This window comes from Muntiacus reevesi, chromosome 2 (assembly GCF_963930625.1).
Source record: "Muntiacus reevesi chromosome 2, mMunRee1.1, whole genome shotgun sequence".
NCBI classification, from domain to species: Eukaryota; Metazoa; Chordata; class Mammalia; order Artiodactyla; family Cervidae; genus Muntiacus; species Muntiacus reevesi.
The window spans coordinates 156,974,555-157,046,643 of record NC_089250.1 but is presented as its reverse complement, the minus strand read 5'-3'; the positions used below and the strand labels follow the sequence as shown (position 1 = coordinate 157,046,643).

The 72,089-nt window shown below is 40.4% G+C and overlaps 1 protein-coding gene and 1 pseudogene across 1 annotated transcript; both read right to left on the bottom strand.

The window, feature by feature from the left end:
• Positions 1 to 13,641: 13,641 nt before the first annotated feature.
• Positions 13,642 to 49,990, bottom strand: FHIP2A (FHF complex subunit HOOK interacting protein 2A). Its single transcript, XM_065923391.1, has 17 exons — positions 49,637 to 49,990; positions 43,483 to 43,561; positions 36,751 to 36,920; positions 34,982 to 35,086; positions 34,399 to 34,521; positions 30,046 to 30,339; positions 29,679 to 29,875; positions 28,376 to 28,490; positions 27,740 to 27,816; positions 27,242 to 27,434; positions 26,899 to 27,068; positions 26,362 to 26,505; positions 25,093 to 25,183; positions 22,753 to 22,896; positions 17,698 to 17,838; positions 17,012 to 17,115; positions 13,642 to 16,911 (listed from the first exon to the last, which is right to left on the bottom strand). The coding sequence occupies exons 1-17, from the start codon at positions 49,679 to 49,681 to the stop codon at positions 16,806 to 16,808; spliced, it is 2,298 nt and encodes a 765-aa protein (XP_065779463.1). The 5' UTR covers positions 49,682 to 49,990; the 3' UTR covers positions 13,642 to 16,805.
• A 13,464-nt stretch (positions 49,991 to 63,454) lies between these two features.
• LOC136157294 (craniofacial development protein 2-like) lies at positions 63,455 to 64,367 on the bottom strand (annotated as a pseudogene).
• Between the last annotated feature and the right edge of the window lie 7,722 nt (positions 64,368 to 72,089).

Below are 72,089 nucleotides of genomic sequence, written 5' to 3'. Positions count from 1 at the left end.
TATTCAGTTGCCCAGCTGGGCCTGGGAAAGTGGGCGGGAGCTTTCCCTCCACGTTTGGTGCATAGAGGGCCCTGGTGACTCCTTGTGATCCAGGGCTGCACCTGCAGGGGTCCTGGGAAGACTGACCGTTTGACCTTCTTCAAGCAAATGTTCTTTAAATACGTACTCACCACCTATCTGGGCTTCCCTGATGGCTCAGCAGTAAAGGATCCGCCTGCAATGCAGGAGACGCGTGTTCCATCACTGAGCCAGGAAGATCCCTTGGAGTAGGAAATGGCAGCCCACTCCAGTATTCTTGCTTGGATAACTCCATGGACAGAGGAGCCTAGCGGACTTCAGTCCAAATGGGTTGCAAAGAGTCAGACATAACTCAACGACTGAACAAAAACACACCACCTATTTAGAGGAGACACTCACGTATTAAGTGGGGAAGACTCCTCTGCTGCCTGCAGCAAACCTGCTCTGGCCCCAAACTTGCTAAGGTTCCTCGGTTACCATGTGCTGTCCGATTCCACTTACACAAAGCGTCCAGAGTAGACAAATCCATAGAGCCAGAAAGCAGATTTGTGGTTGTCTAAGGCTGGGAGCAGGGGTGGGGCAGTTGGGGTGATGGCTATGGGAAGGAGGGTCTCTTTAAGAGTTAACAAAAATGTTCTTACATTGATTAGGGAGATGAAAGCACAGCTCAGATGGAAATCACTGAACTGTACACTTTAAATGGGTAAATTGTATGGTATGTGAATTGCATCTTAAGAAAATTGTTTTCGGTAAACAGACAAAAGTTTACTAGGAAAAACCAAAATCTTGCAGTGAACCATGCCCACTTCTCCTTGTAAGGTAGCTGAGTAGCCATCTGTTGCTATTGGGGGGAGGGGAAAGATCCCTTTTCAGAGATTCAGTAAATCTTGTGCAGGGCCTAAATACTTGTATTTTAAACAAAGTACTTCTGGTGATTCTGATATACTGAGAATACACACAGGTCTTTGGGAACTGCTACAGAATGCTCTGTTACAGAGACCATTTCTCTTGTATCACTGCCTTTCTTGAAAAAAAAAAAAACCAAAAAAAAACTGCCCCTGTGTGTGTATGTATGTATGTCTGTTAGCATTCTGGATGGATTTATTCATATATGCTTTAGTCTGGCTCTGGTATAACTCTATATTTTATATATGAGATCAGTTCCTTTCTCTATTCCAATTTTGGGGCTTGCCTAAGCCAAGTCCCAAGGGAAGGAGGTAAAATGGGGACTAAGGGGTTTGCTGGAGAGCTTTTTGAGACTTCTTGAGACAATATCCAACTTTATAAGAGTCTTTCAGTAGTTTGATCCTACGTTAAGGTCAGGTCACTACATAATTATAGGCTGCCCAAGATTGCTTGGCATTGTGACAATAGTGAGGGCTTTCGCTGCCTGAGTTCAAATTCTAGTCTACCTTTAACAACCATTACCTTATCCCTTCCATCCTGGTTTTTTGTTTTTTTTTTGTCACTCAGTCTTGTGTTGACTCTTGCTATCCCATGGATTGTAGCCTGCCAGCCTCCTCTCTCCATGGATTGGGCAAGAATACTGGACTGGATCACCATTTCCTTCTCCAGGGGATCTTCCTGACCCAGGGATCAAGCCCTCATCTCTGCATCCCCTGTGTTGTGGGTTCTTTACCCCTGGGCCACCGGGGAAGCCTTAGCTCTTCTAGCCAATAGATTTGAATGATTCTGAAGCGTATATGATGTAATAATTGATGTATACAAGATGGCACAAAGTGTCTGCTCAGGAAAAAGAAGCAGGTATTACTGTTGCTTTACTTCTTGTTTCATGCATACCGTTTCCTCATTTGGATTCTAAGCTCCTTTGAGTACAGTCCTTGGACTCTCACACAGCTCCTCTCAGAGAGAAAGTTTAGGAAGGACAGATTTTGGAAAGCACCCATGGGCCACCAGCCCAGTCTCTGCTCTCCTAGGCTGATCCTGAGTCCACCACCTGCAGGGTTACAGCTGGGAACTCCCAATGTGAACTCTCTCTCACAGTGTGAACTCACCTCAATCATCCTTTGCCACAGTTGATTGAATTAGCTAAGGACTCCCAACCCAAACTTGGTTAACGAGTCCCTTTCCAGAGAATGTTATTGGGCCCGAGATTCCAGCTGGTGTCCCCACGCCTCTTAGAAAGCGACTATGTAAACCTCTAACAACATGCAGCTTTTTCTACTAGAAGCATAATACCAAGGCCTGCAGTGGGGGTAGAGCTTCCCAGGTGGCTCTCCAGTAAAGAAGCCGCCTGTCCAGCAGGAGACGGAGATTCAGTCCCTGGGTCAGGAAGATCCTCTGGAGAAGGAAATGATAACTTGCTCCACTATCCTTGCCTGGGAAATCCCCCGGACAGAGGAGTCTGGAGGGCTACTGCCCATAGGGTCACAAAGAGTCGGACCTGACTTAGCGACTAAACAACAACAACTTTGGGGTGTGGGCATAAAGCACATATCCTCATGTTTCTCTGTCACTTCGTAATTTGAAGGGTATTCATATGGTGTGATTTTAGCTATTCATAAGACTTCCAAAGAATTTTCTTAAAGCATGGAAAATGTACATACCATATAATATTAGGGTAAAAAGGATGAAACAAAATTATGTAGATCTCACAGATTATACATGGAATCATACAATACTGGAAATACATTAAATTGTCAATAGCAAAAGAGGGCTTGTAAATGATTTTTATAATTATCTGGCTTTTCAAGAAAAGTCTATATACAGGGGTAAGAAAAGTCAATGTAAGTTTTCTTTTCCCTTTACTTTAAAAAATTAAAGCTCCTTTGACCTCAGTTTTGTCAGAATCCTAGATATTTTGATCTTGGAGAAAATAATTTGCACTCTGGAAGGGCGTTATTGAAGATGGGCTTCTATAGGCAAGGTGATTTTATGCAGAAGTTCTCAACCGTTGATCCCTTCCAGAGGAGCCCTTCTGCGAGAGGTAAGGAGTTCCATCTCTAAAATAAAATATCAATTTTGATATCAAGATTTTCCAGTTTGTTGGAGAAAACATGATAGAATTTTCCAAAATTAAAATTTTCTCTCTAAAATATTCCCTTGATGCCTGCCACCAATGTCCCAATTAGAATCTCTCAGAATGAACATTAGACTCACTGGGGAGTTTTAAATATATGCAAATACCATGGCTCCATTTTTCAGAAACTCTGACTTAATCAGTTTCTTCTGGAGTCCAGTTTTTAAATCTGTAACCAGTTTTTAAATCTCTTTAAGTGATTCTGATCTTCAAGCAGGATTGAGGACCACTGGCCTAGTATATCTGGTTGAATGCAAAATTCTACTTTCATTTATTTTGTTGTCTGAGTTTAATATATACATATTTATTAGGATTCCAGGAGGAGCATCACAATTTTCAAATGCCCTACTGACTGAAGGAATTGGAAACTCCAGCCAGCTTCCATCCCCTGGGCCCTGCCATTGCTGGTGGCCAGAGGGACTGTTTGGCGACATCGCCCTCCTGTGGCAACACGTGGTAACTGTTTAGCCGGGCCTGGGTTCACGCTTCCTTCCCATTATTTGTCTCTTTCTCTCTTCATTCTCATTGTTTCTTTAATAACAGTTCCAAAGTCAGCTCTGAACCTTGCCTGGCAGAGCCTCCCATGGAGTTGGCCTCCCTTTCAGCCACTGACGGGCTGGGCTGGGGCTGCCCTCTGAAAGCTCCCTTGAATTAGTAACAGTGTGTGCCCCTTCCCGACGTGTCAGCAGCTGGACTTGGAACAGTAAACCTGGGACAAGGTTTCCAATCTGATTCTTTGCTATCAGGAGTGACAACAGCTGCCGACAAAAGCTACAGAGTTGCTTTATTGACCCTGGGAATGCTGAACCGACTCAGAACGTTGGAGTAAATTTACAGGGGTGGAAAATGCCATCAACATAGTCAGGGAAAGAGGGAAAGTGTAAATATTGAGCAAAACAAGCTCTTCAGAATATTCGGTTTAACGCTTCCCCTTGTGTAGGGGCAGAAGTCTGATGGGGGGCGGGGAGAGGACGGCTGGAGAGGAAGTGTCACGAGGGTGGTGAGGGACACAGTGGCGGCTCCTCAGACCCGGGTCCTGGAGCTGGCAGCTGGGGAAAGACTGACCCCGGTGCAGAAGGCTTCATTGCACATCAAAGCCACCTGGGACACTTGTCCAGAAAGTTCCTGTGAAAGCTTCCACCAGTCTGATTCGATCAGTCCAGGAATCTGAGCGGTCTGAGAAGCGGAGAAGGACCTACTGTTTGCCTGGTGCCCATCTGGCCCAGTGCTATGACGTCATTCCCTCCTTCGGTCCTAATGGTGCTGTTCCCATTTTACAGATGAGGAAACCGAGGCTCAGGGAGGTAGTGTTGGGTGCTTGAAGCCTCGTAGCCAGGCAATGATGGAGCATGGATGGCGATGCCAGGTAGGAGGGAGTTGGCAGGGAGCTGCTCACAGGAACAAGTTGTGAGAATATGTCAAATTCTGCATTCCTAGGTGCAACGCCAAATGTCAGAGCCGGACCCGAGATATGCTAGGGCTTCCGAGGGGGGAGGCACTAGCGGTACAGAAGCCACCTGCCAATGCCGGTTACATAAGACACATGGGTTCGACCCCTGGGTTGGGAAGATTCTCTGGAGGAGGGCCTGGCAATGCCCTCCAGTATCCTTGCCTGGAGAATGCCAAGGACCGAGAGAGGGGCCTGGCAGGTTACAGTCCATGCGGCCTCACAGAGTCGACACGGCAGAGCACAGAGAACTATGCCAGGCCTGCAAGTTCCATGGGGACCTTCTGGTCTCCTTGAGGACAGCTGTGGTCCCAGAGCTTGCATGGTGCCACATCTATGCCAGGTGGTGAAGGGAAGCTTGGGGGTGAGGTAGGGATGCAGGGAGGGAGGAAGAAAAGGTAGAAGGAGGAAGAGGAGGCAGGACCCAGAGACCAGGCAGACCGGAGGACTGCAGAAGTCACGGGGGCGGTGGACGTGAAGAGCCAAGCACTGATGAGCTGTAAGATGGGGCTGGGGTCTCCCCTCGCCCTCCTGGAGTCCTTTCTCCTTGAGCTTCTTCCTTCCTTCTGGATCTTCTCATGTTCCGCTCTTCTCCTGTCTTCCTGTTTCTTTTCCACATTAAAGGAAGGTTTTTATCTTCCCTCAGAAATCCCCGGTGTGTCCTCCCAGCATGTCACACACTCCCCACAGGATATCAAGGGGAACAATCAATCGCTTGAGTAAAGAAAAACATCAAAATCCAATCCCTCTGTAATCAAAACCCACACCAGCCTTCTTCCGACAGCGTGCACATCCTCGCTAGCCCTGAGCCCTCCTCCCCAGCGTCTTCCCACTGAGGTAAGATCACCCCGGGCTGGGGAGAGCTGCCTACAATTCCTTGTGGCAACAGCACTTAGCAGTGTCTCATGTTTAATGCAAGAAAGCTTCGGAGACAGGAAAGCTTTCAAGATACAGGTTAAGATACACAAATGCTGCCCTTTCCAGAGCGCTTAGAAGTATACGCAACCCATGTGGGTTGGTTAGAATGATTGCGTTCTCATCTGTACAGATTTAAGCAAACCAGTTCTGTCAGAGGAAAATGTATCTACCCAAGAGCCTCTGTGGCCCAGAGAGGTCTAGGTCCCCTCTACTCTTTGAGTCTTCCAAGTATTTCTAGAATGTGTTGTTGTTCAGTCTAAGTTGTGTCTGACTCTGTGACTGCAGCGCGCCAGGCTTCCCTGGTCCTTCACCATCTCCTGGAGCTCGCTCAAAATCAAGCCCATCGACTCGGTGATGCCATCCAACCATCTCATCCTCTGTCGTCCCCTTCTCCTCCTGCCCTCAGTCTTCCCCAGCATCAGTGTCTACCGAGTCGGCTCTTCACATCAGGTGACCAAAGTATTGGAGCTTCAGCTTCAGCATCAGTCCTTCCAATGAATATTTAGGACTGATCTCCCTCAGGATGGACTGGTTGGATCTCCTTGCAGTCCAAAGGACTCTCAAGAGTCTTCTCCAGCACCACAGTTCAAAAGCATCAATTCTTCAGTGCTCAGCCTTCTTTAGAATGAAGAAATGCCAAAATTGGGCTTTAAAAATTCTCGTGGATTGTTAATGCTTGTCATTAGCAAGTTAATATTTCTAACAGAAAATATCTACTGAGTTACCAGCTAATTATCAGATCTGTATAAAGTAATAATTCATGGACACAGTGTAAATCTGTGTTTTGAAAAACTTCTTTCAATCCTGTCAGTATATGATTCCTTTGGAAATAACATGAAAGTCTAAAATTGAAAACTTTTGTGGGGCCATGTTCAAGCTAACAATATTGGTGACTGTGGAGGTTTCCCTTCTGTTAACACGGACCCTCTTGTCTGTAAGTCCTACTGTTCTCCTCACTCTGTCATCCATTCTGAATCAGATAGTATATCAGTGTCCTCTGGTCTGTTTCAAGAATGCTCAGGTCGGAAGGGCTTTATGAATAACACGCGTTTAGTCCAATAGCCCTTCTTAGGCTATTTGGACCCAAAGTTGCATGTCAAGTCAATGCACTGTTGCAGAATTCGCTCTTTTTTTAAATGTCCCTCGTGCTGCTTGAAGAAACTGCTGATTCTAGGATTAGGTCAGAAAACACAGGAGATGAGCCTGGAGCACCCTGCAATGCTAAATAGTAAGGAATGTTATGCCCGATGTCTGAATCCCCGAGCGGGAAGAGAGAAGGCTTCCAAGACAATGCAACTCGCAGGAAGGGAAGTTTATTACTGATTCGAGCCAGGACTCTGCCGCAACCAACGCAGTGGTGCAAGTCGAGCCCAAGCTGTTACACAAATTTAGAGGGTGAGAAGCGGATTGGTTACACGTTTGCAAAGCAATTTCATTGGTCAATACTTTCGCACGGGACTTTCCTGGGGGTTTCCGCCCTGTTCCTAATTTCCTAATTGGCAAACATCGGTCAGTGTTAAGTGAAAGCTAATTGGTCCTAATTGGCAAACAGTGGCCATTGTTAAGCGAAAGCTACCTGAGAGTAGGAAGGCCTACTCCTAATCTAAGTTGCGTTACTTCTGCTCGCCTCACAGGAAATGTTCAAAAACCAACCAAAAGAAGCCCCTACATTGATGGCGGTGTCATTGGGGCAACTGGGGCAATTTGAGCAGACAAGTCAAGGAAGCAGTATCGGCTTATAACCTGAAGTAGAAAATAAATATTCATGAGTAGAAATCAATACACAGGATTGAATAAATAAATCAATGGGGGAGGGGACATAGATTCTCTTTAGAGAACTGCAAATAATTTATATAGACACTCGACAAGATAGCATGTAACTCCCCAGTTCTTAAGTGTAGACTCTACATTGCAACTCACCTCCAAAGACAGCAGTGTGGAAAGAGGTCGGGAGTACTTTATCGTGAGAACAGAGTCAAGGGAAGATAAAAATATATCATTAAATCAGGCCAAATGTATGGGTGTATTTATTGGAGTCTAGATTTAATGTCAGCTCACCCAGCTGGACATGGCTGTAGCCATGTTCTTGGTTGATTTAATGATGTGTGTACTCATAGGTGGGGCTTCTCTGGTAGCTCAGATGGTATAGAATCTGCCTTCAATGCAGAAGACCCTGATTCATTCCCTGGGTTAAGAAGATCCCCTGGAGAAGGGAATGGCAACCCACCTCAGTATCCTTGGACTTACTTGGTGGCTCAATGGTGGCCCATATCCAATGAGTTGAGATGCCAGAATTTCCTAGTGTAATGTACAAAAGGCATGCAAAAGCTTAGGGAGATAGGAATGTAGATTTACATGGGCCATGAGTACCCAATCACATCTCCAGATGGGGTCTAGATGACCATCTTCTCACTAAGGTATGGAGAAATATGAGCAGAGCATCCGCGTCATCGGAAACGTCTATGGGGCTGTCCTCTTGAGGCTGAGGCTCAGACAGGAAGATATTGCCATTGAGATGGGTCCTGTCAGGACAACAGAAACCATGGAATTCTCCAGGCAATAATACTGGAATAGATAGCCATTCCCTTCTCCAAGGGATCTTCCCTCTTTCCGACTCAGAGATTGAACTGGGGTCTCCTGCATTGCAGGTGGATTCTTTACCATCTGAACCACCAGGGAAGTCCTAATAGAAACCATACCATAGAGATGTCAGCAGAAGGAATTTAATATGGGAATTCATTACACTAATGGTGGAGGGCTGGGTGAGGAAGAAGGGTGATTCTCTGTGGTCCTCCGGAAGTAATAACCCAGGGTAGGCCCTGTGAAGTCAGGGTTCAGCCCTCTGAGAGAGGGCATTGCTACGCTGCTCTTGCTGCCTCCGGAAAGCCTGAAGAATCTGCTTCTGGGAGAGCTTAAGTAATGCATGCATACTAAGTCGCTTCAGTCTGTCCAACTTCACAACCCCATGGACTGTAGCCCCCCGGGCTCCTATGTCCATGGGACTCTCCAGGCAACAATACCGGGGTAGGTTGCCATGCCCTCCTCCAGGGCTGACATAATACAGAGGCCAAAACCAGCTGCTGAGAACCCAATTCTGAACAAGTATGTCTGGAACAGCAAATAAACTCAAAGAAGTTCCTTCTCTCCTCTGGTTTCCCTGTCTCCGTCTTGAACCCTTGATTAACAAAATCTAGTAGAAAGCCAGCAAGTAAAGGTAAAATATAATTTGTGGAATCCCAGTTTAGGATCCTTAAGAATAGAGAAGAGTGGATTTGAAAATGAAGGAACAAGTCTTCATCATCTGCACAGAGCTCGCCTCATCCCCTCTACTTTAAAAAGCAAATCTCTCAAAGACACACACTTTCCTGGACTCCCCTCCCTTTGCCAAAGCCAGATATAAGTGAAAGCAAAAGTGAAGTCGCTCAGTCATGTCTGACTCAGGCTACCGTGGACTGTAGCCTTCCAGGCTCCTCCGTCCATGGGATTTTCCAGGTAAGAACCCACTAGAGTGGGCTGCCATTTCCTTCTCCAGGGAAAGCTAGATAGGGTATCAGTAACTACTGGCTGAGCATCACCACTGATGTTACTATAATCCTGCGACACAGCACAATCCATTTTAGACCTCAGCTCCTCATATTTACAAAGACAGAGCTCAGTTATAGTGTTTTATGTATTTAGCTAGGTGGAAAGTCACATCAGGAGAGCAGAGCCCTGCCTTTGATATAAGGGGTATAGACTCTTGATGTCAGTGGTCTTGATGAATAGAAATGCTGAAGGCATCTTAACTACTTCTGTAAAATACCTTTTTCTTTAAAAAAAAAATCATTTTAGGAGACAGGGATCAGCTCAGCTCCCATGGTGATGTGGGGATTTCTGAAGAGTTTGCAGATTTTTTTTTAAAAATGTAATGCAGGGTATGAGAAATTTGCAAGATCTTTCTAAAAATAACCTCAGAAACAGCAGAAAACTTAGCAGTTATATCTACCCAATGCCTGGTGTGATGCAGTCCATGGGGTCGCTGAGAGTCGGACATGACTGACTGAACTGAACTGAATGTCTTTCTTATCCAAAAAAAGGCTGATAGTGAGGATTTCAGTTTTAAGGCCTCATGGCATCAGTTGAGTGACTGGTCACACAGCTCCCTGGAGGAAGGGCCAGAATACAATAGTCTTGTATCAGAAAGTATGAAAATGGCATGCTGTATCATAAGGACGAAGAACTTTTCATAACGGCCTTAAAACAGGGTTGATATTAAAATGCTCAGCCCAGAATTATCTGTGTCAAAGTAATTACACTTCCCTGGTCTTTTTCTTCCTACTGAAATAAAAATGATAATAAATGAGCAAAACACTACTTGGCAAGATATATATCAGCCTTTTCTTTGAAATACTCAGAACTTAATGAATATCAATTAGAAGCTGTGCATGAAAAGACTCCAACCACTAAGAATGGTGTGAATTTTATTTCAATGTCAAATTCCAAAGAAAAACACCCAGAAATTGCTATGCACATTCACATTTACAGCTTTTATTCTTTTGGGGATGTGGTTTGGAACCCAAATTCCAATGAGTCGTGTGCTCTTGCCGACAGTATTTTCAGGGAAAGGCTTCCTTGAAACTGCATCATGTTGGATCTTTTTAAGGAAAATGCAGGTCTTTATAAAACAGAACCTGTTTACTGTCAAAGAGTCCAAGGTACATGGACTGTTGGAGGTAATGTTTATATCCTAAAAGGAGACGCTTTCTTCTCAACTTCCGTTTCTGTTGGAACCCAACACCAATTCGACTCAAAAAGAAGATGTTCTATTTGCTAATCATCTCTAAAGTGGAATTGATATGATGATTGCAGGACACTGTAATAATTGAAGTAGCCAACAAAGATCACAAAATAATGAAATGCTCTGCAACTTGCTACTCTGTTGATAAGAGCAACAGGATAAAGAGATTTAAGAAGGAAAGTGTGTTTTAAACACAGAAGAATAATATTTGAAGAATGACTAGTTTGTTTCCCTCTAGGAATCACCTGTACATGGGTCTCTTGGGAAGTCTAATCAATTAAAACCCTACATGCTATTCTATTTGTGAGTGGAATGAAGCATACATTGCTCATGTTATTACATAAATGAATCTCATCTTCAGGGCTTTGAAATATAACATTATCCAGACTATAGCGAATGTGCATGCCACCTCATCTTTCTGCATTATGATGAAGTTGATTTTATGATTCTCATAAATGACAGGCCTGAGGCAGTCACAGACTTGAAAATGGTTTTTCTTTGTCTCCTCTAATCTCACAGGTTGCGTATGTCACTTGCTCTTTTTCCTTTTTCTTTTTTCCTGAGCTGCAGATAGCTCTTCAAGTTAGAAATTCTTATTATAGTTGTCAACTGAAAACTGTGCTTTGAAAAAAATCCTGTTAGACCCAGGATGTATCCTTGGCTTATTTAGATCCTCTAACCTGAATATTGGGTTTCCCTGGTGGCTCAATGGTTAACAATCCACCTGCCAGTGCAGGAGATGCAAGAGACACGAGTTTGATCCCTGGTTCGGGAAGATCCCCTGGAGAAGGAAATGGCAACCCACTCCAGTATCCTTGCCTGGAAAATCCCTCGGATAGAGGAGGCTAGCGGGCCACAGTCCATGGGGTCACAATGAGTCGGACACGACTGAGTATACACACGCACCTTAAGACTGAGACCGGGAAGGGAAGTACAAGCCAGTCTCCTCATCGTGTCCTGGCAGCTGTGACCCCTTGCCTGCCCACCTGCCTGCCAGGCTGACCTGGCCTTCAATTTCAGGAACAGATGGTGTTATGAGAACCTAGTGAAGGGTTACAGAGTCTATCTCCACACACATCCAGCGTGTGGTTTCTGAATTCACCTGTTCTGTTTACATCAGCCCATTTGGTTCTCTCTCAATTGGATATGCTTCGACCTGTGTCCCAGCCCAGCGGAGAATAAAGATAGGTGGCCAAGGGAGTTCTGAATTCAAGCCGGGAGAAAGGTTTTGTACTACAAATTTATTCAACCAAATCTCACCCCGAATGTTCAGATTATCTTTTAGCCTTAAATCTTTTGGTTTTAGTATTTCAGTTGACTTTTTGCCTCCTCTCTATATAAATAATAGTTCTACAAAGAGAGAAGTCAAATCAGAACTGCTAATTACTATTCAACAATTGAGAAAATATGGGCCCCCTGGTACAATGGGGGCTTTCCTCATAACTCAGTTGGTTAAAAAATCCACCTGCAATGCAGGAGATCCCGGTTCAATTCCTGGGTCCAGAGGATACCCCGGAGAAGAAAATGGCAACCCATTCCAGTATTCTTGCCTGGAAAATCCCATGGACAGAGGAGCTGGGCGAGCTACAGTCCATGGGGTCGAAAGAGTTGGACACGGCTTAGTGACTAAAGCACAAGGAACAATTACTTGGGCTGGTGCCTTATACCAATCTCAGAATGAAGACGGTGAAACGAAAGTCATGGTAAATATGACAGGATACACAAGACCTGTCTGTTAATTGCTGAGTTGACTTTATCATTATAACTTCTCAGCATATCTGGCCTATCTGTACCTACAGGTATGAATATAACTCAGTCAAGACTTGAGGTTGAGGTTTTTCGCTTTTGATGATCTGCAGCACCACTTCCTTCTCCCCCGCTCTCACAATGCTTGGGTGCCGTTTCTCTATCCGTGTCTATCCATGTGTGTACTTTATTTTTATAAAAACACTGAACCAGGACTGTGAGTTTTTCAGGGCAGAAAAGCTTCTTTGTATTTGTTTTCCTACCATCTTAAAACTTGGTTCATAGGAAGCTGCCAGTATTTGTTGAATAAACCAAATTATTGTTTTGATTTGGTTTTAAATTACATGTAGGTATCCTATAAGGTAATGGCACTCCACTTCAGTACTCTTGCCTGGAAAATCCCATGGACGGAGGAGCCTGGTAGGCTGCAGTCCATGGGGTCGCTGAGAGTTGGACATGACTGAGAGACTTCATTTTCACTTTTCACTTTCTTGCACTGGAGGAGGAAATGACAACCCACTCTAGTGTTCTTGCCTGGAGAATCCCAGGGATGGGGGAGCCTGGTGGGTTGCCATCTATGGGGGTCGCACAGAGTTGGACAGGACTGAAGCAACTTAGCAGCAGCAGCAGCATCCTATTTCTGATACATTTTTAGAAATGCTACTAAATAAAAACAACTAATGCACACAACAGTCAAACTGGAAGAGTGTATGAAACAGGCTTAACCTCTCTAATGTGGGTAGTGGGGTCTAGTTTCAGTGAATTACAAAAGCAGTCTCCTATGAGGCGAGGTTTACAGGCAACAACTTTCCCAATTGGCTTTAGACCAAGCAAAATCTGTTCTATTTCTTCCATGGAAACTTCAGCATCAAACTGTCATGCAGTGTTTTTTGCAATTTTTTTTTTTTTTTTTGAGATGAACAGATAACAGCTTTTACTTGAAAGGTTTTACTCTAACAAAAATTCACCCTAACAAGTTTATGTTTATTTCTTTAAATTCCCTTGAGATAATTAGTATTTTAGATGGAACACTGCAAAATTCAGAACCAGGATTTTGGACTGGGAATCTGCTGATGCATTCCTAAAATGCAGGTGTCTTTTGAAGAAGCTCATAATCAGGAGGTAACTCCGATTCTTCAATGCCTAAACCTTAACCTTATTTCCTTTTAAAACTATTTTGAGAAACACTGGCTGAAAAGAACCATGGGTAGGTGGGATTAATAACTAGATTTTTCTCTTTTTTCCCATTGGGCTATGTATTACATGTTTCTTTCAGTTTCCAATTAAGGGTCTTGGAAAATACTTAAGTGAATGGAATAAGCTTAGAGTCAAATTGTTTTAAATGTCAGTTAAAGAGAAGAATATTTATATGTTATAAATCTACTAAGAAATAATGCTTACAATGGATTACATTTCTTAGATTGCATAAATAATCCTTTCTTTAGGGAAGTGATTCTGAAGGATGGGGGTGGAAAATATAAATCTCACCCAGGGGGATTTTTTTTTTAAGCTATACATTCTCCCTCCACAAATATTCTGATATATTCCTTTTTGTTCTCTCTGTGGAATCAATGCTATAGTGAACCATTGACTGTTACATGTCATACCCTTTTGTATATTATGAATTATTGTTTTATATTTATCAGTGAATGAAATGTTTCCAATTAGAATTCTACAAAAATATAAGACAATATTTTGTTTAAATTACATTATTTATTTTTAATTATCCCTCTTAGTCCTGCATGCATTGTTAGCACAAAAATTTGATTACAACCTCCACTGAAGAGATAGTAGGTACACAATCACCATCTGAAGAGTTTCTTCAGAGATGACTGACCTAGAATTCCAGGCCATCATAACACTGTCAGTAACCTATACAATGTTCAATAGAAAAATTTACCAAATATCCTTTGTTTAATGTAAACAAGGCAGGAGGCAAAACAGATATTATAGTAACACTATTTTACAGGGCCCAGAAATATGATTACCTACCATGTTTTAACACATCAAGTGTCACAATGACATGCATATTTTGATTAATTGTACAATCCAAAATATAATTACCATATAAACTGTGGTTTTAGCAATTCACTGTAACTTCTGTCAATACTTATAAACTTCATAATTAAATGGTAATTGTATATTAATGCAATAATTTATGGAAATATGTTACCAAGAATTATGAAGTAATTCCATAATTTGTGCCCCGTAAAATTAAGTGTAATAATCTTTACACTAGCAACAGTGTAAGCAAGCTAAGGATTTTGGTCCTCATAGATATATACACAGATATATATACAGATATACACATACAATAATGTACAATGAAACCAAAAAGCTATGAATTCACTCACAGCTTATATATTGCACAGACAGATATATTATGAGAACATTACAGAGTTAGAATGTGAGTACTACAATGATAATTGGCTGGCTAAGGACAAATCTTGAGTTCTATCAAGAATGTGGCTCATTACTAAAGGAAAAAAAAAAAAGGCAAAGACTATACTGTTAAGAGATCAAGTTTAAAAAAGAATGTTATACCCATACACCAATGTGAAGCAAGACTAAAATTCAGTTTGGAACTTGTTATGGCAAGCGATCCCTAGGGTGGTTCTGCCCACCCAGCAGTGTGCAACAGTCACTGTTTTGCACATGCTAAGGAAGAGAAAAGTCAGCTTCTGAATATGGCTAGTCACGTAGGACAATGTTCCACTAAGAAATCAAACTCACTGTGAGAGCTTCTGCTGGCTTTAGGTCTGAACTAAATAAGAAAAAGAAAGACAGAAACCAACTTAAAAGATAAACAAACTATACCTTAAGTTTTAGCTGATTACAAATCAAAGTCATTATAATAATTTAGGAAAATAATTATCTTTTAAGCAGCAGCATACAGACACACACACACACAAATAGGAGTTAAAGCTTTTCTGAGCTTGGTTTCATGGATTAGCCGAAAGGTCCCATTGTGAAATCAAGGATAAAATAGTATTTGGCTTTCGAGGTAACATTGCTATTACACTTATTGAACTCTATGAAAACATTAAGAAATATCTAATACCTCTTAATGTTCTATTTTAAATACACCTACATCAAAGTAGACTACAACTACATCTAAAAATAAAGATGTTGCAGTGTTCCTTGCATCAATAAATACAGCAAAAAGAATAATATGCCTTCCCATGGTTAAAAATCATTTAAAGAAAAACATGCACAAAGTAACTATCTCCCACTTATTTCTTCATTGTTTCACTTAACAAATCTCCTAGAGTGAGCTAACAAAGATTTGCATTGAATTTAGAAATTTAGCTTTTTTGTCGTTTTAACAGTGTAAGCATTCTAGAGCCAAGAATAGTCATATTTTTTTGGACATTCTGTTCTTAATAAATAGCAAAAAAAACTACAAAATAAATCAGAAAAACAAATACAACAAAATTAGCAGTAGGTGTAAAATATGCCTCTACACACATGCTGTAGGATGTAGAGATGCAAATATGCCAAACAAAACAAGTTCTCTCAAGGGGCAGCTCGGTTCCTTTCCGGCTGGAAGGCTCGCTAGACTGCTGCTCCCACAAACGTCAGTAAATGGGAAGGAAAGGAGCAAAGTGCTGCTGCTCAACACATCAACCGAAAAAACAAAACAAAAACCCAAGAAAGCTCAAAAGTATATCTGAGTGATAAGCATCACTTAAAGGAAGCACAGAAAGTGGATCAGCAAACACCCCTGTGTAAACCAAGGACAAGCGGGCCCTGCACAGCGCGGCCAAATACCCACACCAGTCCTTCCTGCACACGTGCCCACACAGATATCACCTTACCCAATTCTTTCATATGTAAACAGGACAGATAGGCTGGTTTGCTTTTAAATCTCTTTAGAATGATTTAAAACAAAAGACTGAGAAAAAAAAACTGTAAACATTCAGGAGGCCATTGGCATTTTGATTGCTGCCACCTATACTACAACGCGTTTCAATACGAAAATCAAATTATAAAGCAAGTTTCAGAGAGGGACGGAGAGATAGAAAAAAAGAAAAGGGTCTCAACCCAATACATGTTAATCAGCTTAGAAAATACTATTTTAGTAAACAATACCAATGGTGAGCACAAATTCAATGTTGTTGCAAAAATGACAAAGTTTAAATTAACTGGGACCCCTACATGAAAATCAATCACTAACCTGGCTATGTGCACAAAAGAGTAAAAGAACGTTTCTTTAAAAAATATATATATATTAATCAAGAATTTATCATATTAAACTGTTATTCTTAGAAAAGCTGAAGAAAGTTAATGGTGCTCTACATATTTTTATCTTCTATTATTAATTCATTTGATAGTTCCTAAATTGTATTTTTTTCTCATTTACAGTTTTTTTTAAATATTTTGTGTGATAAGAATTCTGACCTTAAAAAGTTATAAAATTAGGGTTTGGGTTTTTTTTTTTTTTTGCTACTTATTAATTCAAAAGAATGTAAGCACTTGAGTCCCAAAGAATGTCAAAAGGCCTTGCTACCTAAAAGGATATTAGATTAATAGAAATACATCAAAGTCATGACATCAGAAATTTTGCAGCTTTTCACACAGGCATTAGAAATGCTTATTTCCTGAAGTTCCTTTGATTGTATCCTGGATTCAAGGACGTGCAACTTTATATACAGAACCATTATGATAGAGCCAGTGAAAACAACATCACACAACACTGTACTGAGTGTCCACTCAGTGGGTTCTGAATGTTTCTGTCCAGTTTAGAGCAATGCTTCATTTAAAAGGCTTTTTATTGTCACGTGGCTGGGTGGAACGGAGGCTTTTTTGATGAAATGTACATGATCGTTCTGTTCCCTTGGTTACTTGAAAGATGCCGTTCAGGGCGTGGAGGCTGCGTGGTATTTCACAAAGGCAATGGCCGCCAGCTCCTTACAGAACTCTTCTAACACAATCACACCCTCCAGCAAGGTGATGTGGTCAATCCTGGGAAGGGAAAGCAGGCAATCAACCAATTCAGGATATCGGCAGATCATCAAACAACGGCAAAAGCTTTAGACAAACAATGTGAGAAACACTGACTTACACAGGGCCTTCAGGTTCCAGACCAAGTAATCGCTTTCTGACTAATAGAAGCTTGGGAGTAAAGTCTTGAATACGCTGGATTCGAACCATGAGGTCTCCAACAACCTGCATCACAGGAACAAAAGGGGCTCAGTTCCTGAACAACTCCATGGGGGATTTTCAGGATAAAAAAAAAAAATTCCATTTCCTATTACTAAATGAAGACTGCTACTTTTCACTATTCATGTAACAATCTTTGACAAAAGGACCCACAGCTATCCCTTAAAATACAAAAATTACATGTATCATTTAAGAGAATGAATCTTCCTTTTTTCTTCACATTCTGCAGTAAAATAATTCTAAACAGAAAATACATGATAGTTTTCATTGTTGTTGTTTAGTGGTTCAGTCATGTCTAACTCTTTGCGACCCCATGGACTGCAGCACACCAGGCTTCCCTGTCCTTCACCATCTTCCGGAACTTGCTCAAACTCATGTCCATTGAGTTGGTGATGCCATCCAACCATCTCATCCTCTGTTGTCCCCTTCTCCTCCTGCCTTCAATCTTTCCCAGCTTCAGAGTCTTTTCTAATGAGTCGGCTCTTTAGATATTTTTCATTACATGACACCAATTACACACAATGCTATTAAGATGTTAATTGGTCAGGTTGATCAATCCTGGAGAATAGAACAAAACTGACAACTCACCCTGACGATCACAGAGAACAGAGATCTACAGCCAGAAGCAAGGTTCACATAAGGGTCCAAGAGGTACTCATGTATGTGCGGATGAGGGAAGAGAGAAAGTCTAGATAGCACCGACGTCACTTGTAAGTTGACATCATACGGCTACAGAGAGGGAGAAAGCAGAAAGATATTTGACATTATCTTTATGTATATACCTGAGCACTGAATTTATCATTTCAATTTGTCTTTTCAAGAAAGGACAATCTACCATCTTAATCCTTCTCGATATGCTCTTCTACCATGACAGTGTCTGTAACTAAATTAACTCTAGCTCTTACTGTCTCAAAGTGCATACATCACAGTCCTAAAACTAAAACCAGAAAAGCGGGCACATAAACATATAGGAAAAATAAACATATAACACTGTCAGAATGTCTCTGCTTTTTGCAGGTTTTTTAAGTTAGTAAGATAGTTCAAGAGGTCATCAAACCCCAAAAAGACTTATACACTACAAACAATAGAAGACACGTTAAATATTAGACAAAAGATAAAAGGGAAGGTATTAAAATCTTTTTAAGTAATCTGATTTTAGAAATGATAATCCTTGTTTTAAATTATTCAACTGCTGCCAATTATCAAAAGCATATATACAGTAAAGTCATATATGTCACAGAACATTGTCAACAGAGTAAAAGCACTTGAGGGGTAGAGATAACTACCCACAAGCCTTAACAGTGAACTAGAAGATAAAAAAATCACGATTGCAGAAAGGATCACTGCCTTTACTGGGCAAGAGCATTAACTCTTCCAAAACAATGACTATATACCTGTATAAGGTTCCTCAGACACGTTTTGTATTACAGTGTTACAATTTTACTAGTTTTTTATACTTAATCTGTTTATTCCCCATAGAAAGCAGCTTGGAGGTGCTTTACATTGTATGTGTCAAAATCAAAACAAGATGCATGATATGCAAAAAGAGTTGCTATTATTGTGCCTAGAACTTTCAACAGAAATCTCTCATCCCTTCCAGTGTTGTTCTTCTAAGCAGTCAGAGGCAAGTGAGTGGCTGAAACAAAACTGACTTCAGTGAGAAGGTTGGAAAGAACCTCAGTGACTGGACGAATGAGAAGGAGATGATGCAGCAGGAGGAAGGGAGAAGTGATTCAGGACCAAGGTAATATTCACCAGAAATGGTTAATCAGAATGGTTTACCCTCATTCACTGAGTAGCTCTTAAGCACTTGATCATAATGAATACCAACTAAGAAGCAAATATTTAGCATTCAAAGGATGACCAACGCTTGAGCATGTGCCAGAAGATATCAAAGATACTGTTATATGAATAAAAATTCAAGTCCTATGCTAAAGTCCAATTTCAGTCTTTTTTGCTTACTACTAGATTCATGAACACAGATTTTCTGAAAGAAGTAAAACTTCCCCTAAGTCACTCTTATTTAAAATATAGCCTTACACAAGATAAATGAAAGGAGATACAACTCCCATTAAAGGATAGATCGAAGGGCATCTTTTCCTACTTGATAATATTGTCGACAGAATAGCCTTCTCCAAGATTCAATTCAAAACAATGAATTCACATTAAACTGCATTTTGGGCACAAAGGAAACACTTTAAAAAATCTTTAAGAAGAATACATTTGGGTAAAAAATGTGGACAAAATCATTTAAAATACAACTTAAGTACAGTATTGTATGTGATAGTTTCAGGTAGTTCAGGTAGTTCAGATTTTCAGGTCACTAAATTCCACCATTTATAGGTGCTTTACATAAATAAACTGACAAAATTTGGCTTTTAACAATGATATATTACTACTTAATTTTCTCTATACGGTGTTACTTTGGTTTTAAGCATTTTGAAACAAGAAGCTAGATCTTTGGTTGTTTAAGAAACTTAAGGCTGACTCAGATTATATTTTAATGTTGTGAAAATGAAAATGAAATTCAGCTAGATAGTAACTGCTCCATCATACTCTGAAATGGTCTCTACTTCATATTGGTAATAACTTTAAAACAAGCTGGTTTTTTTGGGGATTCTTAATAGTAGCTGTTTGCATCTATTATTATGATTATTACTCTATTACTTTATATATAGAGTGTTCTTAACCAGATTTTTCTGACATGTTAAATGGACTTGACCCATTTTTTAATGAGCTCACCCTAAATACAAGGTCTGAATTTTAGGACAATGAACTTTGACTTAGATGTCACCTGCTAACTCAATCTCAACTATTTTACTAAAGGCCAAATATGTAGATGGCCAAAATTATAAGAATTTATAAATATCAACGACTTGGTAGTCTCTGAAATTTCTTATAACACTTGCATTTAACAAGATTTTATACTTTTAAAAGCAATTTAAATTACTTCTCCCCCCCGCCATTGTCCTTTTAAGCAAATCAAGTAATCTCAACTTCACTTAAACAATAAGAAAATGTGAGAAACAGCTACTTGAGTTGCCCAAATTCAAATTTTTCCCTTTGAACTTAGGTTTTCCCACATTTTTCCTGGTATTCTTTACATTCTGCTGTGAACCTTAGCATTTTACTATCTTTTAAAAATCACTACAGTTAAAAACAATACTAAACACACTATATTTTTCAAAAATTAAGGCTGTGACAACACACCAGTGTCATGAATACCTGATGTCATAACTTCTCAATTATATGTGCAGAAATTAGCTACTTTATTATTAATTATCCATAATAATGTTTAATCCCAGCCTGGTTAGCCTGATACTATTAGGGGTTTCTATGTACCATGAACATACAAGCAAACATCATCTTTAGCAAAAGCAGTTAGAAAAGAGAAAATGAAATTAAACCAAGCACGTAGACCCACCAGCACTTATGATTATCTCTGCGATCTGATTATAATGTTCTTATCTGAAAAGGCTTGGGAAGTCTAGGGTTTTAAAGATGGAAGGCTTGAGGCTAGGCTCCAGAGTTCACTCACTAAGTCACATTAAAGAAAACTAAGGATTCGTCATTTATACAATAGTACAGGGAGCTGTCCCGCCTATCTCAGGGTTCCAGGAAGAATGAGTGGGACACTGTGTCGGAACTGTTGTTGCACTGTGAAGAGCTATCTGGTGAAAGAAAAAGAACTGCAAACATTTCAGGATACTGTCTCCAGTGTATCCTTTGTTCCAGTGCTCTAGAGACGGAAGGGAAAAATGCTCAAGTGTGATGGAGATTCCAAGGGGATCTTTCCACTCAATTCAGAAACTACTTTTTAACATTTAGATTCCTTTTGAGTGCTTTTGGTCAAAATTTCTAAAGATTACTGACTTGATACTGACTGTTGATGTCTCCTGGGTGTTCTGTTTAATCAGATTCAAACTAAGCCTATAGAACCAGCACAAAGACACAGCACACTGGGAGATTTATTGCAAACCTCCCCACTAGCTGGGGGTGGGGGTGGGGGTTACATAGCCATGATGTATACGGCATAACACCTACAGTGACACTGAAGTCCCTTCAGTCCTGTCTGACTCTGTGACCCCATGGGCCCACCAGGCTCCTCTGTCCGTGGGATTTTCCAGGCAAGAACACTGGAGTGGGTTGTCATTCCCTTCTCTAGGGGATCTTCCCAAATCAGGGACTGAACCCGAATACTTTGGTTGTTAAGTATTAAATACCAATCAACAAAAAATGAAACAGCAGAAATTCAGTACATGTTGTTAGCACATTAAAAAAAATCCTTAGTTTCAGTTGATGTGACTTAAGTGAGTGAACTCTGGAGCCTAGCCTCAAGCCTTCTTTAAAAGTCTTTAAAACCCTTGACTTCCCAAGCCTTTTCAGATAAGAACATTATAATCAGATCGCAGAGATAATCATAAGTGCTGGTGGGTCTAACGTGCTTGGTTTAATTTCATTTTCTCTCTTTCCTGACTGTTATTGCTAAAGATGATGTTTGTGTGTATGTTCATAGTACATAGATACCCCTAATAGTATCAGGCTAACCAGGCTGGGATTAAACATTATTATGGATAATTAATAATAAAGTAGCTAATTTCTGCACGTATAATTGAGAAGTTATGACATCAGATATTCATGACACTGGTGTGTTGTCACAGCCTTAATTTTTGAAAAATATAGTATGTTTAGTATTGTTTTTAAAAGAAAAAAAGGACTTGACACTCTGTCTTTATTGATTATTATCAGAAACAGTGCTGGCTGAAGTCAACCCAGTGAAATACTTCTTAATTATCATTTCTTTATTTGGCTTTCTGGTTATTGAATACAGCCTGATTGTACATTTCTTTTGTAACTCCCTATGCTCGTATAAATATTTAACTAAAATGCTAAAAAAAACCCCAAGTTCTTTAATATAGGATTTCAAATTAATTCTAAATTGGTTAACTCAGTTTTCATGCTGAGGCACGTTTAATGTCACATAGTTTCATTTCAGGTGTCCATATTAACATATAAAACATTTCAAAGCTCTATCATCACTCTATATGTCAGGGAGAGAGGGAGGGATTCTCTAACCTCAAGTTCAGTTCTGACAGTCAGTGAGAAAGACACAGCAACATACCAGTTGCATTTTTACTTCCCTCGAAATAAGTAAGTTAACTTTTTATATTCATTTCCCCTTATGAAAATGAGTATCAATCACAAGTTCTTTCTCTGAAGAAGCAGGTTCATCTAATACTGTTCTGTAATTTTAGTGAGACCAGAGCACTCAAGATTTGGTTTGAAATGATATTTAAGGTCTTCTGTATTAAAGCTAACAAGTTTCACTCTATCTGTACCTGTACTAACCAAAAGGCTTTCTAGGAAAGCACTCTAGGCACTGCCAAAAGATGTTAAAATTACTGTTAATAAGACAATGGCCCACAATGAGGAGTAAACACACAAATCTGTAACACTTGTCAGGCCAGATAAAAGTTTTAACATAATGAATGCATCAGAAACCCACCAATTGTTGGCAATCAAGCTTTATGAAAAAGTCATCTGGTGGAAAAAAAGAAAACAATAAAACTACTGAAGATGTAAACAGAACCCACAGTGAATGGTAACAAAATAATACGAAATTAACACTTTAAAACTTATTACCTGATCAAGAATTCTTCCCATCCTGTCAAATAAGACTTTCAAAAAATGACCTTCAAAGAAAGCTGCTTCTAAATTGCACCTTTCCAGTGCTTTTGGAGAGCCAGGCCACTCCCATCTTAAGCAGATAGCACAGTAGTCCCGGAACTGCAGAGATAGCATTTGGATCATTAAAGGAGAACTGAGCAAAAACAGATTGAGATTAAATAGAAACAATTTCCCTGAATAGGCCTAACAATCCGCTCGAATGCTGAGTGTCTGCTAAGTGTCAGGTACCACGGAGACGGGAGAAGGTGGCATAGATGACACCCTGGTGAGAAAGCAGGCAGATTCTCACTTAACCAAAGTGCCCCTCGCACCGCTGGGGCAAGCATAAGCATATGCTCTTCCCTTTGGAGGACTTCAACCCTTTCCTTGTTCTCATCACAGATTCAGAGTATCTAGAAAGCAAAGGAAGTCTTAGCCACATTTCCCAATCTATTCTCAAATGTCACATGTAATGTACAAAACAGATGAAATATAATAGGTGGACAGACGCATGTCATCTGAGAAGGCAGACTTGACTTTGCTACCACGTGTTTACCCAGGCACACTGCTGGGACCGTTAAGAAGAAACAGGCTGCTGCAAGTGCGGCCTGAAAACTGCTCACCTCCATCGCAATGAGATGAGTGCAAAAACGGAGAGCCAGTTTAGAAACTTATCAATTTCACTGAGTAAATTTTATGTCTGTTCAATCTAATAAAATAACTGGGGCTTGTATTTAGTGTTTTTTCCATTTTTCTGGCATTTCGTTTTTACATTTTACAAAAGCATTGGTCCATGACAGGTTAAAAGTAAGTGGAAACTGGCCCTTACTATGCATTTTATCAGTAAGGATTACCACAATATGGATTTTTGTAAGCACAAGAATATCTCTTATAATAAAAAGAAAATTTAAAAGTCTTCCCTGGCAGGTAATTTACTTGAATTTAAAAAAAGAAATTTGGAGCATAGTTTTCTTCCATATTCTTTCCCTTTTCACATCCTCCTTATTAAATAAAGCAAAATTACTTTGATATCTGTAGTTTACAAATTAGCTGAGATTAAAATATATTCTTACTACAAAGCACTAGCTTCAACTTTTAAAAGAAAAACATATTTAAAATGATTAAAAACCCAACTTCTTCAATATCTTGTGAGTTCTAAACTATTTCTTTCAATAGACAATTTTCTTTATAAAATCACATCCCAATATTTAATAAAGCATTTTTAATATTAAAATTTTTGAATTTCTGAGCTAGAAAATAAATCTAAATTTTTTCTATTCTTTTTGTCTCATTTCAAATAGTCCTAAAACAATTCTGTTGTCAGAATATGGAAATACAACTTTTCAGAGAGAAGCACAGTAGTTTAAAAATCCAATCAGTACTACTGAGGTTGGGGTTGCTTTCATTGTCTCTATTTTATTGGTACCCTGGTACTCTATTTATTCACATAGTAGTGGGGACTTGAATTTAGGCTTAAAGTATCATGAATTAACTGTAAGGGCATGAAAGTTAATTATCAATAAAAACACACTTCCACCCAAAAGATTTAAATGAAAATTAAACGCATATTTTTCTCATGTGAGGCATTTCAAAACTTTGGAATTTGGTAAAATGTAAAATGCTACAGGGGGCTTCCCTGGTGACTCAGCAGTAAAGAATCTGCCCGCAGTGCAGGAGATATGGGTTCAAATCCCTGGGTCAGGGAGATCCTTGGCATAAGGAACTGGCTACCCACTGCAGTATTCTTGCCTGGGAAACCCCATGGACAGAGGAGCCTGGTGGACTCCAGTCCATGGGCTAGAGAGACCGAGCACACACACACACAATGCTGCAGAGGGAGAAGATGATTGGGAAAAGCCCATTTAGTAACTAAGAGGAGACGTTTGAGAAAGTGGTTTCAGGGAGTGGGAAAGCTGGGATGCAGGGGATGAAGAGGCAGGCCTTGGGAATTACAGAGGCGTGAGAACAGTGGGGAAGAGGGAAGGAAACAGCTGTGGGTTGGGAGTAATGCTAGAATCATTTAAAAGTCACGGTTTAGACCAGCAAGGAGAAGGATCTAGGGGAGAAATAACTTCAAGGACAGAAAGAAAAGAAAGAAAAGGGGTGGGGGGTGGGGAGGAAGCACAGAGAAATTTTGGGACAGAGACACATACTCAGGGAAAGGCAGTCAGGTCATTGACAGAAAGCTCAAGCGGTGAAGAGTGGAATTCAGGTCTTGCAGATAAAGGGGAACCTCTGGAGAAATAACTGTGGCCCATGTGACGAGGGCTGTGTCTGTGCATCTTATTAGATCTCACGTCAAACCACCTCACCTACCTGCCTGTGAGCGTCTCGGAGGTAGGTGTCGTATCCAGTGCCCTCCACATGGTAGGACGATTTTGCTTCATCTGGGACCAGACAGAGAAAACTTAAAGGAAAAACAGCCATAATCAGTAACACAAATACTCTCACAATTCAATATCTCTATGTGTATTAAAATACCTAGCAGTATCTTCAGTTTAGCCAAGTATTAATGCAGATGGAAACTTGAAAAGTATTTATCTTGAATCAGTCCTACAATTTACTGATTAAATACTGTCATTATTTTAAAGGTTTTCTTTAAAAATTACTCATTCCACTTAAAGTAGAAATCAAGCAGACGATGACTTGACTCTCGACATTACAGGGCAATGACAGAGAGCCCTGATGTTTTTTAAAGTCTTGGGAAACTGGCTTTTAAGTAACAGAACCTTAGATTCTCAGGCACCCTAACTATGCATCTTGCACTATGTGCGGTTTTCTCTAAAGCCACCTCGCAGCACCTGGCATGTAGGACTGCAAAGGAAGAAAAAGAAGAAAATTACTGGGGAAAAGCACTTAAAAAAAAAACCCTTTATGGAGGACTTCTCTGGAGGAGCAATGGATAAGAATCCACCTGCCAGCACAGGGGACAGGGGTTTGATCCCTGGTCCTGAAGAGCCCACATGCCACGGAGTCAGTCCTTGCGCTACAACTAGTGAGCCCATGTGCTGCAACTACTGAAGTTCGCACACCTAGAGCCCGTGCTCCGCAACACGGGAAGCCCACACACCGCAAAGAACAGACCCTGCTCTCCGCAACTAGGGAAAGCCTGAGCCTGAGCAAGGCAACAGTGACCCGGCACAGCCAAAAATAAATAAATACAAATGAATTAATTTAGTTTAAAGATATATATAAAAGCACAAACTAATGAAAAGAAACAGCCCTCCGCTTAGCACATGTGAGTACATGGCTAGTGAGTTCAATCCATCAAACTGGAAATTCTCAATGTTGTTCCAACTGGGAATTACTTAAAATTGTTCTCATTAAAAAAAAAAAAAAAAGGAGAGTACCCTGAAGATTAGTTTAGTCACTACTACTCTAGAGTTTTTTTCCTTTCCTCTTTTGTATCGATTGTTGCCTCTAGGCTGTTCACTAGCTACATAAGCATTTCAAAAAGTTGACATAATCTTTAAAAAAGGGAAGACTGAGTTCATGACATATCTCTACAATGATCAAAGACCAGAGCTGTTATACGTTGTAAAAAGAAGTCAAAGAGATGTAAGTCAAATACATACAGCAACTCACCTATTTACAATTTTGTGGACTTCAGTTTTCCCATCGTTTTTGGGGTGGTCTGGAGTAGCGGGAGGTGAGGAGCTAAGCCACTCTTGATTTGACAAAGTGTTATCTGGTGAAATGTCAGTAAATAAGGGATCTTCTTCCAGATCTCTAAGTTTAATTTAATGATGCATAAAAAAATTTTATTATATTTTCTAAACCAAAAGATTCTATGCTATGTTCTCAGAAATCTCTACATAATTTTGCTCATAAAAGAATTAAGGAATAATGAATGTATGTCTATTGTACAGAGAAATTAATATTTTTTACTAACATCAAACTCAAGGTTATATTGACTTTGTTAGGTTTAGTGAATAGATACTGCTGCTTGTGATTTGGAGGAACAATATCAGGACATCTAAATTTTATTTTTAAAAAAACTTTTAAACTGTTAAAGTATTTTTAAAAATACTTTAAGAGAAGAAGGAAGAGAAGAGAAATTAAGAGGGTACAAAATTATGACTTAATATGAAACACTAAATTCAGAGCTGGACAGAAACTTACACTGCTCCTGCTATTAATCCATTCTCCACTACATCTTTATCTTCTGGGCACACAGGTTTATATTCTGTATAGTTTCTTTCTTCAAGATTTCTTAGGACCAAATTGTAAAGAATGTGCTCATTGGGTTTTTGTAAAAGATGTTCAAACATTCTTAATGTCATTATGCTGATCTGAAACCCAAAATGATAAAAGGTAATTGAAAAATACTTAAATTGTTTTTCATGATTTCAACTTTCAAAATAAAAAGCCACATAAAATAAGGCTGTATTCAAAACATGACAAGTACATCAAAGCCAGTACAGCAAAGAACCTAAGTCCAATTCTAAATCCTTGTATAGCTCACCTCATCAGATATGTGATCACAGTGTTCAATTAACCTATGTCTTAAAGGATGTCTGCTAATTTCTGCCAGAGTTTCTGGTTCCCTCTGTTCTCCAAGGATGAAAAACACCATTTCTTGAAGCAAAATGTCGGAGGTTACTTGCCGAACAATGCGATGGAGCAGAGCAGTTGATGTCAGAATACCCATCTCAGAACTGCATAACAAACAGGTAATTAGGGGGTAAGAATAACAAGAACACAGTGATTTTTTTAAAAAAAGTAAACAGGCCGATCATGGGCGTCCCTAGTAGCTCAGAGGTAAAGGATCTGCCTGAAATGCAGGAGACATGGGTTTGATCCCTGGGTTCGGAAGATCCCCTGGAGAAGGAAATAGCAACCCACTGTAGTATTCTTGCCTGGGCAATCCCATGGACAGAGGAGCCTGGCGGGTTACTGCCCATGGGGTCACAAAGAGTAGGACATGACTTAGCAACTAAACAGCAGCAAAGAGGCCACTCACGTTTGCATTAGCTGAGGTTCCATAACACCAATAAAAAATCTTTCATGAACAGCTTTGGCAAGAGCAACAGCAGCAGTCTAGAACATAGTATTAAGTATCATATTTTTTTTTTAATGAGAGAGATTAACTTATAACACCACTAAATCAATTTGCACTCTCCATCTAATTTAATGTAGAAAAACAAACTTGCCTATTGCCTACCTCGTTGATGGCATATAAACCTAGATAAGATGCTAGCTACTGGTTCCTTTACATGTTATCTAAATTTCCAAGAACAAAGACAAACATAAATAAAATATTATCCCAACCACTTATTGTATTAACATCTCCCGTAAGAGGAGAAATGCAGGGAAGCCAATGTTACCTTGTAAAGGGTTGTGCTATAATACTTAAAGAAACATAAGGACAGAATTTTAACTGTGATTTATTCCAGAGCTGTAATACACATACACACATACACAAACACATATATTTAGTTTTGGAGAGTTTGCTATTTCATTTTATTTATTTTACTAACTATGCTATCTATCCTAAGATAATTAAGACATATTTAGGAATATAGACTGAGTATTCAAATTTCACTCAGTAGTTATCTACATTTTTAAGTTATCAATTAAACAACAAAAATATTCAAACCTTTTGTGCTTCCTTTATAAGTTGATCACAATAATCAAACCAGGAGAGAAATGAAATTAAGGCTCTTTTTCCAGGAAATGCTGAAGCATCTTCTTTATGACTGTATGAGTCCAAGCTATAGGACACAGAAGAACACAGAGTTATTCAAAAGCATTAATCCAATTCAGTGCATATGGGGAGATGAAGGCCCGTGAATGAACACATGGGATGACACATTTAGGCAGGTGAGACTGGATGGCAATCAGAAGAGGGTTTTATACATGAAAGCCAAAGATAAGAGAAAACCTTCTAAATAAAACTTGTGAATAATTTTCACTCATTAAGTGGAGAATGGAGCTACAGCAGAAAAAGCACTGAGACACCTCCTCATGTTTCCACCTTAAATGTGACTGAGTAACAGGAATGGAAAGTTGGAAGTTCTCAGCCTCTAGGATGAAAGGAAAGGAACATAAAGGAGGGACAGCAAAAGGAAACGACTGATCTGCTTCTCTTTCTTCCTTAAAACACTACCCAGTAGTGAAGTTAAGAAGTGGGTCTGGCCTACAGATGTTGACAGAATACAGAGTGGGAAAAAACAAGTAAAAACCAAAGAAGGGTTAAAAATGCACAAAGAGTAACAGGTTCTGATATCAAAAGTGTTAGGCTGCTTAGAGGTGGTGGGGTTACAAGTAATTTTATTTATGCTGCTTTACACTTTTAATGGGCTTCCCTTGTGGCTCAGCGGGTGAAGAATCACCTGCAATCAAGGAGACCCTGGTTCGATTCCTGGGTTGGGAAGATCCACTGGGGAAGCGATAGGCTACCCACTCCAGTATTCTGGCCTGGAGAATTCCATGGACTGTATAGTCCATGGGGTCACAAAGAGTCGGGACAAGACTGAGCTACTTTCACACTTTTAATAACTTATAAATGCTCTGCAGTAATCCTATTTTCATATGAGAATCAAGAGGGTAGCCCTAACACCAGGGGAAACAAGTGAGAGAGGTGGGAGGTGAGGTTCCACACAAGTTTTTTGTTTTTTAAATACAGTCAGATAAAGTTATCAATCTTAAGGTATTAACTGATCACCACAAGAGACAAAGGGAAAGAATAGCTTAACTATGTGACACCTAGACTGTTACCACGCCAATTCGTTCCTGATAACATAAAGCAAGCCTCAAAACAACAATCTGGTTTAATGATGGCTAGCAATGTTGTATTTTTCAAACCTGAAAAGGTCTAATTTGCAAAATGCAAATGGATTTGAAAGTGTATGTTTAAGAGGTCACGTTCATAGGAAAGCACAAACAGCGGCGGCTCTTACCCCCAGTTAATCGCTTCCACTGTCTCGATATCCAAGGGGTCCACTGACGGAGGCAGGGCCCTGTACAGCGCGGCGAGCCTGTCGGTGAGCAGTTCGCACAGGCACGTGCCCTGCGTGAGGCACCTGGCGGCCGCCGGCTCCGGCAAGCTCACCAGCAGCATCAAGCCCTCGCAGGCTTTCACGGCTATTCGGCCATCCTGAGGGGAAGAACACGCATCCTTACAGGGCTTCAATCAGACATACCTCAGGTTGTTTGGCAAATTCACCTTAAACGGATTAACGTTTTATGCCAAAAAAAAAAAAGAATTTTTTTCTCTAGGCATTTAACAGTGATTATGTTAGGGGGAAGAAAGAAAAGATGACTCACAGGACTTCTAGTAAGATTTAACAAAGAATTCACTAGGTTGTAATCCTGGTTTGGACGAACAACGGTGGCCTCTGGCAGCGCAGTGACACTGAGATTTTCCAAGCTCGTGGACAGGTCACCCATCTGATGAGAAGGCTCATCTTCTGAGTCTGTGTGCTCCGTTCCAGAAGCACCCAACAGTTCCTCTGGCTGACAGGACTGGCCTGTATCTGTTGACAAGGAATCTTGACTTTTTAATACATCTTCTGAAATTGCATTTGGGCCTCCTTGGGAAGCCAATGATTTAAACTTGTTCTGAAAAGGAATACAAGCTTCGTAAGATTCACGTCAAAAGCCTTATAGAACAGAAATCACATTTTAATGTGCTTTTCTGTAATTAACACTCAATATCTGGCCACTGTCACAACAGATAAAAGTGTTATGACAAATGAAAATACCCAGACTTAAACAAATTGTGCTTTAGATGTCTTAAAATTGCATAGGCGTTTATCATAATCTTCAGAATAGGATCTACAAAATGTTTTACACTGACAGTAAACAATGAACAATATTAGTAATAACTACTTGACTGCTACCGAAAACAACTGATGTTAGTGAGGAAAACATAAGATTCAGGAAGTTTCAGTTGCTGTTAATTGTTTTCTCATCACTGGCCTACTAAAAATAAATAGCCCTAATGCTGTTTCTTCTAAAATTAGTTTCTAAGATGATTTTTCTAAGGCTTTTCCTATACCTCTGCTCTGTAAATATAACTCAATACCCTGAGGACATTCTTGTTAGTATTTTTGAGGATAAAAACAAAGATTTGCTTGAAATATTGTGACCCCCCCCCAACATGGTACATAGCCAAACACAAAAAGAACCTAAATTGAAGCAAATCATTAGTTTCCAGGCAAAGGTTTCTTGCTTTCCATTTAAACCTAAGAGCAAAAAAATCAAATCACACACACAATTTAGAATTCATCATAAATCAGCTTCTCTGCAGGACCTATCAGAGTGCTTCATCAGAGAAGTGCAGTAAATACTGAATAAAATCAAAGTTCCACTTCCAAAATTACATGATAGATATTATAAATCACTTTTATTGCTATTAAAAGTATAGTTCAGACCAACCTTATTGAGAAATTGAGCTCACAGCACATATATTAGAAGAAAATAATCCTATGGAACTAAATGAATACTCCAAACAACTTCCCAATTTCCTATGAAGTCAACTGCGTATCATAGTTTTTATGAATGTCAAATATTTTATTCCATCTAAAATGTTAATATTGTTGTTGGGAGTAGCATCTCTGATAAGAATGGCAAGAGGAAGAACAATCCTGGGGTCGCGAAGAGTCGGACGTGACTAAGCAACTAACACTTTCACTTTCAGCACTCACTCCCTAAACTAGTGTTTCTCAACTCAGGACTGCTGGCTCATGGTTTTCTGTGGGGCTTGATAGAAACGCAGAATGAAAATGTCTGGAGGTGAAACCAAGGGATCTGCATTTTAAAAAAGCTCTGCAAGCAAGCATGAATTCAAAGCCTTTGACAACTCTAATCTATCTGTCTGGGTCCCTTTTCTTACCACATAGCGTAATTAAACCATGTAAACCACACCACGGACTGTCCTATCTTCACTCCTTTACTTGTGCTCACCCATGCTTATCTAAACATGTCAAGGCTCATTTCAAGGACGACCTCTTCCATGTTCCCTCCTAATGATGAAGGCAGATGTAATCTCTTCATCCTGTGAAGTTTTAGGGGCATTTACTCTGTATCTTTCTTATGATACTCGCCTCACTCTACCTTAGATTACAGTATTTGAACATTAGTCTTCCTTCATCACCAGACCACCAACTCCTTTACAGCAAAGAATGTTACTAACTTATCTACCATCTGCATTTAACTCCTAGCAAATGCATCTACTGGCTGATGTAAATGAAGTGAGAGATTAGATTTCAAGGGATATATGCTTGAGAAATGCAAAGTACTTCTATTACTAGTGAAAGTGAAAGTCGCTCAGTTGTGCCTGACTCTTTGCAACCCTGTGACTACACAGTCCATGGAAATCTCTATGCCAGAATACTGGAGAGTGTAGCCTTTCCCTTCTCCAGGAAATCTTCCCAACCCAGGGATCGAACCCAGGTCTCCCACAATGCAGGTGAATTCTTTACCAGCTGAGCCACAAGGGAAGCTCTATTGCTATCACACTAGTAATAAAGCTGCATGTCTCAAAAGATTCATTCATTCAATAAGTGTTAATTAAGCAGTTATTATGCATTGTGCTAGATACCAGAGACACTATGAGGACCCAAAGATTAATAAAATAGAATCCTTATCCTCAAGGAGCTTACTGACCAGGAAGAGAAAATAAAATGCACATAAATGACTCTAATGCCAGGGAGACTGTAATAACTGACATTAAAAGCATTAAAATTAATATTAAAAGCACACGAATAGTCTAGTCAGTTCAGAAAATAGAGTCCCCTACCACCTCAAGCTTTGAAGAAGTAGGTGTTATAAAAATGCGGGATTACAGCAGACATGACACTAATTCAAAAGGGTGGTGTTATACTGAGGTCTACATGTAAACGTGTCTCTGAAGACAGGCAGGCATACACATGCCTGCAAATTTTCAGTTTCTGATCTATGGCTGTGTACTTCTGAAACAAGTATCAGAGATTCTGAGAAAATCTCCTTAAAGCTTAAGCATGGAAAAAAAATCTATGCATCTAAAGTAATTTAGGTTACCTAAGAAAACTTATGTAAAAACGAACTTTGAGAAGAAAAATCTCACATTGAGCCAAATCAAGATATTTGATATATTTATATCACAAGGCTATTATAGCCATTTTGAAGCAAATTTTCAAAATATATGTCATGAGAAACAGGTATTCATAGTCCTTAACACTAACCTAGAAATTTAAATCCATGCAATTTTGCAGCTTGGTAAGGTAGGTGCTTACCTACCTCCAATAACAGTGCAGAATAATATCCTAACTTACTTACTCAATAAAATGAAATAAAAAATGAAGCCATCTATTAGAACAGCTAAAAGTTTTAAAAACAAAACAACAGCAAAAAACTTGACAATACCCACTCTGACAAGGACATGGAACAATAGCTCTCATACGTTGCCCCTGGGCTGCAGAATGATAAACCCACTTGGAAAGAGTTTTGCAAATATACACTTACTACTGCATGATCCAGAAATCCTACTCTTAGGTATTTCCCCAAGTGAAATGAAAACCTAAGTCCACACAAAAATATCTGTGAATGTTTATGATGGCCTCATTTGTAACTGTCTCAAACTGGCCCATAAATCCCTCAACTGGCAAATGGCTAAATGACTGCAGTACATCCATACAACAGAACACTACTCAGTAGTATAAAATAGTATCTGTCTGTGACCAAACTCACAGAAGACTCTCAAATGCATGGAAGTGAAATAAAGAAAGACCAGACTCAAAAGGCTGACTATATTTTTATGACTTTTTGAAAAAGAGAAAACTTGGGATGAAAACAGACCAGTGATTGCTAGGGGCAGAGGTAGAAACAGGATGACCAGGAAGGGACATGAGGTAAGGTGATGGAGCTGCTGTCTATCTTGATTGTAGTGGTGGTTATAAAACTGTATGTGTCTGTCAAACTCAGAGAGTCAGAGAGACTGAGTTGTCCAGTGTATAACATACCTCAATCTAAAAAAAAAAAAAAAAGATAAAAAAAACCCTTTTTAAAAAAAACTAAAAAACCCCAACATTTTCCCTAATATATTTCTAAATGACTACTGCTAAAAAAGAATAAATGAAAGCAGGAAAAACAGAAGAGTTATTTTCTAATTTAAAACTGGAAATAAAATCCAAATATTAACTGATTTAAGTAAACCACAATTTGGTGACCATGGCTAGGAAAAGATAGTACCAATTAGCAGAGCAATCCCAATGCTACACCAGGGTGGGGAGGTGACTCGTGATGTTTCGCATCTTGCCCAAATCTGCACACGCCACTCTTACCCACACACCACGCTTGAGCAAGCCTGGCTGAAAATATGATAGCTTAAAACTTCCCGTGACTTCCCTCTTCCAGATTTGCCCTTCAACTTGTGCTCCTAAGCTGTAGCTTTGTGTTTGTCCAGCCCCTCTTCTGCTCCCTACATGCGGTTCAGTCACATTCTTCGAGATAGTTTTTCTCAGGAGATTTTGGGTTAAGATAAAACAGTGCTCTTAAATGAAAATAATTCTGGGGAAGTAAAACAGGCTATCTGTTACTCACAAAATGTAATTCCTTCTAATATTATTTAGAGAATTCAATTCTTATGATAATTTTAATATACACATACTTTGAAGGTTGACAAGAAGTAAACTATACCTCCAGGAAAAAATTAACCAAATAGGGATCTTGTTTCAGCTTTGCACACACAATGCAGAGAAACTGAATTTCTTCATTTTCTGTTGGCGTTGCAAGGACTTCACCACACAATCGAATTAACTTCTGTCAAAAAATTTAAAACAAAATTTTAAACTTAGGCTATTTTTTTAAATAAACATCTAAACAGCCATTCATTCACCTTCAGGATATTTTAAATTTTCAAATAATGCAAATACACTGCATTTTTCAGAAAGAACACTATTTGCAATCACCTATATCAAAATAAATCTGCTAGTAATAAGTTTTTCAAATATGTTACTCTAAAAAATTAGTGAGGTTTTAATAAACTTCTTGAGATGTCATGGAAGTAAGTCAATGGTAAAATTAATGTATAATGTATAAAATTTTAAGAAAGAAATATAGAGACATGAAGTGCATTTAATACAATGTCATGCATCAAGAAAGCTCAAGTACCAACGTTTGCTACTTTGCAAGTTATTTTTACCCTTAGAAAAATCATATAAAATTATTTCTATGCGAAAAGCAGTGAACCAAATAGTTTTATGTAAAGGGGACAAACTACCTGCACTGGCCTGTGCACATTAATGTGTGGAAGCAGCGGCTGCCGGATTTTCCCCAAAAGTTTGGTATAGAACACCAAGACTTGTTGCTTCATTCCTGGAGGACACTGGGTACAGGAAAAAAGCAAACAAGAAAAAAAACAGACAATGCAAACTTTTTTACTCGAAAGCTTGAAAAAAATCAGACACAATGTATGTGAATATATTACACCTTCAAAAATCAATGCAATTAGACAGTTAGTGACTTTGTCTAAATAAAATTCGCAATCAAATTATTACTGACTGGTATTCTATAAATAAAATTTATAAGAGTGTGTGAGACCACAGGCTGATGTAATCACAAACAGCATGGTGACAATATGCCATGGTGACTGGAGTTTGGTTCAGGTAATGCCAAGCTGTTAATATTCTAAATGCTAGGGTAAAAGAAAGGCCCTGGCCCAGGCAAAGGCACCATCTTATCACTTACATTTATGGCAGGTAATCAATAATCTTTCATCATATATATGGAGGAGTAAATAAAGTCTAACACATGTGTGTAAATAAAGGAATCCTATGTATAAATGGCTGTGATTTATTCTAACAATGTGATTTTAAATTAGTTGCAAAATTATTTACATTATGATCATTATAGGCAATGAATATTTAATAAATAAATTTTGATAACATGCCAATTGTTTTAAATATTTGCTGAAAGGCAGATAAACCTGACTATTATGCATGCTGTAAATTAAGAGTATGAGTTAGCAAGGTTATATGTTCTAAAATTAACCTGCTTATGTTGACTCAGATTTAAAATAGTCACAAAGTATTTCCAAAACATCACCATAGACACATTATATGGAAGTAGCATAATAGCATAAGCTATAATCTTAAGCACAATAGTATGTGAAGATAGTAAATACCTTATTCACATAAAACACAATATTTATAATCACCAATATCAAAATAAATTTCCCAGTAGTATAATTACTAACATTTGCTCAGAAATTGATTAATATTTGCTCAATATAATGTTGCATAATCTCTCTCTACAAAGGACAGGAAAAATGAGGGAAGAAGGGAATGAATTGGAAGATACTAGTGAGTAGATATTTAGCTAGAAAATATAAACTGAATGAATCTAACCTAAAAATGAATTGGAGAATTACAGACTTAATTAAAAGGAAATCATCTTCAAAACGACTTCATAATTCTATTTGGTGTTTAAACATCTGTTTGAGGCTTTTTTATTTGATTTTCACATATATTACAGAAATTCACAGAACAGACGCACCAAATTTTAGAGCTGGGGGAGGCCCTGTGGTGATCACCTCTTTGTTTTTAAAGAGGAAGACTCACCAAACAGACTTACTTCAATTGGTTCTGCTCATCAGAAGTGTTAATGTCAGAATGATCAGTGACATTTTCTTTCTTTCAGGATTATGAAAAATAATTTTTGTAACCCATTATTCAATGGGATCCTTCTCATTTCCTTTGCTTCTGAGCATTTGCACTTGAGTAGATTTTTATAAATGTTTACACTGTAATTCTAAGCAGCCTAAGTGCCAGTTGTCTAGAGGATTTGGGGGCTTTGCTATCTCTATGGAAAGTCATACTCATACAGGACAAACAATTTTCTTTTTTTTTTCATGTACTGACTTGAATCCTTCCATCCTTAATATACACCTCTACAGTTAAATTTAGTGCTTGGCAGCTTCTTTATCTCTAAGACATGAAAACATATATTACATGTACTTGCCTAAGAACATCATGTGGATTAGGAACTTACATCAGCTTTCCCTAAGGTATATAATGTTTCCAAGATCTTGTGATGAAGTAAATATTCCATACATGGCCCCGTCTCTCCAAATTCCCGTTCATTTTCTTCTTGTACTAAGATAACTAACATCTGTTCCAGATGAGATGGAATATTTGTATCTGTCACCGGGGCTTTATCATCTAAACAATAAAAGATATTCATCAAATATTCAAACATTTTTAAACTGTACATTTGCACCTAAAATACTCTGTATTTCCCTGTTTTTATTCAGAGAAAAGTTTGAATTGTTCACACTTGGGTGAGGTTTATATCTTATTCAAACACAATCTATATTCTGAAAGATATTCTAAAGTTAATACTCATGCATAATAATTCAGAAAAGGAACCATTTATGGGGTATGGAAATGGAAACATGATCAGAAAAAAATACAAATAACATCAGAACTTTTATGTATTTATAATTTTAAAAATGTTATTTCAATTAGCCTGTTCAGAAGATCTAAACTTTCAGTTCAGTTTAGTCACTCAGTTCTGTCCAACTCTGCGCCCCATGGACTGCAGCACGTCAGGCCTCCATTTCCATCACCAATTCCCAGACTTTACTCAAACTCATGTCCATTGAGTCAGTGATGCCATCCAACCATCTCATCCTCTGTGTCCCCTTCTCCTCCCGCCTTCAATCTTTCCCAGTATCAGGGTCTTTTCCAGTAAGTCAGTTCTTTGCATCAGGTGGCCAAAGTACTGGAGTTTCAGCTTCAACATCAGCCCTTCCAATGAACACCCAGGACTGATCTCCTTTAGGATGGACTGGTTGGATCTCTTTGCAGTCCAAGGGACTCTCAAGAATCTTCTCCAACACCACAGTTCAAAAGCATCAATCCTTCAGCACTCAGTTTTCTTTATAGTCCAACTCTCACATCCATACATAACTATTGGAAAAACCATAGCCTTGACTAGAATGACCTTTGTTGGCAAAGTAATGTCTCTGTTTTTAAATATGCTGTCTAGGTGGGTCATAACTTTCCTTCCAAGGAGTAAGAGTCTTGTAATTTCATGACTGCAGTCACCATCTGCAGTGATTTTGGAGCTCCCCCAAAATAAAGTCTGCCACTGTTTCCACTGTTTCTCCATCTATTTGCCATGAAGTGATGGAACCGGATGCCATGATCTTAGTTTTCTGAATGTTGAGCTTTACACCAACTTTTTCACTTTTCCTCTTTCACTTTCATCAAGAAGCTCTTTAGTTCTTCTTTGCTTTCTGCCATAAGGGTTGTTGTCATCTGCATATCTGAGGTTATTGATATTTCTCCCAGAAATCTTGATTCCAGCTTGTGCTTCATCCAGCCCAACGTTTCTCATGATGTACTCTGCATGCAAGTTAAATAAGCAGGGTGACAATATACAGCCTTGACATACTCCTTTTCCTATTTGGAACCAGTCTGTTGTTCCATGTTCGGTTCTAACTGTTGCTTCCTGACCTGCGTACAGGTTTCTCAAGAGGCAGGACTGGTGGTCTGGTATTCCCATCTCTAAGAATTCTCCAGTTTGTTGTGAACCATACAGTCAAAGGCTTTGGCATATTCAATAAAGCAGAAATAGATGTTTTTCTGGAACTCTCTTGCTTTTTTGATGATCTAGTGGATGTTGGCAATTTGATCTCTGGTTCCTCTGCCTTTTCTAAAACCAGCTTGAATATCTGGAAGTTCATGGTTCATGTATTGCTGAAGCCTGGCTTGGAGAATTTTGAGCATTACTTTAGTAACATGTGAGATGAGTGCAACTGTGCAGTAGTTTGAGCATTTTTTGGCATTGCCTTTCTTTGGGATTAGAATGAAAATGAACCTTTTCCAGTCCTGTGGCCACTGCTGTGTTTTCCAAATTTGCTGACATATTGAGTGTAGCACTTTCACAGGATCATCTTTTAGGATTTGAAACAGGTCAACTGGAATTCCATCACCTCCACTAGCTTTGTTTGTAGTGATGCTTCCTAAGGCCCATTTGACTTCACATTCCAGGATGTCTGGCTCTAGGTGAGTGATCACACCATCATGATCATCTGGGTGGTGAAGATCTTTTTTGTATAGTTCTGTGTATTCTTGCCATCTCTAAACTTTAGGTCTCTTTATATAAAAATAGGTTGACCTTCAATGTTAAGTTGAATAAGGTAGCATATGCGGAGAGGACAGGCTTGGTTTTGATCACTACTACATTGCTTTGTGGGCTTCCCACAAAGTGGGAAATAGTGGTAAAGTGGCAATAGTGGTAAGGAACCTGCCTGCCAATGCAGGAGACTTAAGAGACATGGGTTTGATCCCTGGGTCATGAAGAGCCCCTGGAGAAGGGCATGGCAATCCACTCCAATAGTCTTGCCATGGACAGAGGAGCCTGGTGGGCTACAGTCCACAGAGTTGCAAAGAGTCAGACACAACTTAAGTGACTTAGCATGAACATTGCTTTGTAACAATGGGAAGTCAAGACTCAAACTGCCCCCAATTCATCTCCAGATCTGAAAACATGAAGAGCACAAAGAAAAACCCCGTACTGAAAATTTCTGACATCTCATCAGCAGATATCTATTCCCAAAGTAAAAGCTGCTTCTCAGGAAAATTCTTACAAAATACTGATTTTTTTTAAAGTAAAAATTCATGAATACTTTTAACATAGTAAAAACACATGGTTTTACCAACCTAAACTTATTATATAAGGGTTAAATTACTCATATAAATTACTGTTATAAAATGTTTAAATATAAGGTGTGTTAGGGAATGACAAGTTTTTTTTATGTCTCTACTGTTCTTTACTTAGTACTGCTATAGTTTGTACAATACAATCCTGGTATGCTATGTATCTGATAACACAAAGCTTTGTCTGCACACTTACACACGTGTGTATATACATACACACACAGACTAAACCATAATACTAAAGTCTTATGGAGAAAACAAGGGAAAGAGAAAAGTCACTTTTGTTTCCCAGGAGGACATATCAAATTTGATTGAGTATGGGATAGTTATTAAGAGCATGAGACCTGGACTTGGACAACCTGGATTCAAGTCTTGGCTCCGTTGCTTTTAGCTGGTGACCTGGGCAAACTAGTTAAGCCTCAGTACCAACATCTGTAAAATGGAGCTAATCAACATCAGGAAGTGCTACTGTATGATTTCGACGAAATAATGTGTATGAAGCCCAGTGCCTTAGCACACAGTAAGAATTCAAGGAATGTTAACTTATGATGTCTCACTTCATTTTCTTCTAAAATGAGTAGCCTAGGGCTAATAAAAGATGGTGTGTAATTTTTTTTTTGGAAATTTACTTTTTAAAAGTGTTTTTCAGCTGTTTAACTGCAGATTTTATATAAACATTCCAGGAAAGAATGAATATTTAAGCATGGTTTGATTACACATATTTATGGAAAAAACAGTCAAAAAGACCTTTTTTTTTTTTTTGAGAAATAAATGAACTATAAGTTCAACTTGACAGGATTAAAATCCGAGCTCCCCAGAAGATCTACTTTCTGCTGACCACTCTCACCATCCCAAACCATGTTTAGACCCCAGTGCCTTTGCATAAGCTAGTCCATCTGCTGAAATGCCTTTGCCCTCCTTGTCTACCTCAAAACTTACTGCTCATCCTTTCAAGCCCAGGGTCAGACACTGCCTCCTAGTTTTCTCCCTTCTTCCTTCTCTCTCTGTGCCTGACCCACTTTTTTGTTCCATACTTTATTGTAATATATACACTTGCTTTTGCCACAGATTGCAAAAAAAAAAAAAATCATTTAATGCAAGAACTTACAGGCCTTCCTTTAAAGCATTTTCTTAAGACTATGGAGGGGTGGAAAACTCACAAGGGCTAAGAACAGTCATTTTTTGAAAAGATTGCTCCTGTCAAAAAACTTTTCTATAGATCTGCCATCTAAACATTCAAATTAAGGTCAAAATTACACTTTACACTTAAAGGTGCATATATAGATAGTTTGATTATCACTTATTACATAAAAACGAGGAATTTCTTACTTTTAAAGAATTATCTATGACCCCACCAGCTTGCCAAATCAACTATGCTTTTTTTTTTCTTCATGTATTCTTTCAATTAAAAAAATATGTGCTCAATCTGCACATCCACTAGCATTTACCTCTATATTCCTTAAGGGAGCCCACAGGGCTATGGAGCAAGGCTACTACTCTATTTCCTATTTCAGAGGTTGCCAGACTTCAGCTCATGGAACAAACTCAGCCTTGCCATCTGCTTTAACAAAGCTGTACTGGAACAAAGGAATGCTCTTCTTTTAATGTATTGTGGAAGGTTGCTTTTGCACTATAACAACAGAACTGAATATTGCAACAGAGACTGTATAGCCTACAAAGCCTAAGATATTTACCCTCTGACTCTTTACAGAAAAATTTTGCCAAACTTTGACCTAATTTATTCACATTTCCCCATATTTACTCTTCAGCCTATTCACTAAGAAAGACTGAAGCACAAAGAAGATAACTTCCAAAGACGTCCACACCATGTCCACTTCTTTCCTGCGTTGACACCCATGTTTTTCTTTCTGCTTTAATTGTATGGATGAGCTGTCCACAAGCCTACAAAGGCTAAGCCTTCACTAATGCACGAGGATCCCATAACCCACTTGCCAACTTGGGGATAAGGCTCAGAAATTATCTCCTATGACTCTTGTGCCCACCATTCCTTCTCTACTAGCTCATTCTTACTGAAGTACAAATGGCAGTACCTTCCATCTTAAAAAAAGAAAAATTAACCCCTGCCCCCACAAGGCCACTTCTCCCTGTGGCTGTTGATCTGTCTCTCAGCTCTCCTTTCCACTAACACTCCTCAAGACAGCAGTCTTCACATACTATCCAAATATGTTCTCCGTCCATTGTCTCTTACACTTCCTCCAGTCAGGTCTCCTCTCTCTTCCCTGCTATTAAAAGGGCTCTTATCAAGACCACTGATGAGCTCCTCATGGCTGAATCCAATTACCCATTCCTAGTCTTCCTTAGCTTGACATCATTAGCCACTCCGATCCTTCTCTCTGCTTCCAGCTCGAGGACACCATTCTCTCTTGGCAGTCTGGCGCATCACTGGCAAAAGCACAATCTCCTTTGCTTGCTATCACTCTCATTGTTCCAATCGCTGAACCCTGAGTAAGAGGGCTGAGTTCCTGAATACTTCTCTTCTTCCATCTGTCTGTAGCTATCCCTGGGTGATCTCAGCCAGGTTCATGGCTTTAAATCCTACTTACACGTTGATGACTCTCAACGATGTCTAGCTTATGGCTCCACCCTAAATCCCAGATCCCTCTTTCTTACTGTCTGCTTGACAATATCCAGCTGCACATATAATGAGTGTCTCAAACTAAACAAGTCCAAAATGCTCTCACAAACCTGCTCCTCCTATAATCTCCCCATTCTCAATGAGTGCTCCTTCTATTATTCCAACTGCCTAAGCCCCAACACTTGGAGTTATCCTTGATTCTTCTTCTTTCATACCCAATATTCAATCCATCAACAACATTCTTCAAAATATACCCAGAGTACAATCACTTCTCACCATGTCCACCCTGCTCTGAGCCACCGACATAGCTCAGACCATTGCAACAGTCCCCTAACTGTTCTACCAACTTCACCTCTACACACTTGCAATCTAAGTTTCTTGCAGAAGCCAAAGTGATCTCTTTAAAGCTGATTATGTTATACCTCTGCTCAAAACCCTTTAAAGGCTCCCCATCTTAGAGTAAAAGCCAAAGCCCTCGCAACAGCTTAGAAGGCCTTGGGTGAACCTGCACCCTCCCCTGTTGACGTCGTCTCCTCCCGTTTCTCTCCTTGTTCACTTCGCTCCAGCCACACTTCCTGTGGTTCCCGGTGCACGCCAAGCGCTACACCCTGCAGCCTCAGGGTTTGTGCACTCTGTGCTCTCCTGGACCTCTTCCCTTGGATACCTCCAGGCTTGCTCCCTCCTTCCTTCGGATTCGGCTCAGAAGTCCCCTGGGGTAATGAGGATTTCTCTAATCTTAAAGAGCCGGCTGTCTCGGATGGCTCTGTCCCCACTCCCCAGACACTTCCATCCCTTTCAGCCTGCTTCATTTTCTCCTCAGCACTCATCGTCTGACACAGTATGTGTACCTGTCTATTGTTTGCTTCCTCCTAATCAGTATTCCCTGGAGAAGGGACTGGCAACCCACTGCAGTGTTCCTGTCTGGAGAATCCCATGGACAGAGGAGCCTGGCAAGCTACAGACCGTGGTGTCGCAAGAGTCGGACATGACAGAGTGATTAATACAATCAATATATCTGGGCTTCCCGAGTGGCTCCCTGGTAAAGAATCGGCCTGTCAATGCAGGAGACGCAGGGTTCCATCCATGGGTCATGAAGATCCCCTGGAGAAGGAAATGGCAACCCACTCCAGTATTCTTGCCTGGAAAATTCATGGACAGTGGAGCCTGGCAGGCTATAGTCCATGGAGTTGCAAAGAGTCAAGCACAGTTTAGCAACTAAACAACAACCATCAATATACAAGCTCTGTTAGGACAGATATATTTGTCTATCTGAGTGGCATACCGCCCAGTGCCCAGAATAACACTTACACATAGTAGGTGTTCAACAGATATATTTTTGAATGAGAGGAATTAAAATTAATTGCTGATAAGTTTCATGCAAAATAACTTTGAAGAGTAGTTTGTATGTATTTTAATATTTCATAGATTTTCTGTTTAATTAATATCAGCATGGTTTCTTACCTGACGTCTCTATATAGTAATGGGTAATTGCCTTCCAGTGGTAAACAAAATCTTCTTGTAAAGGAAGAGAAGGTGCAAGCTACACAAACACAAACAGAAAGCCACAACAATTAAGAAAACGGCATTAAAAGTTTCTTATTAAGTATAACTGTATTTTTCTACTAACAACGCAAAGCAGCATATCAATAAGGAATGAGCTTTAATCTGATTCTGTATGTCAAATATCAAGGAGAAACAAACACAATGTCAAATCCAAGAAAGTAAAATGATTTATTAAGAAAGAGGAAAAACACATTTATCAGTGTTATTAGTAATTATAGTATTGGGTTTTTTCCTCCTTCCCTGAAAGTAGTAACTATATATGACTTCAAAAGTAACAGAGTTAAATAAAAACACACAACATTCTATTACTAAAGTATCAGTAAAATGAAATTATTGATAACCAGGGATCTTTGTACCTAGGACTTTGAAATGCAAAACAGTAAAAAGCTGCTATGTAACTAGTTACACATCACCACTACTAAAACATATACCAAAGTCAACCCTGTAATCAGATTAAAATTTTTCTCTATTTTCAATGACATACAGAAGTAAATCTTTTCTTTTTAAGCCTAGATTAGGCAGTGCATATTTTTAGCAAAATGACCACATGAACAAGACACTACCAATTTAAATTCCACAAAGTCAAAAATGTCTCACAGTTGATTTTGAAATTTACTTCAGAAGTTTTAAGGCCAAAATTATATCCCTTCAACCATCTCATTGCAAACTTACAAGTATTTTAAATGGGTATTAAATGGATAGAAAAAGATTTGGATGTACCTTTACAATATTTTATTTTCTTTAAAATGAATGACAGAGAGAGAATGCTCTCCCAGTCCTAGCATTGTCAATAAATTTTCATCAGAAAGTACAGCTGACCCAGTTTTCGTTAATAGCAAATAGGTTTCCATTTTGGGAACCTCAACCATGGCAGTGTAATCTTCCATTTTCAGATTCATCTAAACAGATGACCTAAGAGGTCATGTTACTTCTGAACTTCAACTTGTTCCATTTTGATTGATTCTCCCATAAAGACCTCAAAGTTCAAAACCTTTCAAAACAATTTCCAAACTACTGAGTAAATTATAAACATTGGTCAAGATATCCTAAGTATTTCAATCCAGAAGATGAAATGTAATCAGGAAACAAATGGACCTGAAAATTTTTCTGCAATCATCAACATCTTCTGCCAGCTTTTTCATACGTGCCTATTCACACCACTCTGAATAGTACTGCATTAAGAGAATGTTAAATAGTCATCTCATTTCCAAATAGAAGGCTATGAAAGAATTTTAAAGACTTTAAGATCCTTAACAATGGAGTTAAAAATCTTTGGGGTTACTATACTTCAGGAACATGGAAAGAGAAAACTCGTGGGAGACTGAGAAAAAAATCAGAGAAAGAAGAAAGAAAGAATTAATTTGGGAAAATAATCTTCCTGAAACTTTTAGATTAAAAAGTCAGTTTTAATCAGCTACTTATTTGTAGAATCTTCCTCAAAATACATAGAATTTCTCTTGTGTTATAGACCTTTTAACACACTAGCTTTATGCAGTATTAAGTGTTATTAATCAATTAATTCTGTATTAACAGTTGGGACAAACCCAAGTGAAATTTGGTGTTTCAAAAAAAATGTACTGAGTTTCTGAAGTGTAAATATTATGCTTTGTTTAGTTTTTCCAAGGGAATTTCCAGGGTCTATCACTTTCCTGGAGAAGTCTGGCCAGATTTCCTGCCAAGGGCACAGTCCTTTCCGCACAGGCTTGCAGCCCCGTCTCCCTGGCTGCCGGCTCCCTCTCCCCCAGCCCTGAGCCCGTGTCGGTGACTGTTGAGTTAGCCATCTCCTCCACTAGACTGTGAACTCAGCGAGTTCCCCCAGTTTCCAAGTCAGGGATGGCACATAGTAAGCGCCGAGTAACGCTGACTGAGTGAACACGGGGCAGCTGCTGCCATTTATGAGTAGTTATGTGCCAGGGCTTCCCTGGGGGGCTCAGAGGGTAAAGCGCCTGCCTGCAATTCGGGAGACCCGAGTTCGATCCCTGGGGCGGGAAGATCCCCTGGAGAAGGGTATGGCAACCCACTCCAGTACTCTTGCCTGGAAAATTCCATGGACCTAGGAGCCTGGTAGGCTACAGTCCACGGGGTTGCAAAGAGTCAGACACGACTGAGCGACTTCACTTTTCTTTCACTTTTATGTGCCAGGCACGGTGCCAAAGCTTACACTCACATGTGGTCTTAAATTCTCACAATAAATTCCGACTTTTCCCAAACAAACTCTTGTCAAGACTTAGAGCCATTCACTGACCTGCAATACTGGTAATTAAAAACCTGGAGGTGTTTCCCCAAAATACCTACCACACAAAAGGACCTACCTAACTGATAACTCAGATGAGAACGAGGGTTCTCAGAGGCATGCCTGCAGCCTCACAGGTATCATCAACATTCCATGCCCAGCTCTTTTAAACTGCTTCTTCCTCCAGGCAGTTTTCTGACGCCCCCCTCTCCTATCTCCTCTGCCTCAGTAAGGCCGGCTCAAGTCTCTCTTCCTCCAGGGAGCCTTCCAATCCTAAGTGCTTGCTCCCCTCCTCCTACAGAACTCATTAACAGAACAATTATCCAAATAATAACAATAATGTTTAACATTTATTAAGCACTTACTATGTGCCAGGCACTGCATTAAGTACTTGTCATTCTAGTTTTCATAATTCTATCAAATAGGTCTAATTACTTCCATTTTACTATGAGGGAAGCCAGCTGTGCTGCAGCCCACGGGATCACAAAGAGTAGGACAGGACTCGCTGAACAACAAAAATGAGGAACTGAAACATACAAAGACTAAGTGAGTTGTCCAGTGAAGAAGCAGGGGGCAGAGGCAAGCCTAGGCAAGCTCTGTCTGGCTCTAGGGGCCAGGTCACAAGCTTGTGCATGGCTGTGCATCTGTTTTGCGTATCAATGCAGCCTCACCGTGAACTCACACTATGCTTTCTTGATGAGCTCCTAAAATGTATGCCGCATGACTAAAGGATGATAGTTAAAGAGCACCTGTCGGAAAAGAATACGCTTAAGAAAACACTACCTACGTTTCATTTGACATTTTAATTCCTACTGCAGAGTAGATTTTTAAGGAATTGCTAGTCTCAACAATCATCATTAAATCTTAACTATAATTTTACAAGAAAATAATAATGCATCCAAATTCTGAAAGATGACTTACCTTGAATTAACTAATTAAGACATAAAACATTCTTTCCTGACACTGCCCTTTTATCCTCCTGGAATAAATCTGCCTTCAAGGATGGAACTGACTGGAATTACAGGATATCAGTCCCTGGCAGACTACCTCACACAGACTAAGGCCCTCAACAAATACTGAGTTGTACTAATGGAAGGTGTTTTATTTATCCTTTGGAGAAGCTGGGCTAAAATGATCCACCTCAGAACTAACTACATGAGAGGCCTGATTTCAGACTTGTGGCAACTAACTAATTTCCTGACTCTTACTAGCCAGTCATTTCTATACAGAAGGAAAATTGTCATTTCTGAAAAAGGAGGCAAGAGTTACATTACAGTTTTTGTTTTTGCTCAAGGTGTGAATTTCTCTCCTAAACTCAAAATGTGGCCTACCAGATTAATAACACATCTTCAAGTACTGATCTTTGAAAATATCTTAGTTATTTCATCCTTTTAAGTAGTTAACAGGAAGTGAGAAGAAACCATTAATTAAACAATAAGGAAAACTCTACACCTAAACCGTATTTAAATGAATATGTATCTGGTTGACCCTAAAAAACACATTTGAAGGTGGATCCAATTGAATCAAAAAACCTAGGAAATAATAATACCAAAATGGTTGAGAAAACATTATAGAGATTCATACAATGACACAACTGAAAAAACGTCAAGTCAGCATCTGTCTACAGGATTATCTCCCTTCTCTGTGGAACCCTGATAATCATAATTGCAATTACTATATCAGAAAATGCTAATTGGGCATGCAAATTAAAAGTAGGATAGAGAAAAGCTAATGAAATGAACTGAGGAATGGTAAGATTAGGCCATAGAAAAAAAGTCAAGCAAATAAAGAAACAGAACTGAATAAATGGAAACCAATCTTGGGCTAGGGAAAAAAAAGATATTCTTCAAATAACACAAAGATGGCTTATTCAGCATTACATATGGTTTCATTTCCAAGAGAATGGGAAAAGGGAAAAGGAAAAAAAAAGTACACCAAAAAATTTTCATCACATTTAACTGCCTATCAAGGTAAACTGGTAAGTATCATAATTGAAAACATTAATGCTAAGTAAATAAAAAAAACATTACTTTTCTAAATGCAGTGTATTAACTCGCAGGGGCAGGTGAATATAATCCACTCTTTTTCTCACTAACCTCAGCAAAGCAGACAACCTGGATATTACAGAGGCAGAGTCAGACAATTTACATGGATAATTTGGGAGATGGTAACATACACAATTATAAGAAGATAATGCAGACAGAAAACACAGGCCTTAGGACAAAAATGAGTCTTCACTGGGAGAGCACTGAAAGCCATCTTTCTTTTTCTAAGTACTTATTTCTGTAAATATCAACCTGAATTAGTATAGAATATAAATGATATAATAAATTCTTATTCCAAATTATCTCAGTATGAAGCTGTATTCAGTGTCAAAAAAGTAAATGACTCTTGATATTTTTAGTTAAGGAATAATATAAAATGTAAATATCACTGTTTTTTATATATTTTAATTTAATTCTAAAAGTAAGGTGCTCTAGCTGGTGTATAAGCAAGAAAGAAAAATTAAAAGTTGCCTGAAAGCCTAAGACTGTCATCTCCCTCAAGAGTAATACTGCTCTTCATTCATGAAAAACCCTGTCTTGCCTGATTTGATACATTCCTTTTCTCAAGAACCTGTAGCAGATCTAAAACGACTCTTAAACATTTCCCACACAGCACTTAAGAACTGTACAAAAGTTTTCCAGTACTGAGTTTTAAAAATCCATTTTATTTTTATCTGGCCATAAAAACTGTTCTATTGCAATTGTGTCTTTTCCGCCCTTAAAGTTATGTAGCTCTGAATGTGCTATGTCACCCAAAAACTGAACACAGAAAAAGAACGACATTTTTAAAACTAGCCAAGTAGCACGTCTAGCAAAACTGCACTTGCTATGAACTTGATAGGGTGCCTTTTTCGATTTGGGCAATTCTGCCAGCCTAAAGTAAAACAACCGAGGTAAAGCAACGCGACCCCTTATCACTGAATCAGCAGGAAGACATGTTCTTAGGAGTTACTTCTCTTTTGGTACAGTTAGATTTGAGTGCTGTCTCCCTATGCTGGTGTCTGAAATCCTCAAAGCGGGGTGCAGTTGCAGGAAAGACGAAGAGCGTCCAGGAAAGGAAGAGAAGAAAGGAAACAGATGGTCCTGGTGCTGAGTGAGGGCTTGGAAACTGTCTAAAGCACACTCGATCAGACCTTCCAAAAGCATTTCACACCGATCAAGATGCAGCTGAGTTCGGTCGCCGGGCCTGCACGAGCAAAAGCTAGATAGATTACGAAACCGGGTCGGGTGGGCTGCCTCCCTGCCAGAGCCGCGCCCCCCGGCCAGAGCACCCCGTCCTGCCCCCCCCCCCACCCCAAACAAAACAAAACGAACCCAAATAGCGTTAGGCCGTTTCTTTTGTCTCGGGCAACGCCGACTACTTTTTTGCGGAGAAGGTTAACGGTCAGGGAGTCCGGGGGAGCGCCCCAAGACCCTGCCAGGTGCTCCCCGACTCCCCTGGCCCCATCAGAGGACTCGGACGACCCCCAATCCGGGCCGAGAGGGCTCGGTCCGCCCGGGGACTCCCGCTTGCCCTCTTAGAGCGAGGGAAAGGGCTCCACGCCGGCTCAGAGCAGGAAGGAGAGCAGGGGGTCCGCTCAGAGCCAGGCCTGCGGCCCCCGGCGCCCCGACGACCGCGCCGCGCCCGCCGCGGGCCTGGCCCCTCCGCGGGGCCGGGGACGCCGAGGGCCGCCGGGCCGAGGCCGCCAGTCTCTCTCTGCCCGGGGCCGGCGGCGGGGAGCGTAGGCCGCCGCCATCCCCGGCCTGTCGTGCGCCCGCAGCCCCGCGGCCTTACCGCCTCCACGGCGTGCTGCAGAATGGAGGTGAACTTGGAGAACATCCTGTCCCGGGACTGCAGCAGCCTCTCCCGGGACGACCTGGAGAGCTCCTCGATCCGCCGCCGCCGCCCCTGCTGCGGCTGCCGGGGCCGCTCCAGAGTGAAGGCCGGTGCGGGGCGGGGAGGACGAGCAGAGGGCCGAGGCGGGCCCGGCCCGGCCGCTTCAGGTGTGCGCGGGCGGCGCGGCGGCTCCGGCGGGCGCGGCGACGTGGCGGGCGACGAGGAGGGCGTTCCGCGCGGACTCTGGGCCCCGCGACGCTCCGGCGGCGGTGGCTCCGGCTCCGGCTCCGGCTCGGACACGGTGGCAGCTCGGCTCGGGTTCCTTCCGCCCGCTCTGCCCGCCGCAGCCTGCAGGGGGCGCCGCCGCGGCCCGGGGAGGCCCCCGCCAGGCCAGGCCGACCCTGCGGCTGGGCGGCCGGACGCCGCGGGGGCGGGAGAAGCACCCAGAGGCCCCGGCCCGCCTGGGGCCCGGAGTCCGGCCTGGGCGCCGCCGCCACCGTCTCCCGCCGGCACACTGTCATGCTTACATTTTAAAAATACAGCTGTTCTCACTGCGACTTGTTTCTCCAGTGGAAGTAAATGCCAGTTTTGTAGGAAAATGAAGCCATCTATGTATATAAAATTCAGAGGTTCGTCTTTTAAAGGCAGATTTGCAAGACCGGCAAGAAAAAGCACAAGACTCCTAAGGCAAACAGGGACGGTGGGTTTAGATGCTGAGAATGAGAACAAATCAGCGAAAGCAGATGAAATGGCTTTGCTAACCGTAAAACTTTATTATTATTGTTGTTGTTATTTATTTATTCAACATTAAAACAGGAAGCCCTAGATTGACGAATGGGAAGATGATTCGGTTATTTGGAACATTTGATAGAAAATGCATTCAGTATAGCATTTTCTATTCAGTTCTCACTTGATTCTGGGAAACATCAATGAGGGAAAAGACTCGAAAGGGATTCCAGGAAGTGCAGAGGACAGATAAGTGGAGCTACAATGTAAGCACTTGGATGGAGCCTTCTTTAAAATAGTATGCAACAGTATATTCTGCAAACCTTAAAGAAATACGACTCGGGATGGTAAAGTTTAGGTTGCATTGACACAAATTATGAAAATGTTCATATCCTGGAGAACTTTGTTTTTGCTAGGGTTGGCATTTTATCAAAAGGACCATTAAATTCTTGATGAGGGTGGAGTCAGTGTTGGACAGCCCATGCTGAAAATATGTATTTATAATTGAATTAGTTGAGCACAGGAAAGGCAGAAAAGATAGCAGCAGTGCAGAATGGAATTTAGGGCCAGTCTCTGGAACTGGGTAGGCTAGATTTATAATCTCAGTTCTGCCACTCACTGCGGCACCTTGTTTAACCTCTTTGTGCTTTGGTTTACTCATCTGTAAAATTCAGGATGAAGGGTGAGGCGGTGTGGTAATACCTACCTTCATGAGGTTGTATGAAAATTTCTTAATATACATAAAGTAGTTTAACATGCCCAGTTTACAGTAAGCAATGCACGGATATTTGTTATTATTGTTGTTATTAGTAATAGTTCAGTTCAGTCACTCAGTCCTGTCTGACTCTTTGCAACCCCATGGACTGCAGCACACCAGGCCTCCCTGTCCATCACCAACTCCTGGAGTTTACTCAAACTCATGTCCACTGAGTTGGTGATGCCATCCAACCATCTCATCCTCTGTTGTCCTCTTCTCCTCCGGCCTTCAATCTTTCCAGCATCAGGGTCTTTTCAAATGAGTCAGTTCTTCACATCAGGTGGCTAAAGTATTCGAGTTTCAGCTTCAGCATCAGCCCTTCCAATGCATATTCAAGACTGTTTTCCTTTAGGATGGACCGGTTGGATCTCCTTGCAGTCCAAGGGACTCTCAAGAGTCTTCTCCAACACCACAGTTCGAAAGCCTCAATTCTTCGGTACTCAACTTTCTTTATAGTCCAATTCTCACATCCATACACGACTACTGGAAAAAACCATAGCTTTGATAGACGGACCTTTGTTGACAAAGTAATGTCTCTGCTTTTTAATATGCTGTCTAGGTTGGTCATAGCTTTTCTTCCAGGGAGTAAGTGTCTTTTAATTTCATGGCTGCAGTCACCATCTGCAGTGATTTTGGAGCCCCCCAAAAATAAAGTCTGTCACTGTTTCCACTGTTTCCCCGTCTATTTTCCATGAAGTGATGGGACCAGATGTTGTGATCTTAGTTTTCTGAATGTTGAGTTTTAAGCCAACTTTTTCACTCTTTTTCACTATTAGTAATAGTAGTATTTAACAAAATAATAGGGCCAGAAATCAAAATCAAGACTTAAGGAGACTTTTACTAGTCTTGTCTTCTTTTCTCCCCTGTTTTTTTACCTCTGTCCTTGGATATCAGGGAAATTTGACCTTAATTCCCTGTACAGTAGCCTCCAGAATGCTGGAGGCAAATTCTGTCATTTGCTGAAAATCACAACATGCTCCTTATCAAATTCAAGCTAATTGTGTCTTCTTCAACCAAGAGTACATGCTGTTTATTATTATTATTATTACTCAAGAGTTAAGATGGTTAGTCACATTATTAACTATAATTATTTTCCTGACCTGATTGTCATACATTTATATGGTATTTTGTATTTTCATAATACCTCCCAACCACTAATTGTATGAAGAGGTCTATTTAAAGCAGGCCTACTTAGAGTTGTTTGTATTTGAAGATGCCTGTCTTTGTATACTTATTGTCAGTACAATAAAATGTGTATGTTTTGCTCTAGATTAGTATCAGTATTTATGATGACGATTCATCTATTTGATATCTAGGTTCCACAGCATGCAAGTGGGATAGAACTATAACTGAGCAGATAGTCTTACTTATTCTTATCCTAGAATGACACTAACATTATCACAAACCTTTATTCGTGGACAGAACTGGACCTACCTCAGCAGAGTAGCTTATGATTTAAGAAAGCATAACAAAGGCTTCTCTGGGTCTCCAAAACACTTAGATATGGGTGCCTGGAATTACTCAATTAGAACTTTAGGGACTTCTCTGGTGGTCCAGTGGTTAAGCATCCTGCCTTCCAATGCAGGGGACAGGGGTTCCATCCCTGGTCAAGGAACTAAGATCCCACATGCTGCAGGGCAGCTATACCGGCATGCCAACTAGAGGAGCCTGCACACTGCAACAAAGACCCAGAACAGCCAAAAAAAAAAAGTTAAAACTCTTATTTCTTTATTCCTTTGACTTAAGGCAAATAAAAAATTTAGTCCCTGCTTAAATTAAAACACTTTGGGAAGAGATAATACATTAAACTCTAATTCATTACACTTTCTCGGGGTGAATAAATTTGTTAAGTTCTTTTATGAATGAAGTTTAATCAGCAAGGACACACGCACAAAAATCTATAAAATTGAAACTCAATTGGAATGGAGTTGAAGAAATGGAGTTGGAGGACATCTTCTTCCAAAATTCTGGACATTCCCTTCCCAAATGTCACTAAAATTATAGTAGAGGGATTTTTTTTTTTTTTTTCACAAACCCAAATAGTACAAATACATTTGAGATAGCAATAAAAATTTGAGAACTGGAAAGTAGCTGTTAAGGCCATAACTGATATGACTGACATAAGAAAGCTGAATCCCAAGGTAAAAAACATGAACCAAAGTGATGTGTTAATACATTCACAGAACCTCTCAATGGCTCAGGAAATGGTAACATTAAGTACCTCTGGAAGTAGAGGCAAAAGTGGGACTGAAAATAACAGGATGGCTTGAAAGCTGATTTAGAATTGGATAGATGCACCTCCACTCCACAAGCCTGCCTGACTGCCCCTTTCCCACCCTGAAATAACATGAGAGACTTCTTCCTTGAAAGGGAGGGGCTCCATACTGAGAGAAGAAAAAAAGAAAAAGGAGGATAAAGTGAAAATAAACCTTGTGAATATCAAGACACATGTTCCCAACCATCATCCTCTTGGCTCAAAATATAGTCATCAGGCTGATCCCTCCAGGTAGAAGGTAGAAAGGTCCTTTCTGGAGAATCTGTTTCGTCCAAGAGAACAGACCCAGTGATCCTGCAGAGGAAACCCAGACAACTTTACACTACAGCCCCCAGTTGACAAGCTCTGCCCACATGCTCAGAGCTTCAGTCAGATTCTTCGTGCACCTCTCTTAAATAGGAACACACAGTCTAGGATCATCAACAATTCTAGGAGAGCTTGTAATATTCAAGTTAGAGCCCAAAGGAAAACCAGGACCAAAAAGAAAACTTGGAAGAAACGGAGTTGCTTACATTAAATAGACAGGGAAAGATGGGGAGAAGACTTCCATAAAAGAACTATTTTAATATCCTCCTTAATATTGCATGTATAAAATAAGAACGGTATGCTATTTAAAAAAAAAAGCATTTAGGGAACAAAAAAAAGACTCTTAGAAATCAAGACTAAGATAGAAATTTTTTAAAAACAACATAAAAAGGGTAGAAATTAAGCTTGAAAAAAGCTTAACAAGCTTAGACTAGAGCAAAAAAAAGAATGGAAAAAAGCAGGGAAATTTGTTTTTTAAATTAGAAGGTCAGTCCAATGGATCCAACATCTGAATAAGTGGAAAGCATAGAGGGAAGAAATAATTGACTATATTAATAATTTGATATAATTTTACATATTTGAAAGACATTTGTCTCTGGATTGAGAGGGTCCACTAAATACCAGAACAATGAATGGAAATAGATTCACTGTAGAGGACATTATTGTGAAATTTCAAAACAGTGGGTTCAAAGAAAGCTCCTTTGAAACTTCCAATGAGAGAAAAAAGAAAACAAATTTGTGCAAATAATCAAAAATCTCAATGGCATGATACTTTTCAACAACAACATGGGATGTCAGAAGGCTTTGGAGCAATGCCTTCAAAATTCCCAGGTAAAACAATTTCAATCTACAATTCTATACCAAGAAACTGTCAATCAAGAGTGAGGGTAAAATAAGTCATTTCAGATGTACAAGGTGTTGAAAATTTTCCTACCTTGCTCTTTTTCTCAGGAAGCTTTAAAAGATGAATTCCATCAGAACTCAGGGAGTAAACCAAAGGAGCAAAAGATAAAGGAATCAGCTAACAAAAATCCACCATCAGAAGCAGTGAAGGAAATGGCCAGGGTGATAGTAAAGCAGAATCTCAGGATGACGACCATACATCAAGACAGGCTAGCAACCAACCTCTCCAAACTGGAGCAAGTCAGAAGCGATTTTCCACAGAAACAGACCTGATAAAAAAGACAAACTAGTGCTTAACCAAAGGCGGGGGGTGGAAGGGGGAAGGGGGAAATTAGGAGTGTGGGATTAAGAGGTACAAGCTACTATGTCTAAAATAAGCAACAAAGATATATTGTATACCATTGGGAATTATAGCTATTATCCTATAATAACTTTTAACAAAGTATAATCTGTAAAACTACTGAATTGCTACGCTGTACATGAGAAACTAATAAAATATTATAAATCAGCTATACGTCAATTAAAAAAAACAAGAGATATCCTCAAAAAGATGAAACTGGTGGATGGACTACCTATGTGTTTGAGCAGATTTATCAGTTAGGAGGAGTGATAATGAACTAGTAATAAATACAAAGAAACCTAAGCAAAGGGGGTGGTGGGGGAGAAGCTAGATCATTATTAACACCAGGAAAAATATTGTGTAGAAATGTGTAATCATAGTACACACATGCCTCAACTATAAACAGTGCTTATGTAACTATAATCATGGAAACACTGATCTAATTAAAAATTACATTATTACTGCTGTATTTAGGGAAGATGAAAGGATGTATAGTGGGGGTGGTGTGTGTGTGTGTGAAGGAAAACTTAATCTCTATCATCTGTAATCAGGAAACATTGGATATTGTTTAAAACTTAAATATCAAGAAGTAACACTATAAGCATGTTATTTAAAGAAAGGAAGTAAAAAACAAGAGACCATCCAAAGTGTTGAAAGAGGTTGCCTCTGTGAAGCAGGAAATTGGGAGTTTTGGAGGAAAGACTGGGACTTTCATAACAAACCTTGTAAAACGTCTTTACTCAACTGTATGCTGGTATAACTGATATGACCAAAGTTTGTTTGGCAAAGGAAGAAACTAAAAGCAAGAACACATTTTTTGGTGTGTGTGTGTGTGTGTGTGTGTGTGTATTTAAAGTTCAGACAAGAGATTATAAGAGGTAATAACTGTGGGAAATAGGAAGGAGATGGTAGGCTTGAAAGATGAAGCAAGATCCACCACATTTTGCAAGTGATTAACTACAAAGAATGAGGAAGAAAAAGTAGTCAAAGATGTTGACATTTCTAGCTTGGATGAAGTTAGGTGAAGATGCCATTCATTGAGATACAGAATATTAAAATGTAGAAAGATAATGAGTTTTTTTTAAAAACATGTTAGATTTGATTATATCTGTGTGAAGATATATTTGATCATGATAAATTTGGAGTAGCAGGTCAAGAGAGAAATCTGGACTGGAAACAAAGATCTAAGTGTCATTTCTTAGAGATGGTAATTAAGATATTACAATAAGTTATCTTAATGAGGTAGTTTAGTGAGATAGTATATATATTTTTAAAATTTTATTTTTATGTATGCTTTTAACACCAAAAACATCTTGTATTGGGGTATAGCCAATTAACAATGCTGTGATGATTTCAGGTCAACACTAAAGGGACTCAGCCATACACATACATGCATCCCTTCTCCCCCAAACCCTGCTCCTATCCAGGCTGCCACATAACATTGAGGAGAGTTCCATGTGCTACACCGTAAGTTTTTGTTGGTCATCCACTTTAAGTATAGCAGTGTGAACCTGACCTTCCCAAAGTCCCTAACTATCCCTTCACCCCATGAGATAGTACATTAAGCGTGCTAAGTAACTTCAGTCGTGTCCGACTCTGTGCCACCCTGTGGACTATAGCCCGCCAGGCCCCTCTGTCCATGGGATTCTCCAGGCAAGAATACTGCAGTGGGTTGCCATGCCCTCCTCCAGGGGATCTTCCTGACCCAGGGATCAAACCCCTGTCTCTTACATCTACCTGCATTGGCAGGCAGGTTCTTTACCACTAGCACCACCTGGGACTATATTAAACAAACAAACAAACAAACAGAAAAGCCAGAATGGATGTAAACTGGAGGACTCCCTGGATTTAAGGATTGGGAGATAGAAGAGGAATTCATTGCAAAAAGCAATTAAAGGGATAGGAAATTACATTGTGAAGAAGTTCAGGATGAAATGAGTTTCAAAATTAGGTGGTTGGTTCAAGATTAAAGTAGCATAGGCTATATTGACTTCATCTCCTGAACGCAGCCCTACAGCTGCCACAGAAACAAGAGAGAAGCTGATAGATCTTAGACCCTTACCTAAAAACTGTGAAAACTCCGTGGCAAGTACAGCAGATACTGCTGGTGTCCAGTGTCACCATCCGCTGGTCCTCTTCTGACTGCAGATCTATGCACGCTCAGACTCACCTCTCGGGGACAGCCTCTCGCCTCAGCCCCATGCAGCCCCCTTCAGAACTGCTGCCGTGGAAATCTCTGTGTGGGGGAGGCTGCAGTAGAGTTAGAACCCATTGGGATGACTGCCAGCCAGTGGGGGAGGGAATCTGGTGGATAAACACTCCAGTGTCCTATCTCTCGCCACTGACCACAGTGGCGGCTTCAATAGCTCTCATACTTTTCCTTCTTCTTTCTTAATTTCCCCACCTTCTCACTTTCCTGGGATCCGAACTACTGATAAATTACTTACAGTCAAGTCTTTGTCTTGGGGTCTACTTTTGAGGAAAACCTCAAAAGCTGTGCCTGGGAGTTCGAGTAGAGGAAATCTGGAAGGGGAGGCCAAGTGCCACGAATTGGGTCTAGAGTAAGAGAGATACCTTCACCCTGTAGGCTGGAGAATTATAATCAAGGGAGCCATTTTTGGAAATGAGCAGTGCCCATTAGGTCCAGCTGCATGTGACCAAAAAAAAAAAAAAAAAAATTTTAAAAATTGTTTTAAATAATAGTGACTTTTAAAGTTTTCTTTTCTTTTTCAAGTAAAAAAGTTTGTCTGGTAGGCTGTCGGGACTCTTAACTTTCTGCACTTCATCTAGTTCTGCCATACGCAAGATCACTTCATGGTCTCATAGTCCACAGGGAAGACTTCCTGGGCCACTTTATTTAAAATAGTGTTAGTTGTTCAGTTGTGTCTCACTCTTTGCCCTCATTTTAGGGCAGTTACAGGAAGAAACAAAGAGAAAAAGGATTATCTTCTTCTTTTGGACAATTTTTTTCCCTGAAAGTTCCACACTTCTTATATTCTATTGGCTTACATGATCACACCTAGTTGCTGGGAAAGAAAGCTGGGAAATAAAAATCAGAATATAACTTTCAAATTCAGCACAAAATTTTTCTGAATCCAGTGAAATGCAGGAAAGAAGAAAAATATGTAAAAAAGAAGTATGAAAAATAGAAAACATAAAATAGGTCTATTAACCATAATTAATGTCAGTGGGCTAAACCCACCAATTGAAAGGAAGAAAATCATACGTGGGATTTTTAAACATATCTACAATTTGACTCTCGCTTGGGTTTAAACTTCAATGTGGCTTTGAACTTCGAGGATCCAATTAAATGTGGATTTTTCTCAATAAATATGCGTTACAGTACTACATGGGGCTTCCCAGGTGACTCAGAGGTAAAGAATCTGCCTGCAATGGAGGAGAAGTAGGAGATGTGAGTTCAATCCCTGGAGAAGGAAATAGCAACACAAACCCACTCTAGTATTCTTGCCTGGGAAATCTCATGGACGGAGGAGCCTGGCAGCGTACAGTCCATGGGGTTGTAAAGAGTCAGACACGACTGAACAACTAACACTATTTTAAATAAAGTGGCCCAGGAAGTCTTCCCTGTGGAGGTGCCATAATGTCGAAGCAAGGGAATTAGCTATGGAAATAGGAGAGTGGTTCTGGCAGGGATAACGTCAAGTACAAATATCTTCTTATATGAGAAAGAGTTTGGCATATCTGAGGAAGGCTGGGGTAGCTGCATTAGGTAGGCATTTGAGGAGGAAAAAAATATAGTTGAATATGTAATTAGGGAAGTAGCCAGAGGTTAGCTAACCTACAGCAGTAATTCTCAATGCTGTCAAGTTCAAAGGGCCCCTTTCCTTAATGTAAAAATGGTAATGCAACTATTATAAACACAGAGAAATCATATGTGTACATCCTAATGAATTTTCATTTAGTGAACCACCTGGGCAGACGAAGAAAGAGAGCTCAGGGCTTCCCTGGTGGTCCAGGGATAAAGAATCCGCCTTGTAATGCAGGAGACACTGGTTTGATCCCCAGTCTGGTAGGAGCCCACTTGGCACAGGGCAACTAAGCCCGCATGCCACAAGTACTGAGCCTGTGTTCTGGAGCCCAGGAGCCACAACTGCTGACCCTGTGGTCTGCAACAAGAGAAGCCACTACAACGAGACGCCTGCACACCGCAACTGGAGAGTAGCCGCCACTCACTGCAGCTAGAGAAAGCCTGCATGCAGCAACGAAGACCCTGTGCAGTCAAAAAAAAAAAAAAAGTAAATAAATAAAAATTTAAAAAAAATTTTCTTCTTCTTCTTCTTCTTTTTTTAAAAAACCACTTCTTCAGAAGCTTCTAAATGCCCATCTGGTCACTAACCCTTGCATGAGCCACCACTATTCTGACTTTTAAAACCATGGACCGGTTTTACCTCATTCTGAACTTCCATAGGTTTGGCTGAGAAGGAAGTAAGCCCAGCTGGATTTAAAAAGCTTATTCCTCACTTCCCATCAGAAACATAAAATTCATGCTTTACATCAGCTCCCCTTGCCTCCTGAGTCCCCAGGGAGGCAATGTAGCGCAGACCCAGGGAGATAACACACACACAAGTTCGTGTGACAGCTGAGAAATGCTGAGTGCAGGAATCCCTCAGTCTTATGATGGACTGCTAACCAACCTGCCCATCCTCCTTTCTGGAAAGAGATTCTATCTTTATTATCCTGGAATATAAGCAAATCTTTCCTAGGAGAGGGAAATTCTCTATCTTGGAATGCCTCTGGGGTTTTTCTATCTAGGCTCTCCTGGTCAATAAACAAATCTGCCCTCTGACTCAAGAGAGAGAAACACCATGTGATGCACAAACACCTTGAGAAGATAGCCCTGGGAATGTTGAAACTCCATGGTGAACTGCCTACCATAAGAAATACCCAGCGAAGAATACCCTGGGGAAGAGACCAGTCTCCACAAGACTGGATTTCTAGTCTCATACCATCTGCCCCAAGAGTAGTTTTCTTAAGAGGGCTTGAATGAAATTTTGCTTCATCCAGAATTAGAGGCACACACTGGAAGGCAGACGCCAACATCTGACTTATGACTCTTTATTATTCATGCTCTGAATTCCCGTATCTTTCAGAATCTGTGTCACCTCCAGGGCACCTTGAGATTTTCTCAGGAGTTGCCAGCCTGCTAGCCTCCACGATCTGTCAAGTGCTCTAGAAGGTGTTTTTTTTTAAATTTTAACAAAGAAAAAATTTTGAAACAATCTCAAAAGTACAATAAAGGTTCAAGTACAGTTCCAGAAAAAATGAGGGTTTTTAAGTATGAGGTTAGGTTGCTGCTATGATGCCCATCACTGCCAAATACTTTAGTGTGTCTTTCCTGCACACAGAACATTCTTCAACAGAACCACAACACAATATATCCATTCCTGAGGGCTGTCATAACAGATTACCACAAACTGGAAGGCTTAAAGCAACAGAAATGTATTTTCTCAGGGTTGGGAGGCCGGAAGTCTGAAATCAAAGTGTCAGCAGAGCTGTGCTTCCTCCGGAGGCTCCAAGATAATCATCCTCTTTGACTTTTTACAATTCTTCATGGCTCCACGGGTTCCTTGGTTTTATGGCTCAGTTCAGTCGCTCAGTCGTGTCCCACTCTTTGTGACCCCATGGGCTGCAGCATGCCAGGCCTCCTTGTCCATCACCAACTCCTGGAGTTATGGCTACATCACTCCAATTCCCGCATCCATTTTCACATGGAGTTCTTCTCTTTGTGTCCTCTCCTTGTGTGTCTTGTCTGAGGACACATGATTTAGGACCCATCCAGGTAATCCAGATGATCTTATCTCCAGATCCTTAACTTAATTACATTTGCAAAGACTCTTTTGCAAATAAGTCACTTTCACAGGATTCAGGAATTAGGACCTGGGTATACCTTTTGGGGGACCAAAAAATCTTTCAACCCTCTATAATAACCAGAAATCTAGATATTGAAATTAACACATTACTGTCATCTAATCCACAGACCCCACTCCAAACTTGACCAGCTGTCTCAATCTTGTCCTGGTTTAAAAAAAAAAACTATTAAAAATTTTTTTATTTTATATTGGAATGCACTTGATTAACAATTTTTTTCTTTTTAGTTTCAGGTGTACTGCCAAGTGATTCAGTTCTACATATACATGTATCTATTCTTTTTCAAATTCTTTTCCCATTTAGGTTATTACAGAATATTGGGCAGAGTTCTCTGTGCGATACACTAGGTCACTCTTGGGTGTGTGTGTCTGTGCTCAGTCACCAGGTCGTGTCTGACTCTTTGCAATCCCATGGACTATGGCCCACCAGGCTCCTCTGTCCACAGAATTTTCCAGGCAAGAATACTGGAGTGGGTTACTATTTCCTACTCCAGGAGTATCTTCCTAACCCAGGGATCGAACTCATGTCTCTTGCATCTTCTGCACTGACAGGCAGATTCTTTACCACCACACCACCTGGGAAGCCAACTATCCAACAAGTCAGCCTTTTGATAATCTAGCAGTGTGTACATACCAGTTCCACAGTCTATCCCTATCCCCCTTCATGAGTTTGTTTCCTAAGTCTGTGAGACTATTTCTGTTTTGTAAATTAAGCTCTTTTGCATCTTTTTTTTTTTTAATTCCACATATCAGTTCAGTTCAGTCCAGTCACTCAGTCTTGTCCCACTCTTTGCGACCCCATGGACTGCAGCACGCCAGGCTTCTCTGTCCATCACCAACTTCCAGAGCTTGCTCAAACTCATGCCAATTGAGTCAGTGATGCCATCCAACCATCTCATTCTCTCTTGTCCCCTTCTCCTCACGACTTCAGTCTTTCCAGCATCAGGGTCCTTTCAAATGAGTCAGTTCTTCACATCAGGTGGCCAAAGTATTAGAGTTACAGCTTCAAAACATCAGTCTTTCCAATGAATATTCAGGACTGATTTCTTTTAGGATTCACTGGTTGGATCTCCTTGCTGTCCAAGGGACTCTCAAGAGTCTTCTCCAACACCACAGTTCAAAAGCACCAATTGTTTGGTGCTCAGATTTCTTTATAGTCCAACTCTCACATCCACACATGACTACTGCACAAACCATAGCTTTGACTAGACGGACCTTTGTTGGTAAAGTAATGTCTCTGCTTTTTAATATGCTGTCTAGGTTGGTCATAGTTTTTCTTCCAAGGAGTAAGCGTCTTTTAATTCATGGCTGCAGTCACAATCTGCAGTGATTTTGGAGCCCAAGAAAATTAAGTCTCTCACTGTTTCCATTGTTTCTCCACCTATTTGCCATGGAGTGATGGGATTGAATGTCATGATCTTAGTTTTTTGAATGTTGAGTTTTAAGCCAGCTTTTGTCACTTTTGTCTTTCACTTTCTTTTTTTTTTTTTTTTTTCGTCTTTCACTTTCATCAAGAGGCTCTTTAGTTCCTCTTCACTTTCTGCCATAATGACGGTGTCAACTGTGAATCTGAGGTTATTGATATTTCTCCCAGCAATCTTGATTCCAGCTTGTGCTTCATCCAGCCCAGTGTTTCTCATGATGTACTCTGCATATGAGTTAAATAAGCAGGGTGACAATATACAGCCTTGACGTATCCTTTCCCAATTTGAAACCAAATTAATTCCCCATATAAGGGACATCATATGATATTTGTCTTCCTCTGTCTGATTGTCCTTCATAGTAAAAGAATCTTATTTAGAATCATGTGGTATGCTGGATTGCCTCTTTATCCTCCTTCAGTCTGGAAGAGTTCCTTGGTCTTTCATTGTCTTTTTGACCTGACAGTTTTGAAGATTCAGGCCCTTAACTTGAGTTTCTGATGTTTGTTCATGATTATGTTCAGGTATGCTTTTCTGGAAGGAATATCACAGAGAGATGTTTTGTTCCATTTGTCCCATTAGGTGACACATATTTTCAATTTGTTCCATTACCAAACGATGTCACTTTGATCTTTTGGTTAAGGTGGTGATACCAAACTTTACTGTTAAATTAGTCTTCTGTTTGTAAAGATCTTGTTATTCATCAAACTTTTTATTTAATTGTATCACTATGAACTCCCCTTTGCATGAAATTTTCCCTTGGTATCTCTAATTTTCTTGAAGAGATCTCTAGTCTTTCCCATTCTATTGTTTTCCTCTATTTCTTTGCATTGATCGCTGAGAAAGGCTTTCTTATCTCTCCTTGCTGTTCTTTGGAACTCTGCATTCATATGGGCATATCTTTCCTTTTCTCCTTTGCTCTTCGCTTCTCTTCTTTTCACAGCTATTTGTAACGCCTCCTCAGACAGCCATTTTGCTTTTTTGCATTTCTTTTTCTTGGGGATGGTCTTGAACCCTGTCTCCTATGCAATGTCATGAACCTCTGCCCCTAGTTCATCAGGCACCCCATCTATAAGATCTAGTCCCTTAAATCTATTTCTCACTTCCACTGTATAGTCATAAGGGATTTGATTTAGGTCATACCTGAATGATTTAGTGGTTTACCCCACTTTCTTCAATTTAAGTCTGAATTTGGCAATAAGGAGTTCATGATCTGAGCCACAGTCAGCTCCCAGTCTTGTTTTTGCTGACTGTATAGAGCTTCTCCATCTTTGGCTGCAAAGAATATAATCAATTTGATTTCCGTGTTGGCTATCTGGCGATGTCCATGTGTAGAGTTTTCTCTTGTGTTGTTGGAAGAAGGTGTTTGTTATGACCAGTGTGTTCTCTTGGCAAAACTCTATTAGCCTTTGCCCTGCTTCATTCTGTACTCCAAGGCCAAATCTGCCTGTTACTCCTGGTGTTTCTTGACTTCCTACATTTGTGTTCCAGTCCCCTATAATGAAAAGGACATCTTTTTTGGGTGTTAGTTCTACAAGGTCTTGTAGGTCTTCATAGAACTGTTCAACTTCAGCTTCTTCAGCATTACTGGTTGGGGCATAGACTTGGATTACCGTGATATTGAATGGCTTGCCTTGGAAATGAACAGAGATCATTCTGTCGTTTTTGAGATTGCATCCAAGTACTGCATTTCAGACTCTTTTGTTGACCATGATGGCTACTCCATTTCTTCTAAGGGATTCCTGCCCACAGCAGTAGATGTAATGGTCATCTGAGTTAAATTCATCCATTCCAGTCCTTTTTAGTTCGCTGATTCCTAGAATGTCAATGTTCACTCTTGCCATCTCCTGTTTGACCACTTCCAATTTGCCTTATTTCATGGACCTAACATTCCAGGTTCCTATGCAATATTGCTCTTTACAGCATCTAGAAGCATCGGACCTTGCTTCTATCACCAGTCATATCCACAACTGGGTATTGTTTTTGCTTTGGCTCCATCCCTTCATTCTTTCTGGAGTTATTTCTCCACTGATCTCCAGTAGCATATTGGGCACCTTCCGATCTGGGGAATTCATCTTTCAGTATCCTATGTTTTTGCCTTTTCATACCGTTCACGGGGTTCTCAAGGCAAGAATACTGAAGCGGTTTGCCATTCCCTGCTCCAGTGGACCACGTCTTGTCAGAACTCTCCACCATGACCCATCCGTCTTGGGTGGCCCCACACGGCATGGCCTAGTTTCACTGAGTTAAGCAAGGCTGTGGTCCATGTGATCAGACTGGCTAGTTGTCTGTGATTGTGGTTTCAGTCTGATGCCCTCTGATGCCCTCTCTCAGCGCCTACTGTCTTACTTGGGTTTCTCATACCTTGGACTTGGGGTATCTCTTCACGGCTGCTCCAGCAAAGCGCAGCCGCTGCTCCTTATCTTGGACTTGGAGTATGTCCTCAGGGCCGCTGACCCTGGACGTGGGGTATCTCCTCTCTGCCGCTCGCCGCTCCTGCACCACCCAACCGCCACTAGCCGCTCCTTGGACATGCGGTTATCTCTTCACGGCTGCTCCAGCAGCTCCTCTTGGCCACTGTTCCTGAACTTGGACGTGGGGTCTCTCCTCTCCACTGCCCGCCACTCCTGCGCCACCTGTGCCCATTTGAATGCAGAGTTCCAAAGAACAGCAAGGAGAGATAAGAAAGCCTTTCTCAGCGATCAGTGCAAAGAAACAGAGGAAAACAATAGAATGGGAAAGACTAGAGATCTCTTCAAGAAAATTAGAAATACCAAGGGAACATTTCATGCAAAGGTGGGCTCAATAAAGGACAGAAATGGTATGGACCTGACAGAAGCAGAAGATATTAAGAAGAGGTGGCAGGAATACACAGAAGAACTGTACAAAAAAGATCTTCACGACCCAGTTAATCACGATGGTGTGATCATTCACCTAGAGCCAGACATCCTGGAATGTGAAGTCAAGTGGGCCTTAAGAAGCATCACTACGAACAAAGCTAGTGGAGGTGATGGAATTCCAGTTGAGCTATTTCAAATCCTGAAAGATGATGCTGTGAAAGTGCTACACTCAATATGCCAGCAAGTTTGGAAAACTCAGCAGTGGCCACAGGACTGGAAAAGGTCCATTTTCATTCCAATCCCTAAGAAAGGCAATCCCAAAGAATGCTCAAACTACCGCACAATTGCACTCATCTCACATGCTAGTAAAGTAATGTCAAAATTCTCCAAGCCAGGCTTCAGCAATACGTGAACCATGAACTTCCAGATGTTCAAGCTGGTTTTAGAAAAGGCAGAGGAACCAGAGATCAAATTGCCAATATCCCCCAGGATCATAGAAGAAGCAAGAGAGTTCCAGAAAAACATCTATTTCTGCTTTATTGACTATGCCAAAATCTTTAATTGTGTGGATCACAATAAACTGTGGAAAATTCTGAAAGAGATGAGAATACCAGAACACCTGACCTGTCTCTTGAGAAACCTGTATGCAGGTCAGGAAGCAACAGTTAGAACTGGACATGGAACAATAGACTGGTTCCAAATAGGAAAAGGAGTATGTCAAGGCTGTATATTGTCACCCTGGTTTTTTAAACTTATATGCAGAGTACATCATGAGAAACGCTGGGCTGGAGGAAGCACAAGCTGGAATCAAGATTTCTGGGATAAATATCAATAACCTCAGATATACAGATGACCCCTCCCTTATGGCAGAAAGTGAAGAAAAACTAAAGAAGCTCTTGATGAAAGTGAAAGAGGAGAGTGAAAAAGTTGGCTTAAAGCTCAACATTCAGAAAACTAAGATCATGGCATCTGGTCCCATCACTTCACGGCAAATAGATGGGGAAACAGTAGAAGCAGTGGCTGACTTTATTTCTCTGGACTTCAAAATCACTGCAGATGGTGATTGCAGCCATGAAATTAAAAGACTCTATTCCTTGGAAGGAAAGTTATGACCAACCTAGACAGCATATTAAAAAGCAGAGACATTACTTTGTCAACAAAGGTCCATATAGTCAAGGCTATGGTTTTTCCAGTAGTCACGTATAGACGTGAGAGTTGGACTATAAAGAAAGCTGAGCTCTGAAGATTTGATGCTTTTGAACTGTGGTGTTGGAGAAGATTCTTGAGAGTCTCTTGGACTGCAAGGAGATCCAACCAGTCCATCCAAAGGGAGATCAGTCCTGGGTGTTCATTGGAAGGACTGATGTTGAAGCTGAAACTCCAACTTTGGCCACCTGATGCAAAGAGCTGACTCATTTGAAAAGACCCTAATGCTGGGAAAGATTGAGGGCAGGAGGAGAAGGGGACAACATGGCATGGAGCTGGATGGCATCTCCGACTCAATGGACATGAGTTTGGGTAAGCTCCGGGAGTTGGTGATGGACGGGGAGGCCTGGTGTGCTGCAGTTCATGGGGTCGCAAAGAGTCAGATACGACTGAGCAACTGAACTGAACTGAACTGATGAACTCACAGTTGCCTAAATTTCAATCAGTGGGTTATAAATTGCTATTTGTTTTTTCTCTTCTTTAAAAAAAATTGCTATTTGATGCTCAGTTTTTGGCCAGATGGAACCTCTCCAATCTGGTTTTTGTGTCTTTTTAGTTTGTTACCATCGTTCTTAGAGCATTTTCTTGCTTTCTGCTAGAAGATGTTCCTGCCTTATTTTGTACTCTCCCTGTCTTAGCTGTCGAATCAAATATTTCACCCTGGTTCCTTTTATTGGAGAACGGTTGTTAAAAGCTAAGATAATAGAAGGGAAAATGGTTTCTACTCTGAGATAAACCAAGAGTGTTCCCATGTAATTCTGATTCTCACAAGTAAATGAAATCTTAAGCAGTTTTTTCCCCTGGAAATTTCTCACTCCCTAACGAAAACAACCAACTTTGTCCTTGACTTTGTAGTACTTCTTTTGTAGGCTGAGAAAAGATGTCACAGCCTTTGTGAATGTGATAATATTAGAAAATTGCTATTTTTCCATCATGGACAAAATGAACTATAAACTCAGTAACATTGGTAACTTTGTGGGATTTTAAAAAATCTATTGTATTTTTTTGTAAATGTTGTTTCTAAAAATCTCCTTTGCAAGCTATTTTTGTTTTCTGAGTGCTTTTGTCTCTGGGTTTTCTTTGGACAGAATGTTATATTCCCACCGTTTTTCTAACTGTCCTCAGGAAGCCATTCACTGCTCTATCAGGACCCTGAGATCCGAGTCTAGACTCACTCAGGGGTGGTCAGGTGGGTCTTGAGAAGGATATGACTCTTCACAAGGCAACTTCCTTAGGTAAGCTTACGTAGGATCTATAAGCAAATCTAGTCTCCTCAGATACAAGAGGAGAGGCTGTTAGTGCTGGCAAGAAAGGCTCAGAGAGAGCAGAGCATTCTAAGTTGTCATCTTTGTTCAGTTCCACCGGAGGTCCCCACTCCACGTCTCAGGTCCACTCCTCACAGCGCTGTAACTTTACCATGAGACACAGCAAGTTTGTGAATTCAACTTTAAGGTTTGTTTTTTATTTTTGTCCCCTACCCCAAACAACTAAATTTGGGGTATGATTTTCAGTGAGTTTGGCCCTGTAGCTATAAGAAATTGCAAATTAGCTTAGGGTTAATCTAGATGCTTTCTAGTTCTTTGTGACTTGAGATGAAAGTTTAAAACCTTGAGGTATTTTTTTTTTTTTTTGGCCACACTGTGAGAATTGTGGGATCTTAGTTCCCCAACCAAGGACTGAAACTGGACACCAGATGTGAAAACACCAGAGTCCTAACCACAAGACTGCTTGGGAAACCCCTAAAACCTTGATCTAGCTGTTTTCTTTCTGTAAGCGCTCCAGTGCAGTCAGAAACAGCCAATGACGGTGTGGATCTCATACTTTTCATTATTATCATAGCAGCCCAGGGCTCAAGCCACTTGGTCCTCCAGGCTACTTGTTTCAGTAGACACTTCTTTATGATCAACTACAGGAGATATTTGTAGTTATTTATGAATATCTAAAATTTTGATATTTTAGTTAATCATGAAGACCTGCATGACCAGACTGCTTGATCCCCATTTTGTATTAGCAAAGATCTCAGCACTGCCTTCAAAGTTAAGGACATAACCAAACAACCCCAAATCCCATCTTTGAGGCTCTTTTTCCTGGAACAACTCTGCCACCGGGTACTGCACTTTTTAGGGTGCAGCCAGGAAGACAGGGATCACACCAGTCATTTCAGCAGAGAATTTAATGTCAAAAATGTATTGCTCGGGGCAAACGTTGAGGCCCAGAAATGACCTGCCAGTGGAACAAAGGGAGAAGGTTGGTGCTTTCAAAAATCAGAGGCTTGGAAGATAGGCCCCACAGAGCTCGGACTTGGGCCCCTGAGATGAAGGTGCTGCTTTGCTCATATCAGTACCTCAGAGGGGGCACTATAAAGCCAATTTTGGGTCTTAAAAAGACTAGAACTAACTGCTGCCACCAGAGGGGAGTGCTGCCCAGTTGCCGAGGTATAATAACAATGACAGGGACACAGAAGGGCAAGAGGCAGTTCTGCTGCTTTCTTCCACTTCACCTCTCCCTCTAGCAACCCCTGCTGGCAAAACTGAATCAGTTCAGTTCATTTCAGGCCCTCAGTCGTGTCCAGCTATTTGCGCCACCATGCACTGCAGCACGCCAGGCTTCCCGCTCCATCACCAACTCCCGGAGTTTGCTCAAACTCATGTCTATTGAGTTGGTGATGTCATCTTATGATCTTATCCTCTGTCGTTCCCCTTCTCCTCCTACCTTCAATCTTTCCCAGCATCAGGATCTTTTCCAATGAGTCAGTTCTTCACATCAGGTGGCCAAAATATTGGAGTTTCAGTTTCAGCACTGGTCCTTCCAATGAATATTTGGGACTGATTTCCTCTAGGATGGACTGGTTGGATCTCCTTGCTGTCCAAAAGACTCTCAGGAGTCTTCTCCAACACCATAGTTCAAAAGCATCAATTCTTCAGAGCTCAGCTTTCTTTATAGTCCAACTCTCACATCCACACATGACTACTGGAAAAACCAAAACTTTGACTAGACGAACCTTTGTTGGCAAAGTAATGTCTTTGCTTTTTAATATGCTGTCTAGGTTGGTCATAACTTTCTTTCCAAGGAGTAAGCGTCTTTTAATTTCATGGCTGCAGTCACCATCTGCAGTGATTTTGGAGCCCCCCAAAATAAAGTCTGTCACTGTTTCCATTGTTTTCCCATCTATTTGTTACCCTTAAAAGAGAAACTAGTTTACAGACCTAGATACAGACGAAAAGTGGTTTAAGAGGGTGACTTTGGACCTGTGTGTTTTAACACATAAATGCAGAGACTCAGTTACAGAGAGGACATGATAAAATAGATGTTTATATCCCTATGTGGAACCAGTATAAAGATTACGTCTATACATCTAGTCAAGCATGCTCTACTAGTGAAGCAAATAACAAGTAGTGTTGCCAAGAATAATGTGATCTTTCAGTGTGGTGAGCCACTATTGCTGATGTTCCCCAAAATGTTCCACTTTCCCTTAACTTACAAATTAGTGCATGCCTGGAAATTTTATTACATACTAAATGTTCAATTAGTGGTAAACAAATTTTTCATCTGCATGAATATACATCCAGAAATTCAAAAGTTTTATGGGACAAAAGACAATTCTTTCTTTTATGGGGATAACCTGCATATTGCAGGATATCTAGCATTTCTGTTGGGAAGTAAAAAAGCAAATGGGAATGACAGAAGAGACGGAGGGTGGCGGTGGTGGTGGACTTGAAGTTTTGAGAAAAGTGGAGAATATTTGAAATAGCCTCAGTGGGGACTGGAAAGAGAGAGAACTGGCTTGGGAACCACTCATTATAGAACTAATGAACGATGTTGGAAACCAGTGTGAACATAACCATGTATCTGGTCTATACTGTTATTTTATTTTTTCCAGCAGCCTTCATTAACCTGGTCATAGGTAGTAGCAAAGATATAAGATTGTCAGTTAAAATCACTCAAAGCTAAGGCGTTTCCAGGCAGATGTGAAAGAAAGCCTAAGACAAAGGAGATGAGGAATCTACGCAGAGAGGGATTCAAGGGATGGACTTTAAAATCTAATTCAAAGTGGAAATGAAGACAAGAGAGATCCAGTACAGGAAAAGTAGATGTGAGAGTTTCCTGGAAGTTCCAACCAGGTCTGGGTATTCATCTCAGGACTTGTTGATTAGAGAGTTGAAAAAATAGAAAATTACAGTGAGAGAGTGAGATGACTGGATTTATTTACGAAGTTCCCTGGTGACTCAGGGGTAAAGAATGTCCCTGCAGTGTGGGGGACCCGGGTTTGATCCCTGGGTTGGGAAGATCCCCTGGAGAAGGCAATGGTTACCCACTCCAGTATTCTTGCCTGGAGAATTCAATGGGCAGAGGAGCCATGGGGTCAAAAAGAGTCGGACACGACCGAAAGACTGACACTTTCACCGAGTGGGACGATTTTGGTGATGACAAGTCTAAGGTGTTGGTGTGCAATGGTGTCTGAATGGGGCTGGGTGGGAAGGACACGGGAGGTGAGGAGGTTGAGGAACTGAAGGCCGTGGTGGAGGATGGGTCGCCCATGGGGATGTGGAAGTCTTGGGATGGTGGCAGGACTTAGAGAGAGAAGGACCACAGTAAGCAGGTGCTAAGTCACTGTGATGGGAGGGATGAGGGGGGGCAGTGACCAGCACGTCTATAAATGATAGCAACATGGAGGGAGGAAGCTTGGTATAACCATGTGGCTTAAAGCTAAAAGGAATAGCTACTTGAGAGTGAAAGGCAAGGTCTGAAGGTTGTGTTTGGGAGGCATTGAGGAAAGAGGAGGTCATGGACATTAAAGTTTGTATAGTTAAAAGATCTCACTTCATAGATGAAGAAACTGAGGTCAGAGTGCATGGTGGCCAGCCTCCAAGACGTTCCCCAGGGAGCCCTGTCTTGTGTAGACCTCTCCCACCAGGGCTAGTGCACACGGATAGTACAATGTAACAGAGGCGAGATGGGTTTTCACTTCTGAGGTTAGGTTCGCAAGAGTATTCTAGCCTGTGTAGCTACTCTTCTGTTTTCTTTAGAATACATATATATTAATGTAGACTACTGTTAGTCTTTATTGAATTTGTTACAATATTGCTTCTCTTCTCTTACGTTCAGGTTTTTTGGTCACAGGGCATGTGGGATCTCGGCTCCCCAGTCAGGGATGGAACCCAACCCCTGCATTGGAAGGCCAAGTCTTAACCACTAGACCACCAGGGGAATCTGTGGCTAATCTCTTAACTCTTGGATCACTCACTTTGGGGGAAGCCAGTTGCCTTATCATGAGCAACACCGTGCAAACACCCACACGGTGAGGATCAGAGCGTCTCGCCAACACCTGTGTGAGCAAGTTCAGAAGCTGATCCTTTAGCCCCCATCAAACCTTAGATGATTGCAGCTCCAGGTGACATCTTGATTTCAACATCATGAAAAATCCCTGAGCCAGAACCAATTAAGTCACTCCTGAATCCTTAGTCTACAAAAACTGGGAGATAATATTAATACACGTTTTCTGTTTTAAGCCATTAGGTTTGGTGTAGTCTGTCAAGCAGCAAGAGAGAGATAATACTGAGAATTTGGATAACTTAGCCAAAGGCACGGGGCTTCCCAGAGGGCACTAGAGGTAAAGAACCCCCATGCCAACGCAGGAGATGTCAGAGACATGAGTTCAATCCCTGGCCAGAAAGATCCCCCGAAGGAGGAAATGCAACCCACTCCAGTATTCTTGCCTGGAGGATCCGATGAACAGAGGAGCCTGGCG

Bases quoted from the DNA above. Each gene is read 5' to 3' on its own strand.
- FHIP2A (XM_065923391.1), bottom strand. From the start codon at position 49,681: ATGTTCTCCAAGTTCACCTCCATTCTGCAGCACGCCGTGGAGGCG. The intron at 43,562-49,636 runs GTAAGGCCGCGG...GTGTTTGTGTAG, and splicing joins TGCAGCACGCCGTGGAGGCG to CTTGCACCTTCTCTTCCTTT. The intron at 17,116-17,697 runs GTGAGTTGTCAG...CCTGTGATGCAG, and splicing joins TGTTCTCTGTGATCGTCAGG to GTTGTTGGAGACCTCATGGT.